Source organism: Pistacia vera, unplaced genomic scaffold (genome assembly GCF_008641045.1).
Source record: "Pistacia vera cultivar Batoury unplaced genomic scaffold, PisVer_v2 Contig546, whole genome shotgun sequence".
NCBI classification, from domain to species: Eukaryota; Viridiplantae; Streptophyta; class Magnoliopsida; order Sapindales; family Anacardiaceae; genus Pistacia; species Pistacia vera.
In genome coordinates, this window is record NW_022196386.1 from 59,254 (window position 1) to 120,201 (window position 60,948).

At 36.0% G+C, this 60,948-nt stretch overlaps 5 protein-coding genes and 1 non-coding gene across 6 annotated transcripts; 4 read left to right on the top strand and 2 right to left on the bottom strand.

Annotated features, from left to right (window-relative positions):
- Positions 1-15,051: 15,051 nt before the first annotated feature.
- On the top strand, positions 15,052-15,158 carry LOC116107735. The gene has a single exon (XR_004124526.1). It is a non-coding gene; the product is annotated as a small nucleolar RNA R71 (small nucleolar RNA).
- A 19,900-nt stretch (positions 15,159-35,058) lies between these two features.
- LOC116107697 (zinc finger BED domain-containing protein RICESLEEPER 2-like) lies at positions 35,059-36,060 on the top strand. The gene is made up of 2 exons (XM_031393987.1): positions 35,059-35,134; positions 35,777-36,060. Exons 1-2 carry the CDS (start codon positions 35,059-35,061, stop codon positions 36,058-36,060), a joined length of 360 nt encoding a protein of 119 aa, XP_031249847.1.
- An 8,749-nt stretch (positions 36,061-44,809) lies between these two features.
- Positions 44,810-45,118, top strand: LOC116107695 (60S ribosomal protein L6, mitochondrial-like). Its single transcript, XM_031393986.1, has one exon. The coding sequence runs from the start codon at positions 44,810-44,812 to the stop codon at positions 45,116-45,118; it is 309 nt and encodes a 102-aa protein (XP_031249846.1).
- A 1,013-nt stretch (positions 45,119-46,131) lies between these two features.
- LOC116107698 (metalloendoproteinase 1-like) lies at positions 46,132-46,922 on the bottom strand. Its single transcript, XM_031393988.1, is given in 2 exon segments — positions 46,132-46,799; positions 46,802-46,922. Coding segments are annotated over 2 exon segments (789 nt in total).
- Positions 46,923-49,774: 2,852 nt separating this feature from the next.
- LOC116107699 (metalloendoproteinase 3-MMP-like) lies at positions 49,775-50,781 on the bottom strand. The gene is given in 2 exon segments (XM_031393989.1): positions 49,775-50,593; positions 50,719-50,781. Coding segments are annotated over 2 exon segments (882 nt in total).
- A 1,625-nt stretch (positions 50,782-52,406) lies between these two features.
- On the top strand, positions 52,407-54,279 carry LOC116107700. The gene is made up of 3 exons (XM_031393990.1): positions 52,407-53,015; positions 53,182-53,451; positions 53,788-54,279. The coding sequence occupies exons 1-3, from the start codon at positions 52,407-52,409 to the stop codon at positions 54,277-54,279; spliced, it is 1,371 nt and encodes a 456-aa protein (XP_031249850.1).
- The last annotated feature ends 6,669 nt before the right edge of the window (positions 54,280-60,948 follow it).

The window sequence follows — 60,948 nt, forward strand, 5'->3', positions numbered from 1 at the left end:
CTGAAGAAGGCCTTGTATGGCTTGAAGCAGGCCCCTAGAGCCTGGTACAGTCGAATAAATGACCATTTGTGCAGCCTTGGATACGCTAGAAGTCCTAATGAACACACTCTCTACATTAGGAAAACTGAGAAAGGAGTGGCTGTGGTTTCCCTCTATGTTGATGACTTGTTGGTGACAGGTAGTAATCCTGATGAATTGGACCAGTTCAAGTTGGATATGCAAGCTGAATTTGAAATGACAGATTTGGGATTGATGAAGTACTTTCTTGGCATGGAGATAACTCAGGCTGCTGGTGAGATTTTTGTGTGTCAAAAAATGTATGCAACCGAGCTTCTCTTAAGGTTTGGAATGGAGAATTGCAAACTAGTGAATACTCCTCTGGTTCCCAACCTGAAATTAAGCAAAACAGATGGTGCAGAGAGGGTTGATGAAGGGAAATATAGAAGCTTAGTGGGAAGTCTGCTGTATTATACAGCCAACAAACCTGACCTTATGTTCACAGCAAGTTACCTCTCAAGGTTTATGAGCAATCCAAGTGAATTGCATTTTAAAGCTGCCAAACGTGTGCTGAGGTATGTGAAAGGAACCAGCATGTTAGGCATCTGGTTCAGGAAATTTGAAAGTCTGAAGTTTTTGGGGTACACTGACAGTGATTGGGGTGGATCCCTGGATGATGCAAGAAGCACCTCTGGTTATATGTTTTATTTGAATAAGGGTGCAATCAGTTTGTTTTCAAGGAAGCATGAGATTTTGGCACAGTCTACTGCTGAAGTTGAATATGTCTTTGCTGTAGCAACAGTGAATCAGGCTATGTGGCTGAGGAAGATGTTGGATGATTTGCACCAAGTGCAGGGTGGTCCTACGTTGATCCTATGTGATAACCAGTCAGCTGTAGCAATGGCAAAGAATCCTGTACTCCACGGTAGAACTAAGCATATAAAGATTAAGTATCATGCTGTGAGGGAAGCTGAACAGTATGGAGAAGTGAACTTAGTTCACTGCAGAGGGGAAGACCAAGTTGCAGACATCATGACAAAGGCATTATGCAAATCCAAGTTTGAAGCCTTGAGGCTAAAACTTGGTGTTTCCAGCCAAAGCACCAAGGTGGAGTGTTGAAGGTTGATGCTGTGCTGGAAGTTTGGTTTGCCGAATGTATGAAAGTCTGAAAATATTTTTTGCTGTGCATGGACGTGCATGGGGTTGCTTCACGGTTCAGTAGTTTTAGCTCTACTGTATTTTTTAATGTTAATCTTTGTAATTGTTGGCTCAGCTTATTTTTAATGAGGTTGTTAGACTTGAGTGGTTTAGCTGAGATTAAGTAAAAGTTTCTGACAGTTGTTGAAACAGTAAGTGAAAGTATGTTATATGCAGACTTCTGTCTAATGAAAAAGTAATCCAGTTGTTCATTCCATTTTTCTCTTTTCTTTGCACAACCGGCATTATCAAAAAACTAACACAGATGACACTTGGATAAAACAATCTCAAAAATTGGATAGATTAGCTTGATCTGTTTTTGAAAAATTTGGGTGCATAGTTTTCCAAACTTAGTGTCATAGTTCATCATAGGTATATATACATTTTCTCTCAAGTAGAACATTATCAAGTGAACATTGTTTCACCGATCAAGTTCTGATAATCAAGCTGATTATTGTTGATTTTAGTTGGATAAGGCATTGAAGATGAATTATGACTGTCGCTTTACAAAATTAAAGTCTAATTGAAATTTTTATCCACTATGGAGATTCTGTGGGGAATAATCCCTGCGGGGATTTTTCCCACAAATCCCTGTAACCCGAGCCCCCATGGGGCAGAGACGGAGGACATTCCTTCCCCCCCATCACCATAGCAGGGTCAAGACAGGGATGGGAAATCCCCTAGGGTGTGGGGACGAGGACAAGGGAATAGGATCCCTGGCCCCAACGCGCCCCGTGCCCATCTCTAAACTCCGGTTATCAGCGATTGTTTGTAGCTGGCTAATTTTGCATTCACTCTTATTTACAATGATCATACTGTTATTAGTTTGCACTTGGTGGTACATATTTATGTATTCTTACCCTTCACCTAGTTGTCCTTTTTCCCTTTTCTTGTACTTAGGTCGCCTACTGATGGGTTCTTATAACTTACCTTGCCTAGTGTAGTTTCTGTATTTGATATGGTTTGTTCTTGCATTTAAAATTTTCAGAACAGAATATATAGGGGCCTATTTTATCTTCCTGATGCAAGAGTTGTTAATAAACTTATTATTGAATTCTGCTTCTAACAATTGCCCCCTTCTTTCCTGTTAACCCACTCAGAAACATGCATGTTTTAATTTTAGTGATAATTCATCTTCATAAGGAAGTCTTGAGCTGTTAGGACGGTCTCTTTATAAAATATCTCTTTCATAGCAATAATGATCGATTGACATGTAGCGCTACTACATATCTTAATTAGCGATGTGTTTGATGGCTGCAGAAGTATTATGAGTTCGAGTTTTCCTTAATATCATTGCAGACAAAGCATTTGAAAGAAAAAATTTAGGGACACATTAACTTCAAATATGATAATTTAATTTCTCAGCTTAATTTTGACATATATATGAAGTTGTTAAAAGATGGTGTACATCCATTTTTCTATGAAGAAATGGAGGCCTAAGTCTGTAGAAAGCCTATAGATCACTAAATGTTGAATTCACTTGCTTTTAAGGGACGCTTACATGCATTAACTTAGTGTATTATTGGAATTTCTAGCTCAATATAGACTCATGTTCTCGGACATTTGGAATCATTTGGGTTTGGAGCATGAGATATGATCACTATATTTTTCAAATTAGAAAGAAACACAACTGAATCATAAGTTTTATGTTTGTTTGCCAGGCATATGTGGACATGATAGCCGAGCGAAGAAACAGGGAGATGAATGGTGTTGGTGGAAAAAATGGGCCAGGTTGGGCGGGTCAACCCTAACCCGGCCCATGTCAACTCAAGACCGACTCGACATGGCTTACGGGCGAGCCAGGTTCAACCTGGCCTGGGTATCCCCCGCCGGGTGGGCTAGGCCTTCATAGGCCAACCGGATGACCTGGCAAGTCATTTTTATTATTTTTTAAATAGCCGTCCAACCAGTCGAGTTGGCCTAATTTTTTTTTTTTTTTTGTAAAAACCTATTTTACCCTTCAAATATAGCCATTTTATAGCAATTGGAGGAGTCTTTTTGGTCATTTTCTTTTCCTATTTTTCTCAATAAATAGGGCATAAACTTCTCATATTTCCTCACATCCCAAATTCTGTCATTCTCTCATTTTCTCTATAAAAATCTCTCAAATCTCTTTGTTGTCAATTTGCTCTCATTTTAATTTTTATTAGTTTTTGGAATTTTCAATTCATATTTCCAAATTCCAATTCTCCTTTAATTCTTTTATATCAATTTTTTTTTTTTTTTTTTAACTAGAATGGATAAATATTTCCATCCCACCATCAATTTCGATGATGAAGAATATTATCCTAGTCCTAGAACTTTTGCTTGTAAAAAATCAAATCTGTCTCCTAGAACTTTTGCATTAGACATGTCTGTTAGGTGAAATAGTACTTATTTAATGCTTGATTCATGTTTACCTTATGCAAATTTAATTAGTTATTTTGTAGCAAATCATAGGGGTCCTCATTATTTGGTATAGAGTGATTGGCATATAGCTCAAAATTTTCATTCTTTTCTTAAAACCTTTTATCTTGCCACTTTAAAACTTCCTGGTGTGTATTATCCTACTAGTCTATTGGTAATATATACAATTATAAAAATTTCAGATTTATTTGCTCGAAATAGAAACAATGAAACTTTAGTGACACCAATAGAGGCAATGGAATTAAAATTTAAAAAATATTGGAAACCCATTCCTTTTCTTTTTCGTTTAGCTATCATATTTGATCCTAGGATTAAATTAGTGGGTTCAGAAAATGGTTTAGACATGTTAAGTGAAAATTTACAAGAAGAGGCATATGCCAATCAACTAGGAGAGATAAGATAGTGTCTTGGAGAGGTATATTTGCAATATGAAAGCTTGTATGGAAACCAACAAAGAGGCGCAATGCCCGAGGAAGTAGCAGCAGAATACACAAATGAAGACTTCAACTCTTGGAGTGCACTTAATAGGCGGAAGAAGACCTGAACCCAAAGCACAACCTCCTCTTCAGAAGCATCAACAACAAATATAATGTTCTCCATGCAGCTGCAGAGTAACGAGTTTCACCAATATTCGGGAACCCCTGACTTGCTACCAGCAGATCCATAACAAAGAGCCAACTTTGATTCTTAGAATATGGGAAAACCAGAAAATGTATTTTTCTGATACTATCAAGACTTGCCCTGGATGTTTTCTCTGTTCCTGTCTCAACCGTCTCATCCGAACAAACATTTAGTGCAAGTGGAAGAATTTTAAATGGAAGGAGGACTAAACTTTCACCAAAATTGATAGAAGTCTTCATATGTCTTCGAGATTGGGAACGGTCGCGCCATCAGGATCAATATGAGGTTATTGATGATATCTTAATAGAATCATTTCAATTTTGTAATTTAGATGATACAGATGAGTAAGGTCCTAGTCAACCCTCAAATTAGTTGTTCTGTAAATTGTAACTTTGTAATTTGTAAATTAACTATCAATTATTGCACTCATTTTTCCTTACCAAGTTTTTGTCCCAATTAGGTTTTTCTTGGTAAGGTTTCTAACGAGACAATAATTGTTGTAATTTCTTATTCCTTATTTTATTTTTGATAAATTAATAAATATATTTTTTCTTATATTACAGTACAATTTGAATTAATATTTGAAATGTTAACTTAAAAAAATTAATTGAATTGAGTTGATATTTGAAAAGTTAACTAAAAAAATTACACAAAAGAAAAAAAATTTAAAAATTTTATAAAAATTTCGGGCTAGCTTGGTTTGCACAAAAACCCACCAGGTTAGGCTGACCCTTTTGGCTAAAGAGGCAAGCCTAACTCGACCCACCCTTGTTGGCAGGCCGGGTTAGGCCCGGCTCTTAATTTGGCCTAACCTGCCACAAGTTGTGTCGGGCAAGCCAATTTTCCACCTTTAGTGTTGAAGACACATTTGGTGCTGAGAAAAGCCAATAACTAGAGTTGATCTCTAATGCGTTGAATTTACAACATGCAATGTGTAGCAAGAGCACTAGTCGCAAAAAGTAATAAAGTGATAAGTAGAGTATCGTTCCCACGAGGATTGCTGGTTAAGCACCGATTTTCCTAGTTTTGCATCAAGTTGGAGTAAACGAAAGATGTTTGGATTTGCGGGAGAAAAATCAAGCTAAAATTAAAAAAAAAAATCCACTATATAATTTAAAAGCTAATTAATGACAACAAAATCAGTTCAAGAGAAATATCAATTAAATCAAAGCGGTTAGGGTTTTGACTTCACTAGGTTTGTATGAATTAATCTACGATTTCTGTTACTTCTACATTCACATGCAAGGATTATAAATCAGACACCCTAACATGTAAAACATACCTTCTCAGACCATGTTTTTCTACTTATCCCTATTAAGCTTCTGCACCCAACAAACTGAAGGTTAATAGTTCCAAGTCCGTTAAGCTAAATGGAATCCGAAATTGATTTCATGGATCTTTGAACCTATCTCTAGCATTCAATCTATCAATGGCATTTACCCTAAGAGGCTAATACATGATTCACTTCTCAGTCTCATCATGCTCAACAATTAATTTCAATGAGAACAAGAGTAAATACATAATCCATGCAATAGAATGTAAAAGCAACATCAATTTATTGATTAGACATTAAAATCCCAATTACATCAAAACCCTAACCCAAAAGTGAGTTAGTTCATACTAAAATAAAGCAATTCAAAAGAAAAACTATAGAAACAAAGTTCAACATGCTGGAAAAAACAAAAAGAGAATAAAATCTTCCCTATTTGATGAATCCAAAGACTTCCAATCTCCAATCTTCTCTTCTCCTTCCCAAAAGTGTCGAACCCTCTCTAAAATAACTAAGTCCCACTTATATAGTCGATCCCAAAACCCTAAGACTCTCACATAATATTAAAACGCGCAATTTAAATAAACTGTAAATTGCAGTTTTCATGGCGGCGAAGAATAAACTTCGCCACAGCATCGAGTTGGATTTAATTTCACAATCTGACCCGAGAGTTTCTCGCCACGGCGAAGAATAAACTTCACCGTGGGTAACTTTTTTAAACTATTCTAAAATTACGAAATTGCCCTCTGCTTGCTTCCTTGCTTGAATCTTCAATAATTAGTGATCCCCAATAGGAACAAGCTTCATAGTGCTTCGAATCCGCATCAGAACTTTCCCAAATCCTGAGATTCGCTTGATTCTGGGTCCAGAAACTCAATTCCACTCAGTGTTTGCTCTAATTGCACGTTTTGACCTAAAACATAAAATATATGAAATTAAGTTGCAATTCAGGCACAAACTTAAGAAGAAGTATTCAAAATCCAGCCAAAAAGCATAGATAAAACAGTATAATCCTAGGATTATCAAATACCCCGAAACTTAAGACATGCTCATCCTCGAGCATCAAGTACAAAATTCGACTAAAGAAGAACAACTAACAAACAGAAAAAGACAACAAAATTGAAAATGAAATGAGAGAATTTAGAATCAAAATCAAACACAAAGAAATGCCTAGAATTTATACAAGTCTCAAAAATTGTTGAAACATTATTACAGGAAAATGCTTAACACTCCAAGAAGTTATAAGTTGATTGACTATCTTTCTCTATCGGCTTCCTGAGTAGGTAATCCCCACTTCAGTCCACCTTCTAACTTCTTGGATTATTTTATGCAAAAATGCAAAGTTTATCAAATGGTGGTAGACTCCATAAACCTAAGTATTGAACTACTCTCCACTAATATAGACTAGACATCACTAAGGATCAAAAGGTCTTTACAAGCTTGTAACGTTAGGCTCGGTTAGTGGCCTCCAAAGAAAAGGATAAGATAAACAAAGTAAGAGAACTTGGTTTTTTTCATGCAAACACTAAGAGCTACATCAATCTCCACTTTCTTTCCCAAACACTAATCAAGGTGTCAACCATTTTATAACCCTCAAACATGTGCAATTCCTATTTTTTATTCTGACTTGAACTCTCAAATTTCTACTTCTTTTTTTTTTTTTTTTTTTGTAACATTAATTTATTGAGGTCAATTACCCCTTCTTCCTGCCCTTTTTGTGACCCCCAAACTTAAGAATTTGGTTCGTTAAATTCTCACACAACTCTCCAAGCTCTTTTGTGGCATACATTAGGTCCAGAATTCTCTTAAAGGGTGTGAAACGTGTTTAGGGTGAGAGGTTTGGGCACTTTTTGGTTGCAAAGAAGAATAGGACAATGAAAATCTAATAAGGCTCAAACGGGTGACTAGGGAAAAATTTATTCATGGTCGGTTGGAAAGGCTCAAACGTTCCGAAAAATTGCCTAAATCATTTCCTCAATAATGTCTATTCCTAGAATTTCGCCTCAAGCACTTCTCAACTAGGTTTTAGAGTCCACCAACATTATCAAGACTTCACCTAACCATATAAAATGTTTCTAAGCATGCCGAAATAATGAAAATGGTGGTTGAACCACTCAACAAAACTCTAGAAAAGAAAAGTTAATCGACCAACCTAAACTTAAAGCAATGTTTAACATTTTCCATAAATAAAATCTCAACAATCCTATTCTCATCATAGACTTATGCAATTCATCATTGGCAACAACAATACAAAACACAAAAACAAACTAAACACAAAATTTTTCAAATTTCCCTACCCCCAAACTTAAAATGACATTGTCCCCAATGTCACATCATGCACATCTCAAGAATAGAAAAACATAATTAAAGGGTACAAGATATTTCCCTGATTAATCCATGAAAGCTGATATTCGTTCAACATCATGCATACCCATTCCGTGGCTTCCTCATCATCATCATCTGTAAAACAAATGAAAATCTATGGTGCCCACTGTGTTAGAAATCTTCACTTATTAATATGAAAAAATTACAACCTAATCTCATCCTTATCAAACTAAACCAGAAAATTCAAACAACAACAACTAACAATGTAATAAAGGAAAATTGGTTCCAATGTACAAAACAAAAAGAAAAAGAAATGAAAGCAGAAAATATAAAACAAGTGTTTCAAGCTTCATTCGTCGTCTTCCTCTTCTCCTTTGACGTCATCCTCTTCTTCCTTCTTTTGCCAATCTTGCCATTGGAAGTTTGAAAGATCAATGCCCAGATTGGTGCAACAGTTGTATTGCATCTTGTACAGCATTCGAGTCTGCCCTGCCATCCAATCTTGACATCGTTCCATCCTGTTCACCTTTTCCAAAATTTGTTGCAATAGCTCCCTTGTCATGGATGTTGAACTAGGTGTTGTGGCAGTTGTTGTGGTTCTTGGTCTTTTCGAGCCAGAGTTGGTTCCTTCACTGATAGGGTGATCTAGGAGTTTGTAATAATAGTTCTAATCAAAAGGTGGTGTAGGATGAAGAAGTGGTTCATCATCTGCCTTCTTGACTCCTGCCCGAGTGCAAATCTCAGTGATGAAATGTGGGAAGGCAAAGCTCCCTCGCTCTGGTTTCGCTGGATGTCGTATACTCTCCATTATGATATTCCCTATAGCCATTTTTTTTTCAGTGGCAATGGCATAAAGTAAAACTACTCGCTCAAAAACCATTGTACTATAGTTCCAGAATCATCCTCACACAGACAAAGTACTGCCAAATTCTAGCCATGGGGCTCAAATTAGTCCCTTTTATGCTTTTCCTTCCCTTCTTCAAAATTTCCCAAGATGTACCCGACTTTGCAATAACCTTAAGAATCTCATCACGGTCAATTTGATCAATCTTGTAAAATTCATTGATAATCTTCGCACTAATTTGCACCTTAATACCCCCTCACATATACGTGCCTGGGCTCAAACTCAGGGAAGTTTGCATAAAACTCTCTTACGATTGGCTCAATGGCTAAATGTTTCAGTTCAAGCAGAAAGAGATCCTAACCTCTCCCTTGGATCCAAGCTTCTGCATCAATTGTGGTCAGTCCTCTCTCGGTAATAAAACCTTTGTCTTTTCTTTTAATCGCTCCTTCGTAACGCTACCTAGCTTTCTCATTCACAAATTTATTGTCGGCTTGTTTTCCTTTACCCCTGGGAACCGTTTTGAGCGGCATTTCAGCTTTCAATAATGTTCACTCAAATCTACCACTAAAATTCAGGAATTCAACTTCCAAATCAAACACTAATGCACACTTCTCACAACCTAAAAATTGAATCTTAAATTCACCCTTTAACAATTCAAAATTCACACTCAAACCCCAAAATTTCTAATCTTCCAAATGCACTCAAACAACTTCAATATCATAAACCCAACTTCCTTAACACAAAACAAATCAAAATCAACACTTCCCAAATCAAAATCACTCCACAAGTCACATCAAAATCCACAACTCAAGAAATTCAATCAATTTCTCAAACATAAAGCATTAAAAGCCAAAATTGATCTAATTTAAGGCTAGAGAACTTGAAATCTTACCACACCCACAACGAATTCACCTTCAATTTCGCCAATTTCTACCCAACTCGCAAGATCCCCAAATTTTGGAAAACCTAGGGTTTCCAAAAAAAATTTAATACTTTGCAAAATCCTTGAAAAAGTAAGGTGATTTAGTGTTTATGAGGGTCAAGGAGTGGAGTAATGGGAAGAATATTCACTAGAAACACTCTGGATTGAAGGTGGAAGTGTTTGGTTCTTGGAAGTTTTTGGAAGCTTTCGCGAAAAATGAAGAGCTAGCGTGAGTTTATATAGAAAACAGGTTTCGCCGTGGCAAAGAATAAACTTCGTTGTGGTGAAGTTCTTGAATCATTTGTGTGATGCGCTCGATGCCGCAACGAAGAAATTTTCTTGCCGTGGCGAAGTCTAGCAGTGCTTACAATGCTACGGCGAAGAATAAACTTCGCCGCCATGAACTTTGGAAGTTCTTTAAGTCCAACTTTGGGCAGTGTGTATGATGTCGCGGCGAAGAATAAACTTCGCCGCCGTGAAATTTGGAGAATTGAGATTCTTGCCAATCTTTGATCATTCACCAGAAACACCAAACGAAAAACAAAATTAAACTATTTCCTAAGTTAGAAAACACAAAAACGAATTTAAAACAACTAAAAAAAATGAGAATGCTTGGGTTGCCTCCCAGGAAGCGCTTGTTTATAGTCGAAAACTCGACTTTCTCAAGTCCTCATTTTGGAATGTCGAGTTTGATGGGTAGTGACTTGCAACTCAATGCCCTATCAATGTATGGCTTCAATCGCTGCCCATTAACCTTAAATGTCCCATTTTCTTCATGTGAAATCTCCACAACCCCGTATGGGTAGACTTCTGTAACTATGAAGGGTACGGACCATCTAGACTTAAGTTTTCCAGGAAAGAGCCTAAGTCTAGAATTGTACAGCAAAACTTTTTGACCCACTTCAAAGTTTTTCTTCGTGATATGCTTGTCATGCCACATGTTGGTCTTTTCTTTGTAAATACGGGGATTCTCATAAGCTTCATAATGAAACTCGTCAAGTTCATTCAATCTCAACATCCTTTCCTCCCTAGCAGCTTGTAAATCCATGTTTAGCTGCTTGACTACCCAATATGCCTTATGCTCGAGTTCCATCGGCAAGTGACATGTCTTCCCATACACTAATCAGAACGGAGACATACCAATTGGAGTCTTAAACACAATGCGGTATGCCCATAATGCATCATCTAACTTCCGTGACCAGTTATTCTTAGACGCATTAACTATCTTCTCTAAAATTCTTTTCAGCTCTCTGTTTGACAGTTCCACTTGCCCACTAGTCTGAGGATTGTATGGTATAGCCACTCTATGTTTCACTCCGTATTTTCCCAAGAGAGCATCAAATTGCCTATTGCAAAAACGAGATCCCCCATCACTGATGATTGCCCGTGGTACTCCAAATCTTGAGAAAATGTTCTTCCTCATAAAGTTAACCACCACTTTGGCATCATTGAATGGTAATGCAACTGCTTCCACCCATTTTGACACATAGTCCATAGCCACCAAGATGTACACATTTCCATATGAATTCAGGAAAGGACCCATGAAGTCAATCCCCCACACATCAAAAAGTTCAACAACAAGAATGTTATTCAACAGCATCTCATCTCTCCTTTAAATATTTCCACTCCGTTGACATTGGTCACACTCTTGAACTACAAGGAAAGCATCCTTGAATAGAGTTGACCAATAAAATCCAGATTGAAGGACCTTGGCTGCTGTCCTAATGCCTCCAAAATGACCACCAATTTCCTTCTCATGGTAATGCCTTAATATACTCTCCATCTCCTCTTCCGGGACACACCTACGTATCATCTGATCTGCGCAGTGTTTATACAGAAATGGTTCTTCCCAGAAATAGAACTTCAAGTCAGAGAAAAATTTCCTCTTCTACTAGAAAGTCATGCCATTTGGGAGCACTCTCGATGATAAGTAATTTGCAATATCTGGATACCAAGGTGCTTCTTCAACTCTCGTCAGTTTCTCATCTAGGAATGTCTCCTTGATTTGAGTTTCCTCTTCGCTTCGCTGGTTGGTCATTCAATCCTTGATAGATGATCCGCCACCACATTTTCTGACCCCTTTTTGTCTCAGATCTCCAGTTCAAACTCTTGCAGTAGTAGGATCCATCTTATTAGCCTTGGTTTTGCCTCTTGCTTTGTCAACAGATGCTTAAGCGCTAATTGGTCTGTGTAGACTATCACCTTAGCACCTAGCAAATAAGAGCGAAATTTGTCAAATGCAAAAACAATGGCTAACAGCTCTTTTTCAGTAATGGTGTAATTCAACTATGCATTAGTTAGTGTCTTGCTAGCATACTGAATTACATGCAAAACTTTGTTCTTCCTTTGTCCTAAAACTACTCCTAACGCAAAATCACTAACATCACACATCAATCCAAAGGGTATTTCCCAATTTGGAACTGCAATAATGGGTGTAGACACTAATAAATTCTTAAGAGTTTAAAAAGCATGCATGCATTCATCATCAAAATCAAAAGAGGCATCCTTAATCAGTAAATTACAAAAGGGTTTAGAAATTTTGGAGAAATCCTTTATAAACCGTCTATAGAACCCCACATGCCCTAGGAAACTCCAGACTGCCTTAATGTTTGCAGGTGGTGGCAACTTCTCAATCACTTCTGTTTTGGTTCGATCCACTTCAATGCCATCCTTTGAAATTCAGTGACCGAGTACTATTCCTTCTTGAACCATGAAGTGACATTTCTCCCAGTTGAGCACCAAATTTTTATCTTGACATCGCTGCAAAACAAATGAAAGGCTAGACAAGCAATTATCAAAAGAAGAACCGAAAATAGAGAAGTCATCCATGAAGACTTCTATGAACCGCTCCACCATGTCACCGAAAATTGACATCATGCATCGCTGGAATGTGGCTGGTGCATTGCACAACCCAAAAGACATCCTTTTGTAAGCAAAGGTACCATAAGCACAAGTGAATGTCATCTTCTCTTGATCTTTAGGAGCAATGACAATCTGATTATACCTTGAAAAGACATCTAGGAAACAATAATAAGCATGCCCCGCCAGTCTTTCCAACATCTGATCGATGAAAGGAAGTGGAAAATGATCCTTTATTGTTGCTTCATTCAGTTTTCTGTAATCGATGCACACCCTCCAACCCGTGACTGTCCTAGTTGGTATCAATTCATTGCTGTCATTCTTTATTACCGTAATACCTCATTTCTTTGGAACCACTTGCACCGGGCTCACCCATGGACTATCTGAAATAGGGTAGATGATGCCTACGTCTAAAAGTTTCACCACTTCCTTTCTCACCACTTCCTTCATAGAAGGATTCAATCTCCGTTGTGGCTGCACCTTAAGCTTGACATCATCTTCCATGAGTATCTTGTGCATACAAAAAGATGGAGAGATGCCTTTAATGTCTAATATGGTCCATCTAATTACTGATTTATGCTTCCTTAACACCCGAATCAACCGCTCTTCCACCAATTTACTCAGCCTTGCATTGATAATCACTGGAAAGGCTTCTGATTCACCAAGATATACATATTTGAGGTGAGAAGGTAAAGGCTTCAGTTCAAGTTTTGGAGGTTCTTCCGTTCTTGCCTTTTCCTTCTCCAATGTCAAAATCTTCAAATTCTGGATCTTAGCTTACGTTTATCGGTTGAAGTGCTTCCAAAAGCCTAGCACACTCATTCTTCACTGGTTCATCTACCTTGGTGGTTTTTGATTGAGCAATATAAGCTTCTAAAGGTAGTTGAGGGGTGTTCTCTTCGATAGCATCTGCTACTAGTCTATCCACCAAGTCTACACTAAAGCATGAATTTGACTCTAATGGAAATTTCATGGCCTCAAAAACATTGAATGTCACCGTTTCATCTTAGACCCTTAAAAGTAATTTCCCTCCTTGTACATCAATTAAGGCTCTTCTAGTGGCAAGAAATGGTTGCCCCAAGATGAGAGGCATTTCCTTGTCCTCTTCCATATCCAACACGACAAAGTCTGCAAGAAAGATGACTTTGTCCACCTTAACCAGTACATCTTCAACTATGCCCCTCAGATGCTTGATGGATCTATCTACAAGTTGCAAAGATATGGTTGTTGGTTTCACTTCACCAATCCCTAGTCTCCTGAAAATAGTAAAATGCATTAGATTAATGCTTACACCTAGATCACATAAAACTCTATCAAATGTAATATCTTCTATAACACAAGGGATAGTGAAACTTCTTGGATCCTTGAGTTTTGGAGGTAGCTTCTTCTATAAAATGGCACTGCATTCCTCTGTAAGCATCACTGTTTCCTCCTCTTCCAACTTCCTTTTATTTGACAGAATTTCCTTGAGGAATTTTGCGTAGCTTAGCATCTGCTACAAGGCATCTGCAAAAGGAATGTTAATATGCAGTTTTTTAAATATCTCAAGGAATTTCATGAACTGCTTATCCTGATTTTTCTTTCTGAGCCTCTAAAGAAAAGGCACAAGAGGGGTGTGATGTGCCAACTTTGGTGGTATCTCAGGAAATGGTACTTTTTCCTTCTTTTGCCTTGGCCTCTCTTCCCTTTTTGGTTTTTCTTCCCTGGGACTCGTTGGCTTCTCTTCAATAATGATTTCTTCATCGACTTCTTCATTAGAATCTTCCCTTTCTTTTTGTGGGCTCTCTTCTTTCCCTCTTTGTTCAACCTCTTCCAAGACTATTCCACTCTATAAAGTTATTGCATTTGCTTGTTCACGTGGATTTGTCACTGTGTTGCTTGGTAGGGAACCCTGTGGTCACTCATTCAGCTTTTCGGCCATTTGCCCTACCTGTACCTCTAAGTTTTGAATAGACGCCCCTTGGTTTCTAAAAGTTGCTCTCGTCTCACTCATGAAACCTGTGGTCTCTTGCATGAATTTCTCAAACACATCCTCTAATTTTGACAATCTTTGTTCCCTTGGTTGATTATTCACCCCCACTTGATTGTTTGGCACTGTTCTTTGATTCCATTGGTTATTCTGATGATTCTTATTGCCCTAAGACAAGTTTGGATGATTTCTCCAACCAAGATTGTACATGTTGGAGAAAGGATTGTTCTGTTGTCTTTGATTCCCTACCAAAATAGTTGACTTGTTCTGATGATGATGAAGCTGAAGCAAAGGTGTTCCCCACTTGACATTCAGTGCTCGCATGGTTACCTGCACAAAAATCACATGTCATTTGAGGTGTTTGAATAGAATTTACTTGCATACCTCCTAATTGCTTCTGAAGTGCTGTAAGTTGGGCTGAAATGGTTGTGTAAGCATCAACTTCATGAATACCCATAGACTTCTTCGAATGCATTCTCTCATTGGGTCTCTGATAGTTGTTACTTGCCAGGACTTCAAGTAACTCATAAGCTTCTTTAGGAGTCTTGTTTTGCAATGCTCCTCTAGATGCTGCATCCACCATTATTTGCACATTTATCATCAACCCATTATAGAACGTTTGGACTTGCATCCAAACCGGCAAACCATGGTGCGGCCACTTTCTCAACAACTCCTTATATCCTTCCCAAGCTTCATAAAGTGATTCATTCTCTTTCTGTAAAAATGATGTGATATCATTTCTCATCTTTGTAGATTTCACTGGAGGGAAGTATTTAGTAGGAACTTTTGTGCCAATTCATTCTAGGTTGTGATTGTTCTTGCTGGTAATGCCATTAACCATCCCTTTGCTTTATCCCTTAATGAAAAAGGAAATAATCTTAATCTGATGGTGTCATCTGACACTCCATTTGACTTGAAGGTATCGCAGATCTCTAAAAAATTTGCAATATGTGAATTTGGGTCTTCCTTCAGATCTCCCTTAAATTGTACCAACTATTGGATCGTTTGGATGATTGTTGGCTTTATTTCAAAGTTGTTGGCTTGCACCAGTAGCTTAGTTATACTTGGACCACTACCATCAACTGAGGGCACTGAGAATTCCCTCAACGTTATGTTTTTTGCCATCTCAATGACTATCGCCTCTCGTTCTCTTCTCTCTCTATTAAGTCTTCTTGCGGTTCTTTCAATCTCTAGATCAATAGGAACCACTGGATGAAGTCTAACTCTTTTCATAAACTACACAGAAAGAAAGAGAGCGTGAAATCACAAGCATACAGAAAAGAAACAAAAAACTTAAACTAGAAAACAATTAAAACTAAAATTAAACTCCAATCTAGCTAGAACCAGAAAAATTCAATATTAACATAAAATCAATCCCCGGGAACGGCGCCAAAAACTTAATGCGTTGAATTTACAACATGCAATGTGTAGCAAGTGCACTAGTCACAAAAAGTAATAAAGTGATAAGTAGAGTATCGTTCCCATAAGGATTGCATGTTAAGCACCGATTTTCCTAGTTTTGTATCAAGATGGAGTAAACGAAAGATGTTTGGATTTGCGGGAGAAAAATCAAGCTAAAATTAAAAAAAAAAAATCCACCTTATAATTTAAAAGCTAATTAATGACAGCAAAATCAATTCAAGAGAAATATCAATTAAATCAAAGCGGTTAGGGTTTTGACTTCACTAGGATTTTATGAATTAATCTATGATTTCTGTTACTTCTACATTCACATGCAAGGATTATAAATCGGACACCCTAACATGTAAAACATACCTTCTCAGACTATGTTTTCCTACTTATCCCTATTAAGCTTCCGCACCCAACAAACTGAAGGTTAATAGTTCCAAGTCCGTTAAGCTAAATGGAATCTGAAATTGATTTCATGGATCTTTGAACCTATCTCTAGTGTTCAATCTATCAATGGCATTTACCCTAAGAGGCTAATACATGATTCACTTCTCAGTCTCATCATGCTCAACAATTAATTTCAGTGAGAACAAGAGTAAATACACAATCCATGCAATAGAATGTAAAAGTAACATCAATTTATTGATTAGACATTAAAATCCCAATTACATCAAAACCCTAACCCAAAAGTGAGTTAGTTCATACTAAAATAAAGCAATTCAAAAGAAAAACTATAGAAACAAAGTTCAACATGCTGGAAAAAACAAAAAGAGAATAAAATCTTCCCTATTTGATAAATCCAAAGACTTTCAATCTCCAATCTTCTCTTCTCCTTCCCAAAAGTGTCGAAACCCTCTCTAAAATAACTAAGTCCCACTTATATAGTCGATCCCAAAACCCTAAGACTCTCCCATAACATTAAAATGCATAGTTTAAATAAACTATAAATTGCAATTTTCACGATGACGAAGAATAAACTTCGCCGCGGCATCAAGTTGGATTTAATTTCAAATCTTACCCGAGAGTTTCTCACCACGGCGAAGAAAAAACTTTACCGCGGCTAACTTTTTTAACTATTCTAAAATTATGAAACTGCCATCCGCTTGCTTCCTTGCTTGAATCTTCAATCTTTAGTGATCTCCAATAGGAACAAGCTTCATAGTGCTTCGAATCCGTATCAGAATTTTCCCAAATCCTAAGATTCGCTTGATTCTGGGTCCAAAAACTCAATTCTGCTTAGTGTTTGCTCTAACTACACGTTTTGACCTGAAACATAAAATATATGAAATTAAGTTGCAATTCAGGCACAAACTTAAGAAGAAGTATCCAAAATCCAGCCAAAAAGCATAGATAAAATAGTATAATCCTAGGATTATCAATCTCTGTCTCTCTAAGGATCTTCTGTAAATAGCTGTAAATCTCTTTTAATTAGATGCTCAATTACACTCACAAATTAATTGTCTATGTAGAATATCCTTGTTTGTCAAACATATGACTTGTGTGTGCACAACAGTTATCTATGCACACTGGTTGTCAATCTTATGATTTGACTTGTTTCTTATGTCTTGTGTGTGCACAACAGTTTTGTGTGCACATTGGCTACTAGACTTGTGTCTTGGCTTGTTTCGTATGAAGTGTGTGTGCACAACAGTTTATGCTTGCACACTCACTGTGCACACACACTTCAGATATTTGCAACCCAACACGAGTTGCATGTCTAATAAAGTAGCAAAGATATTTGATTATCTTTGTTGCTACCTTTTTAGGACCTTTTACAAGTGTCATGGTATCCTTATGTGTCCTAGGGAATAAAGATGTTTTTCTCAATCTGTTTTGTGGTCCAAACCAAAAGAAGGAATATTTTCCTTATTTGGACAAACATGGGTCAACCCATTGTTGGCTAACATGGCACAATAGTGTAGAGCGAAAAACCCTACATTATATAATACCATTTCTTGCATATATGAATCTAACCTTTCAGTCATTTTATTCTTCTTTGTACTCTGAAATTTCCTTAGAGTATATTTCTCTTCAAAGGTTCATAGGTTCATTTCTTTTGTGCCAAAACCTCACCATATCATTGTGCCAAAACCTCACCATATCATTCATTGTCTTGATGGCTCTTAGAACATGGTTCCTTACTAATGTTGATGCTAATGCTAATGCTGATGCTGATGCTGATGTGTGGCGTCAGTGCTTAAAGCTTAGGTGGTTCACAAGTTGTTCTCAAGTGTGCTCTTGGTGTGAAGAAGGTCTAAGGAGTTTCAACACATTAAGGATTCAGAGTGTGCTGCTAAGTGTAAAGTTGAATAGGGGTTCTGTTTACTGTATTTTAGATTAACTTTGAACATTGTTTTGTAATGTGTTTTTAACTTAGTGGATTACTTCGATCTAGACAAGGTCCTATGGATACAGCTAATTAAAATTGGATTTTAGCCGAACCATGTATATGGTTGTGTTCTTTACTTTATGCACTTGTGGATAATATGTTTTAATCTAAAATCTCCTAATCAACTTGGTAAAAGTATTCCGCTACACTTAAAATGGGTAACCAACCACCAAAGTGATGTAACCAACTCTAACAAGCGGTATCAGAGCTTGTTTTGATAAGTTGCTTCAGTTGATCCTTACCCATTTTACTTTTTTTTGTGTGCATCTGTTTGGTATTGTGTTTGGGAGAAATCAAATATGTTGTTGCACTTTGTTTTAGATCTACTGTGCATTTGTGTGTGCACTTCTGTTTGCTGTGTTAGCATCTGTCTGATTATTATTATTATTATTATTATTTTGTCATAAGTTTCTTTACTAAAGGAGGGTCGACTCATAGACCACACCTGTTAAAAGGTCCTAACTACTATACATGGAGACTTAGGATGCGTGCTTTTCTTAAGTCTGTTGATGAAAGAGTCTGGTCCATAGTTGTGAATGGTTGGACAGCCCCGGTTATTGTTGAAAATGAAGTGTCTAGACCAAAACTGGTTGCTAGTTTGACTGTTGATGATTTAACTCTTGAAAATTATAACTCTAAAGCCATGCATGCTCTTTTTAATGTTGTTAATGTGAACCAAATGAAAGTCGTAGCTAATTGTGGGTTTGTCAAGGATGCTTGGGATAGGCTTCAAGTAAAAAATGAAGGAACTAATGTTGTTAAAAGAAATAGGATTAGAAGACTTGTCACTGATTTTGAAAATCTGAACATGGATGATGATAAGGCTATAACTAATTTTTATGGTAGAGTTTTTGATATTTCTAATGAATGTTTTGTTTTGGGAAGAAAATATTCTAATGCTGAACTTGTCAGGAAGGTTTTTTGCTCTTTTCACCGGAGGTTTATGTCAAAGGTCACCACCATTGAAGAATGTTGTGATATGGCTGCCATGGACATTGATGAACTCATTTGCTCTCTCCAAACCTATGAACTGAACCTGAAACGATGGGATAAAAAGAAACCAAGCAAAGGTTTGGCTCTCAAACATGAGGTTGATTTTGATCCTTTTGATGATTGTGATTCTAGTAGCTTGGATGATGAAAATTGTGTTTTACTTACAAAAAATTTTGCTAAGTTTCTTAAGAAAAACATGAAAAAGTCTTTTGATAGTGGAAATTGCCAAAAGCCCTTTGTGAAAAAGTCTTACGATCGTCAAACCCCGAGTACCTTTTCGAAAAGGTTTCCAAAAAATAAAGAAAAGAAAAATAAAGGTGTCAAGTGTTTTGAATGTGAGGGCTTTAGGCATATACAATCTAAGTGTGCTAACACACTGAAAAAAAAGAAAGGTAAGGTCATGGCTGCCACTTTGAGTGAGAGTGAGCATGATGAGAGTGATGATGATGATTCGAGTGACGATGAAAATATTCTTGCCTTCTCCGTGAACCAAGGAGATGGTAAGAGTGAGTGTTCAGATGACACCGTTGACATTTATGCTGAACAACAAGAAGTTTACAATAAAATGTATGACGAATGGCTAAAGGCCGTGAAGAAGTTGCAATCTCTCGGTATTGAGAATGCTACCTTGTTGAAGCAAAAGAAAGCCTTGTCCGAAAAGATTATTGTTCTTACTACTAACTAATTAAGGCTAAGGCCATTATTGATAAGTTGAATGTAGGTTCTCTCAAGCTTGATGAAGTCATTAGTCAAGGAAAATCATTCAGAGACTAGTATGGCTTCAGCTTAAGTCCTGGTGCTAGCACATCAACTTCTAGTGCCTGCATGTTTGTTAAAGCCATCAAGACTCCTGTTGAAGGTGCTGCTATGAGACAAGCTATAAAGTTATCAAAATTCATTTTGATTTGTCATTTTGTAACAGGAAACGTCAAATCAGACCCAAATGCTTCAGGTTTATTGCTTACTTGAAGAAAGTTCTTGAAAATCATAAGTTGTTTTCAAATGTGAATCATAATGCTAACATGATAAGAATTCATAATATCTATATATTTGTTATATTTCCTCATGTTTTAATGGTTATAAATGCTTAAATGTTGGATTTTGATTATGGTTAGTATTTTGTGGAGTAGATTGAGGAGTTAAATCAAATTGAATTCAAAATCAAGAGATTTGAAGAGAAAAAATCGGAGCTAAAAAAGAGATACATTCCAAAAGCGGATTTTGCTTAAAGCATGGGCACGTCCTGCTTTCCCAGAATGTTCACAAAAGCAGTCAGCAGATAAAGCGTGGGCGTGCCTTAGTGGATTCAAGGTTTTTGACCTAAGGTTATGAATTTGTTGGAGAAAAATATATCCATGACAGCTGGAAAGATTTATTTACCCATTCTTAATCTCTAGGATTTGCCAAGACTCCCTATTAAGGTGGGATTTGCTTTTAATTAGTTTCCTGATCTAGATAGGGTAACTATTATTAGATAGAGTTATAAATAGGGAGATTATTCACAAGAAAAAGGGGGAGATCGATCTCTACCTCTCCCTCGACTCTCTCTCTTCTATTTTCTTTAGGCGTTCTTTTAATTATGAGTAGCTAAATACTTTTCTTACAGCTGAAGGATAATTGAAGTTTTGGTTCTTCAAGAATTGTGAGATCTAAATAATTTTCAGTGTTCTTTTATTTCTTCACTATTTATATATCTTTTATGTTTATTAACAATTATTGTCTTGATTGATTGATGCAAAGGGCCCGTTGTTCAATTATCAGGTTAATAGATTGCCATTTAGAACTTTAAATCCGTAATTGTTTAAATGTTCTAATATTAGTGGTAAAACAACATAGTTGATTATAAAGGGATTTTCGATTTATGTTATGAAGATATATAATCTAGTCTAAATGAATCGAGCTTGTGTATTTGTTGGCTAGAATTGGTAGTCTTTCTAATTATTAATGCTATTGATATATTAAATCCTAAGAGCTTGTTTAGGGTTGTTTATTAACAAGGGAAGTAATCAAAGAGCTTGTTTTGGTTATCGAGAAAGTAAGGAGAGATGGGTTGTTAGAGCTTGTTAATGACCATAACCAATTTAGTGAAGAATAGAAGATTTTATCCTTGTATCTGTGATCAATTCTCTGAACCAATTCTGAAATTATACCTTTGGTTGGATATTTGCTTGATATTGATTCCTCCTTAATTTTTAGTTGATTATAATTGCTTTCTTTTATTTCACTTCGAAATTTCAAAACCCCCATTTTCTTTGCTTTAATTTTCATTAAAATAAATCTACCTAATCTCTGTGGATACGACCTTGCTTATCACTATTACAATTTGTATTTTTTGAGAGTGAGAATTTTATTATTTGTTGGATTCGACACCCAACATAACAATGGTTTTTCGTCCAAAAGAACTTGGAAACCTAAGACTGATGTGAATTGTTGTGTCTCATACTTCTTTGTTTGCATTTCAAAATGATCTTTGGTATCTAGACAGTGGTTGTTCGAGGCATATGACAAGTAATAAATCTCTCTTGACTTAACTTGAATCGGCTAATAGTGGACATGTCACTTATGGAGATGGAAATAAATGTAAAAAATTCTTGGTAAAGGGTCAATTGTTCTACCTGATTTTCCAATTTTGAAAGCCGTCTTACTTGTTGGTAGTTTGAAAGCCAATCTAAATAGTATTAATCAGATTTGTGACAAAAATTTTGTAGTTCAATTCTCAAAGGACAAATGTCAAATTTTGAATGATAAAGGTGTCTCTTTACTTGAAGGAAAAAGGTCCGATGATAATTGTTACTTGCTTTCTAATCGTGGGTCATGTTTCAGCTGTAAATGATTCCACTAACTTGTGGTATAAGAAACTTGGTCACCTGAACTTCAAGGACTTCGTAAGACTTTCAAAAAGGGAAGTGATTAAAGGGCTACCGAAACTTGAACCTCCAAAAGGTAATATGTGTGGTCCATATCCACAAGGTAAACAAACCAAGATATCTCATAAGACTTTATCTAATCTCAATACCTCATGTGTTTTAGAATTGTTTCATATAAATCTAATGGGTCTTATGCAAACCAAGAGTTTGGGAGGTAAGAGGTATGTGTTTGTTTGTGTTGATGATTTTTCAAGGTTTGCTTGGGTTGACTTTTTACGTGAGAAATCTAACTCCTTTAATGCATCAAAAAATTAACTAAGAGGTTTCTTGTTGAGAAGAGTTCCAAGGCAACAAAGATTGTGAGAATTAGGACTGACTATGGTAAAGAATTTGAGAATGTTGATTTTGCTCATTTTTGTGATTTGTAGGGCATATTCCATGAATTCTCAACACCAAAAACACCTCAACAAAATGGTGTAGTGAAAAGGAAAAACCGAGTGTTGCAGGAAATGGCTAGAGTAAAAAAATTTCCTATAAGACTTTGGGCTGAAGCTATTAACACAGCTTGCCATATTTCCAATAGAGTTTATCTCAGAAAAGGTACCTTTCAAACTATATATGAGTTGTGGAAAGGTTAGAAACCTGATCTCTCTTACTTTCATGTGTTTGGATGCAAATGCTACGTCTTGAATGATAGAGAGAATTTAGGTAAGTTTGATTCTAGGAGTGATGAAGGAGTTTTCATTGGATATTCTTCCAATAGCTATGCATTTAGGATCTATAACATGCGTTTTAAAAAAGTTTTAGAATCCACTAGTGTTGTGTTAGTGATGCAGAAGACTTTTTAGAATATTCGCAAGAATGTGAAATTCAAGACACTTCTGCTCCTAATGTGCCCACACAAGATGGTGTGAACACAACTGAATCACTTGAATCTAAGTCCTCTTCAAACGTGATTCCACACACTTTTGGTGCTACAGTAATTGGATCTGCTCCTTGTAAAGATTCACCCTCTGATTCAACATTGCAAAATGAAGGGATGGAGTTAGTCGTTGATCTCTCTAATGAGATTGCTCAAAGAAGAATCCCAAGAAGAAAAGATCCACCAACGTGGATACAGAAAGCTCATCCTCGTTCAACCGTGATTAGAGATCCAAATGAGGTAATTATTACAAGAAGGAGAAGACAAAATGAAATTAACCATCTTTGTTATGTGTCTTTTTCAAAGCCGAAGAATGTCAAGCAAGCATTGGAAGATGAGAATTGGATTAAAGCCATGCATGAAGAATTAGAACAATTTTAAAGGAATTATTTGTGGACTCTTATGCCGTAAAGTAATCAACACAATAGATACCAAATGGATTTTTAAAAATAAAACTGATGAGTTTGGTAATGTTGTTAGGAACAAAGCAATGCTAGTAGCCCAAGGGTATACTCAAATGGACGGAATCGACTTTGATAAAACTTTCACCCCTGTTACCCGACTTGAGTCAATCCGCTTGTTGTTTGATGTTGCCTACTGCCTTAAGATCAAATTGTTCCAAATGGACGTCAAAAGCGCTTTCTTGAATAGGATGCTCACCCAAGAAGTGTATGTTAAACAACCGATCAACTTTCAAGATCCCTATAAACCTAATCATGTGTTCAAATTGAAGAAAGCTCTCTACGGGTTGAATCAAGCCCCACAGGCCTAGTATGAAAGGTTGACAAATTTTCTTCTTGAGCATAGCTATGAACGAGGTAATTATGCCGACTAAACCCTTTTTATCAAGCGTGTTAACGGTGAAATCTTGTGTGCACAGATTTATGTTGATGATATTGAGTTTAGCTCTACATCTCACTCACATGCACTTGAATTCATTAACTTGATGAAAAATAAGTTTGAGATGTGTATGGTAGGAGAGTAAAATATGTTTCTTGGTCTTCAAATTAAACAGTTGGAAAATGGCATGTTTGTTTCCCAATCTAAGTATGGTAGAAACATGTTGAAAAGGTTTTGTTTAGAGAGTGCTAAGCATGCTAGAACTCCCATGAATGCTACCCTTAAGCTATCTAGAGATGAACATGGTAAAAAGCTAGACACTAAAATGTACCAAAGCATGATAGGAAGCCTCATTTACTTGACTACAAGTCGGCCTAATCTTTGTTTTAGTGTTGGTGTTTGTGCTAGGTTTCAAGCTAACCCTTTTATGTTGCACCTGAATGTAGTGAAAAGAATTATGAAATATGTTTCAGGTACATGTGATTTTGGTCTTTGGTACTCATTTGATTCTAATAATTGCTTGGTTGGATATAGTGATGTTGATTGGGCAAGAAGTTTGGATGATCGAATCAGTACTTCGGGTGGCTGTTTCTATCTTAGAAACAATCTTGTCACATGGTACAGCAAGAAGCAAAATGCTATCTCCCTATTCACTACCGAGGCTAATTATATTGTCGTAGGGAGTTATTGCACTCAAATTTTATGGTTAAAGCAAATGTTGTATCATTGTGGTGTTGATCAACATTGTGTGACAATTTTTTGTGATAACACGAGTGCCATTAACATCTCTAAGAATGTTGTCTTGCATTCTAAGACAAAATGCATTGACATAAGACATCACTTCATTAGAGAGTTAGTTGAGGAAAACATCTTTGCACTTGCTCATGTGAACACAAAATCCCGATTGGTTGATCTTTTTACAAAAGCATTTAACTGTGATATTTTTGTTTTCTTAAGGAAGTCCATTGGACTACTTCAACTTGAGTAGTTTTTTCATTACTGTTGATGAATAAAGCATGAACACGCTACTTTTATTTTTGCTTGTCAAGTCCTTTGATCTGTGCTAACACTCTAATTGTAATTTTTTTCTTGTCTGTGTGCTAACTCTAGTATGTTGTGTCCACTGAGACTCTCTCTATAGCATGGCCTTATCTCATCATGAGTTGTTTGTCCATTCTTGAGTTGTTTGTCCATTCTTGTCACCATTATGAAAGAGCTACCCAGCCTGAAGTGTGACAACATTTTTGAGTAATTTTATGATTTGTAGAGACCCCTATATCTTGGAAAATCTACCATTAAGACTACCTTCTTGCAAGTGTGAAAGCTACCTTTTGGTTATGTTTTAAGAGTTATTTGCCCTTTGTTCAAAATGTCAAATCATTATCTTCTATGCTGAAAAAGTAAGTGAAACTGTTGTAGAGTATAAGGGAAGGGGGAGTTTCTCTTGCGAAATATTAATTGACCAATGTGTCATTTAATCCCCTTGAGGACACTATCACACACTTAGACAAGCCTTTGTGACTTTTTCTCCTTGTGTGTGGTTAAGGAAGTGTTGTTCTGATTGCATCATGTTCACAACTTCCATATGAGTTTTTGTGCCTTTCAAGATTGAAAAATTGATCTCTTAGGTTGTTTTGCACAGATTGATCGTCTTGACCTTCAAAAATTCATGTGAAACATTTCATCATTTTTGTTTTAAATTTGTTCAATAATGTCAGCTCTTTTGAAAAAGTTTAATGTCTTTTTGGGATGTTGTGTGCTCACACGCTTGCACTGTGTTCACTTACTTAAGATAGAATTTTATTTGTGGTAAAACTCTTTTTAGGGCTTTAATATGACCACCTGCTATATTTGTTTGCCCTAAATCACCTTTGCGTCAGTTTTTTCCTAAACCTTTTGCGTCGTCTCTTGTTTTTCATCTCTCATGATTTTTCTCTCTAACCTTCTTTGAAATTTTTTTTTTTTTTTTTTTTTTTGGTCTAATGGATTCAAGAAAGAAAGCCTTAGAGGACCCTAAAAGAAAAGCAATGGAAGAATCTCTCAAAAAGGGGTTCCAGTCCTTGAAGAAATCCATCAACACAGAAAAACTCTAACAAAAAAACCATCTCCACCGAAGACTAAATCTGAAACCCAAGAGGAAGAAACTAGTGACTCATCCTCTCATGTATCATCCATTGTTTCTAGTGACCACCAAGACTCCGTGAGCGTAAAAGTCCCAACTGAATTAGACCCTACTTCACCGTAAAAGTCCTCCTCTTCAGCATCTGACAGTGCCTCAGACAACACCCTGATTGCTTCCCTCAAATCATGCAAGGCTGCTCCTGCAAAGGCTAGTCTGTCAAAGCCCTTGACACTGGCAAAAATGCCAACAAAGAAGGGAAAGCAATCATAGAAGAAGCTCCAACTGGTAAAACTCTCCTTTTGTGTTGCCTACAGTTGAGAATAGGTTTAGGAACCACATTGTCAAGAAGACAATTGTAAGTGAGGCCATTGTTAAGCTAGAGGATTTTAATGAATTTCATGCTATGATGAAGAAGTGTAGATGGGTTAATACAGTCTTCGAGTTTGACTGCACCCATTCAAACTCTTGTGCAAGAGTTTTATGCCAACTTTGGCTTTGATGATTGTAACGCCCACAAGGAAGTACGTAATTTAATTTATGCTCTTATACCTTTAGTTAATTTTTGCTAAAGTTATTTTAAGGAAATGTGAAGAAAATGCCTTAAACTTGCATTAAGGGTAAAATGGTCTTTTCACTCAAAATTAGTTAAAATTGTGGGGAGTGAAAAGAGATAGAATTTCATGGAGAATGCAATAAAAATGAGGGCATTATGGTAATTGACTAAGGGACATAGATGGAATTTTAAAGAAAGTACAAGGGCAAAATGGGAAACTAATATATAATTTTATGTTATATCAAGGATTGAAGAATGAAACCCTAGCCACTCTTCAACCCATTTTCATGCCACCTTCTCCTCCAAATCCTCTCAATTTCTTCACTTCTTCTTCAAAGGAAATTCATAGATTTTGGGTATTTTTGAGTAGATTTTCAATCCCAAGCATCTTTAGGTAAGATCCTTGCACTAAGAAGTGATTTTTAATTTTTAAAGTGTTGAATTTTGATGGTTTGTGCTCATAGGATTTAAGAGAAAGAGAGTTTGATCAAAGAAGATTCTTAAAGGGTTGGATTGCTCATATCAAAGGTAAGTAAATCCTATCCTAAGTATGATTTAAGTTATGTTGTGTAGAGAATTTTCTTTGTGCATATATATATGTTATATGTAGAATTGTTGATGGATTTGGTGTTGAATGATGATTAGAACCTATCCATGAGAAGTTGTGTTGGTGTATTTGATATTTGATGAATGTTTGGATGAAATTTGGAAGAATTGAAGTGAAAATTTTGGAGTGTGTATTTTGGGCAGATTTGGCGTTAATTATCGAGGATGTTATTCCAAATTTTGGTGGCCTAGAAGAGAGATAGAAGTGTAGCCAAATTAGTGTTGATTTGTGCACATGAATTGTTTGATGAAATGTCAAAGAGAAGTACATGTATGAGTATGATTATGTGTTACTTTGGGATAAGTTTGTAGATGGTAGAGAATGACATGTTTGCATTCCATAATACATAATTGCATTTAAACATGTGAATTTAGAAAGAATTATAAGCATGAAACCATCTACATGCATACATATTCATAAGAGCATGAAAAAGCACTAAAATATGTTAAAGAGAAAATAGAAACAAATGAGAATATTAAAGATATTCAAATCTGAATTTTTACTCAAAGAAGTGTAAAAAGATAAAAAGAAGAGAAGGTTGTTGCGATGAGGAGCCGTGAGTGAAATAGTCCCACATGCACGCCGCCTTTAGTGAGCGGCCTCAGAATTCAGAAAGAAGAATTTTACAGTCCATTAGAAGTGCGTGTGGATGAGGACTATACCCAAAATTAGAGAATTCACTCACATGGCCAAGGCTCCAAATCCATGCGTCAACCGAGTCCGATCGGCAAGAAAAGAAAGAATAGAAAGAAAGAAAGAAAGACTAGAAAAGAAAGAAAGAAAGAAAACAAAATAAGAAAAATAGAAAAATAGAAAAGAAAATGCATAATCTATGCATTTGTGCATTTGCATCATGAATATGCATAATACCATGCTCATTATCATGAGTAGTGAAAAATTAGAAAATTGAGAGCAAAATAGAGAGCAAAACAGAGAAAGAATAGAGAATAATTGGGAAATGAGATGTAAGGAAGGAAAATTCAGAACTTAAGCAACGGAGAGAGAAGGGTAGCATAGCGGGTTTACTTACTGAGCAATTAGTGCTTACTTCGTTGTTTTTAATGTTTTTGTAGGTAATAGGTGAGTTGCGGTCGCTCGGAATGTTGCACAGTGGAACGGTTAGGTTACACTGTCAAGTTGCTATTTTGAGTATATTTTGTAAATATTTGTATATAAAGAAAGTTAAATATGGGCCCATACTTTATTACTCGTTTATATATGTATTTTCATATATATATTTTTAATGAGTTTTAATGATTATTTTACAAGTATACTAGCTAGAAAGAAAGTATTACAATGATGCTGACCCTGACTCTGATGAACACAATGGCAGAATATATGTCAAGGGTCATTGGGTTCTCTTTAATGAACAAGTTGTTAAGGATGCCTTAGGATTGAAAACTATTAAGAAACCTTTTAAGTTGTCTAGTCTAAATTTAGACAAAATTGTTAAGGTTGTGATCGGTGGCTCAATTGCAAAGTGGTCAAGAAGTGGTTCTCTCCAACCTAGTGCTCTCACACCCTTTTACCGCCTGTTTTTCAAAATTTCCCTAACCAATTGGTCTCCTTCAATGCACAACTCCACGGTTAGGCCTGAAAGAGCTCAACTTCTTTATGGGATAGGGGTAGGAAAGAAAAATCAATTTGGCTTCACTCATTTTCACTAGCATTGTTAGTGTATGTTAGTGTATGCCCTAGAAACTATTCATGTTATCGGTATTAGAGCGTTTTGTCTTGTATCAATATATCATAAATAATAAAAGAAAGAGTTCTTAATTCATATATATAAATTGCTTCCTTTATTCAGTCATGCATTTAAAATAAAGTATGTATATGAATTGTCCATATGATTCATTTAATCGGTAAATGAATTATTGAAAAGGGTTCCCTACGGAAGCAATATAATTTGGGCAACTATATTGCATAGTAGGCATACTGGATGCTTCCGAAAGATATCATGAGTTGATATAAGTACGAATGGCGATGATAGTCATGTCACTAGGGCATTCGTATGGATTAGTGGTTGGTGAACTGTTTTTCGAACGTGACTGAATAACGACAAATCACTTGGAAAGGCATGTAGTCAATGATTTATCATTTGGTTATATCAGTGCACGATGTAGTTCTTTGACCTAAGACATTGCAGTTGGATCTGATACGGATGCGTATGGCTCATACGGTGTATAAGTACGAGACTAGTCATGTTTCGTATGATGAAGCCTATTTGGTCATGTGTTGTTCATATGCGGAAACAAACGATGGTCAAGAAGGGATCCATTGACTCGAAAATATAGGATCAGGAGTACCGTCGACTCCATCCGAATTCGAGTTCCTAGATGAATGTCGATAAATGTTGGAAATCAAAATCTCTAGCTAGAGTCTATTATTAGTCATACGAAAGCAAGTTCGTGATGACAAGTTCCAGACATATTGATCGACAATTCGATAGAAGATTGAGTTTAGAGTTTTGATGTTCCATGAATTCGTACTCGGTCAGGATATATCAATGGAGGAACTTTACCTACATGGTACATATGATCTGAAAATGGTTCAATGAAGTATTTCTTCATTGTGGTTTAAGGACTATGGCACATTGCTAAATGTCTACCATAGTCGTTAGGCCTCCGCACAGGTTTTCGGATTCATCCAAAACCGGCTCATGGCTAATCCACGGTGGACCTACATGGTCACACCAATAGCCTTGAGAAGTTAAAGAAGGATAAGAGAGAGAAATGATTATTCGAAGAGGGCTAGCACCTTACGAGGGCAATGACGGGATTTCTATGGTAATAGTTACAAAGAAAATTATTAGTGACATTTTAAAGGTTAAAATGGTCAAGCAATAATTAATTGTATTTAATTATTATATCTTAAAGTGTTAAGATAAATGAGACGAATTAAAATAACCTTTTAATAGTTAAAGGGCAAAAGGGTAAACTTATGGGTTGTTAATGTAAACTAGTTTAGTTTACATGGGCCCTTGAATAATATTGATTATTCAAAGGGCAAATTAATAAATGCTTGGGCTCCTTTTAGAATAAGATTTTATTGGAGCATGCAAGTGAAAAAACAACTAATTGCAAAATGACCCATGTATATATAAATGCAAATGGTTGCATTTTAGGTTAAGTGTTCATTTTGTTCACTCAAAAGAAAAACAAGCTCTCTCTCTTAGGTTCGGCCACACTCTCATTCTCTCAAGGTGGTGTTAAAGTGAGGAGGATTCATCCTTTTGAATCTTGGCTTCATCAAACCTAAGCACTAGGAGAAGGTATAATGTTTTTATGCTTTATTTACGGTTTTTGAATCCTATTAATCCATATGTTTACATGCATGTCTTGTTTACATGCTTCCAATCGACATTTTCCGCCACCTTTTCATGTTTTCTTTCAAGCATTAGGGTGGCTGCTCAATCCACACAAGCCTTTCAGATTTTTCCTTTCCCATCCCTTATCCATAGGATCATTGCCACTTACAAACCAAATTTCTATGAAGTGGAGCCCGTGCTAAAACTAAAGATTGTCACCAAGAAGTCTCTTAGACCGCCATCAAGGAACATTCCATCTTCTTCCACTACTAAACATTTATGCACTAACACTTGGCAGTTCAAGTTGTTTGATGCAATGCAGGACCTGGAAATGTCTATGGAGAATGTTCTCTAATATGTGAAGGAAATGCACTTCTCCTTCAATGATCGACTGGACCAAATGGAGAATATAATGAAGAAAGCACAAAAAAATTATGCTTCCCCTATTCAAACTGAACCTACTATAGTTCTTGATGTTCCTGTTACTGTCCCTACTGCTCTTGTTGTTCCTACTGTTGTGGCCCAAGAAGAAGAATCTGCTCATGAAGGTGATGAGCACTCCAAAGATGTAGCTGCACATGAAAGTAAACAGCACTCCGAAGAAGAACATGTCTCTCCTTTGTATTCCGAAGAAAATGCCCCTCCTCTTGTCAAAGAAAACACCCCTCTTGTCCAAGAAGAATCCTCACGAGATGTTGCTGAGACAACGTCCACTGCTGTTTTTGATGTTCAAGTGGAGGACTCACATGTCACCATTATTGCTTCTCCCAAGAAAAGAGTCAAGAGGAAAGTTCATTACTCATCTGTTCCCTCTCGAAAATCATCAAGACTTCGTTCAAACATATGAAAAAAGAGGGGGAGTAGGTATGGAGTATGGGGGAGTGACTTTTTAGTTATTTATTTTGATAAACTTTTGATATTTTTTTGTTTATTGTTGAACTACTAAATTGATCTGTTGTTATCTCTTCATGGGAGAGTTGTTTTTTTATGTTGTATTTGGTTTGTTTTCAGAGCCTTTTTTTTTTTTTTTTTGTTTCAATTATATTGCCTTGTTGGTTTATTGGCCAACGTTGTGTTGTGTTGCTTTTTTATGTATGTTTGATTCTTAACGATTTGCATGTTTGATTGTTTGATTGAGATAGGTTTGCTCTTGATCTCTTTAGTTTATATTCTTTGTTCATAAGTTTGACAAAGGGGGAGAATGTAGAATATTCTTGTTTGTGAAACTTATGACTTGTGTGTGCACAACAGTTATGTGTACACACTGGTTACCAATCTTATGATTTGGCTTGTTTCTTATGTCTTATGTGTGCACACTGGCTTCTAGACTTGTGTCTTGGCTTGTTTCGTATCGAGTGTGTGTGCACAACAATTTGTGCTTGCACAATCACTTTAGATATTTGCGACCTAGCACGAGTTGTATGTTTGATAAATTAGCAAAGATATTTGTTTATCTTTGTTGCTACCTTTTTAAGACCTTTTACAAGTTTCATTTTATCCTTATGTGGTCCTAGGGAATAAAGATGTTTTTCCCGGTTTGTTTTGTGGTCCAAACCAAAAGAAGGAATACTTTCCTTATTTGGACAAACATGGGTCAGCCCTTTGTTGGATGACGTGGCACAATAGTGTAGAGCAAGAAACCCTACATTATATAATACCCTTTCTTGTGTGTATGAATCTAACCTTTTGATCATTTTATTCTTCTTTGTACTATGAAATTTCCTTAGAGTTTATTTTTCTTCAAAGGTTCATAGGTCCATTTCTTTTGTGCCAAAACCTCACCATTTCATCCATTATCTTGATGGCTCTTGGAATGTGGTTCCTTTGGTGATGTTGATGTGTGGCGTTGGTGCTTGAAGCTTGGGTGGTTTACAAGTTGTTCTCGGGTGTGTTTCCAGTGTGAAGAAGGTCCAAAGAGTTTCAACCCGTTAAGGATTCAGAGTGTGGTGCTAAGTGTAAAGTTGAATAAGGAGTTCTTTTTACTATATCTTAGATCAACTTTGAACATTATCTTGTAATGTGTTTTTTAACTTAGTGGATTGTTTCAATCTGGACAAGGTCCTATGGATGTAGGCTAAAAGTGGATTTTAGCAGAACCATGTGTATGATTGTGTTCTTTACTTTATGCACTTGTGGAAGATATGTTTTAATCTAAAATCTCCTAATCAACTTGGCAAAAGTATTCCGCTGCACTTAAAATGGGTAACCAACCACCAAAGTGAGTTAACCAACTCTAACAATTGGTTTCAAAGCTTGTTCTGATAAGTTGCTTTAGTTGATCCTTACCTATTTTGCCTATTTTTGTGTGCATCTGTTTGGTCTTGTGTTTGGGTGAAATTAGATTTGTTGTTGCACACTCGCCATCACCATCACCATGAGAGCACTCCCCTCAACCTCTTGACCCAAACCCATCTCACCCCAACCTCGTTCACCTCACCAAAACCCAACAACAACCCACTGTTTTAGCTGCATAATTTTTGCAATTTCCAATCGTCTCACTCACCGAAAATCACCTTTGTTGCCACCTTTCGACTAACCAACCCTTCCTCTCCAAAACCCCCAACATCCCCGCCACTGCATACTCATTGATCGTTGTCCTCCTTTATAGGGTTTGCCATGAATAGTTGAAACAGGTTACTTGGCTCGGTGAAGGCCCTGGGTCCCAGTTAAATCGGTCAGGCCAGGCTGAGTTTTAAAACACAAGTTTCAAGCATTGACAAATTTACATACAATTTCTTGGAAAATTTTGATCATTACTACTTCTAGATTAATCAAGTTTTAACTACTCTGTCTTCTTTCCTCCATTTTCTCAGTAAACACTCTGGCTTCTTTCCTCATTTTCTTAATAAACAAATAGAGCATTCAACCAAACATAAAAAAACTTCACAAACTTAATTAAAACAAATGCATATACAATTATACAGAAACGCGAAAGAGAGAGTAATTAGAGAAAGCGGGGCAGGTAAACTTTAAACCACCAACCTTGTGTTAGACTCGCTCACAACAACTAGCCAACTCGCTAAGTCACTCACTCACTCTTAGCCAGGGATGAGACATGAGTCGAGTAGTTCGCGAGCTACTTGAGCTCGGCTCGTCAAAAGCTCTAACTTGACTTGGAGCCAATCGAGTCGAGCTTGAGCTAGAGTGGCTCTTGAAGGGGATCAAGCCAAGTTTGATCCAGGAAAAGCTCGACTCATTAGGCTCGCGAGCTTCAGCGAGCTCGGAGGACCAATTTCCAAGATTTTAAACTTCATTTTATTTTCAAGTTGTAAAAATGACAAACAATACCCATTCACACTTCAGAAATAAACCCAAATCGATTTGGGATTTTTCATTGTGAAGTGAACCCTACGTCCCTAACATTGGAAATCAAATCTCTCCCCTATGTCGTTGCCAATGATGACTCTGCCGTTGTCGTTGCCATACACCGTCATGGTCGTCTACACTCTCCAGTAGCTTCCTTAGCTCTAAAATACCCAAACATCCCATTCACAACTCAAAACCATTTTCGTAAATTAGTCACATTGCCGTAGCTAACGACTTCTCCACTACCATTCGCTGTCTCCATCGTGCTAAAGCTCTCGATCTTGACCCACGTCTAGTTGTTAAGTGAGTTTAAATGCATTTGTTAATTATTATTATTTTGTAAGTTGCAATTTTGGTTTTGCATTATCTTTGTGCTGGAGTTGAAAGTTTGGATTTTGGATGCTTTTTCATTGTTATGTCATTTTGGATGATATTGGTTGCAGACTTGCAGTTTTAGTTGTTTGGTTTTGCATCATCTAGGTGTTGAAGTTGAAAGTTTGCGTTTAGGGGGAAATTGTAAGTCTACTGATATAGTGTAATCTACTTGGCTGGTTGAGATTTGAAAAAATCAATTTTGCATTAGTCATTGAATTATGGAAGTGGAAACAATCGGGGTTCCTATTAGTCACGTTACACTCACATTATTCTTCTACTTTAATAGGTTGAAAAGCATTCAATTACATATATAGTTGCTTGATTTTTATATTTCATACTAATACTAATAGTTGCTTTATTCTTCCATTATAGGTATGGAAGGCTCATCTAGTAGCCGACCCTTATTGATTAACTCAAATTCGCTAGTTCAAACCCTAACAAGTACTCCAGATCCAACTATAAGTGCAACTTGTGGTACTAGTCCGGTTGTTCAAGAAGAAAATGATGATATTAATAACCCATTCCAAAGGAAGAAAAGAGCGAAGACATCTCCTGTTTGGGCAGAATTTAGAGAGGTTCTTCAACCCGACAATACGAAGAAGGCAAAATGCATCCATTCTACGGCCAAATTGTCCATTAATGCAACTAGAAGCACTACTCAATTGCTAGACATTTGAAGGGGTGTCTACGGTGAAGGATTTTTAATAATCAGCAACAACAGTTGAACTTTCCAGTTACAAATGCAATGGCGGCAGGTAGTTCACTGCCTTCTCTTATAGGTGGGAAGTTTAAGATAGCTCGGATGAGGGAACTAGTAGCGCAATGGGTGTTTTGCATGATCACCCATTCAGAGTTGTCGAGCAAGAGGGTTTTAATAATTTGCTAAAATATAAGACGCCTGGTTGGGAAAAAATATCACACTTCACAAGTAAAAATGATTGTTAGAAGGTGTATGAAATGGAAAAGAAGAGGTTGAAGGTTGTTTTGAAGAATATTGATAGAGTTAGTTTGACTACTGATCTGCGGAATTCAAGTAATCAAAAACCTGAGTACATGGTTGTGATGGGGCATTGGATAGATACTAGTTGGAGGTTGAAAAAACATGTGCTCAATTTTGTTTGTTTATCGCCTCCTCGCGGTGGTGTCTAGATTGCTGATAGCATGTTTAACTATTTGCGCGAATGGGGAATTGAGAACAAAGTCTTCACGATATCAGTTGATAATGTGTCCACTAATGACATGGCAATCAAGGTTCTGAAGGAAATTTTTTCTATAACCAAGAAGCTTCTTTGTAGGGGAAAGTTGTTTCATGTAAGGTGTTGCACCTACATATTAAATATAATGGTGCAAGGTCTTAATCAGATTAGGCACATTATCAAAAACGTCTATGATAGTGTCTACTACATCAATCAATTGGAGAGTAGACTAAAAATCTTTTCAGAAATTGTGCGACAATTGTATTTGCCTCACAGAAAGTTGATGTTGGATTGTAAAACGAGGTGGAACTCAACTTATGAAATGTTGGCAACTGCACTAAAATTCCAAAGGGTGTTTCCAAGATACTTTGAAAGAGACCAACGTTTCACTTCTTGTCCCTTTGATGAAGATTAGGATAAAATAGAGAGAGTTTGTGAAATTTTGAAAGTTTTCAATGTTGCCACTAACATCATTTCAGGGTCTGAATATCCAACATCAAATATATTTCTTGCAGAGCTTTGTAAGGTGAAAGTTTTGTTGGATAAACATGCTAAGGATGAAAATGAATTTGTGAAGACCATGGTGAGGAAGATGAAAGGGAAATTTGATAAATATTGGGGAGAGTGCAATTTGTTGATGTTTATAGCTGCTGTTCTGGACCCTAGGTGCAAAATGAGAGTGTTGGACTATGCTTTCCCCAAGATTTATGGTGATCTTGAAGCACGAGCTCATTTTACAACAATTCGGGATGCCTTGTACTAGTTGTACAGGGAATATGTGGCCGACAGTCAATCATCTGTCATTCGACGTATGCCCGCAACCAGGCAGGTTAGGGGGAGTAGGAGTGGGAGTGGGAGTGGGAATAGGAGTAGGAGTAGGAGTAGGAGTAGGAGTGGGACGAATACGGATGATGACTCTTCTAGTTGGTCAGATATAATGAATTATATGGGGGTAACTGAAATTGTTGCCCCGAAAAAATCGGAGCTAGATTCCTATTTGGAAGAGCCATGTTATAAGTGTCAAGTGGATCATGAGGTGTTCGATGCTTTAAAGTGGTGGCAAGCAAATAGTTTGAAATATCCAGTGTTATGTAAGGTGGTTCATGATATACTTGTCATTTCTATTACCACAGTGGCTTCGGAAGCTACCTTTAGTGCGGGAAGTAGAGTTATTGACAATTACCGATCTCGATGTCTCTAGACACAGTGCAAGCACTACTATTTGGAGGTGATTGGTGTCTCAATCTCTTCAGACTAAAGAAGTTGACTAGGTAAGTTCAATTAACCCTTAAATTATTATTGTTCTATGTCTCGTTTATTTAGAATATACTTTTCTTTACTCTAACTTAAACTTTCTAATTTTTTCCTATATGTGTTTTAGACGGATGAGGAACCATTAGAGATTATCCTTCCTATCTATTCATCTGAAGGGATTGAGTAGATTGTTTGACCCTCCAACATATATCCGCAGGTTTGTAAATATATAGTTTTTTTTAGTGCTTCACCTGTCATTAAAGGTTTTATTAGTTTATTGATTTGTTTGTTTTCATGGTGAATTGCAAGTAATGTTAGAAGTGCACCAGGAGAGAAAAACCCAAAGCCTCCCAAAGTAGAAGAAAGGCACCAAAGCCACCCAAAGCTAGGCCTCTCACCTGAAAATATTGTAAATGCAAAGTGTAAATACAAAGTGTAAATACAAAGGAAGCAAATAGTTTGCAAATCAAATGTTTGCAATTCACCTTTAAAACAATTCACCATTCACCAAATCAAAATCAACACAACAATCACCATTCACCAAATCAAAATAAACACAGCAATATCACAATATCCCTCATAACAACAATCACCATTCACCACTAAATCATCATAGCAATTCTCGCTTTAGTTTTCTGCTCTTTTGTCTTTATATGTAGTTTCATGGAGTATACTTTTGTGTTTGTATATAGCTTCATGGAGTGTACTTGTAACGCCCACATCAAGGTACGTAGCCTTATTTATGCGCTAATACCCGTAGTTGAATTTTATTAAAGTTATCTTGAACAAGTGTGAAGAAAATTCTCTAAAATTTCATTAGGGGTAAAATGGTCTTTTCACTCATAATTAGTTGAAAAAGTGGGGAGTGAAAAGAAATAGAATAACATGGAGAAGATAATAAAAATGAGGGCATTCTTGTAATTGACTAAAGGACATAGATGAAATTTCATAGAAAGTGCAAGGGTAAAATGGGAATCTAAATATATATTATTTTATGATATTAAAAGTTGAAGAAGAGAAACCCTAGCCACTCTACCCTTCATTCAAGCCATTCTCTACCCAAATTCTCTCAAATTTCTTCATTAAATTTCCAAAGAAATTCATAGGATTTTGACTAACTTTTGATAGCTTTTCAATCTTAAGCATCCAAAGGTAAGATTCTTGCACCAAGAAGTGAGATTAAATATTAAAGTTTTGAATTCTTATGGTTGTATATGCTTAGGGTTTGAGAAGGACGGAATTCTACCAAAGAGAGAGTATAGTGTTGGAGTTGCTCAAATTCAAGGTATGTAAACCTAATTTGAACCTTAATTTAAGCAAGACTTTGTTGAATGAATTTTTTGTGCAAGTTTGTATGTGATGGTATGAGAGAATTATGGGCTGTTTTTTTATGTTTATTGATGTATAAATTCTAGCCATGAGAAGTAGTGTATGGTTATGTGATGATTTGGTGAAGTTGTGGAAGATTTTGTGTTGAGATTTTTGGAGTGTAGAGAAGTGATAAATTCAGCCAGGTTTGATACTCAATTCAGTGACTTTTTGGCTCACAATTTGGTTGAATTAGAGAGTTGTAGAAGTGTAGCCAATATGGTAGTAGCATGTGCATATGAATTGTTTGATGAAAATCCTAAGAGAAAACATGTTACCATGGTTGCCCTGTCAAATCTGTGACCTTCTGAGTGATTTTTGAGCATCTTACCCATCAAAATGGGTTAAGACCTAAACATAAAGGTTGTAGCCCTTTCTCTAAGCTTTAAAATGAGACTAAGATCATAGCAATTTGACATGTATGACTCGAGATATGCCTTCTTGAATATGACTTGCGCAGAATGACTACCTCAAAAGTACCTCCAATTTATTAGTTATTTTTAGTCTAATAATCTATGATTGATTTCAAGTATGGGAATGTTGTTGGTAGAGAATACTAGTTCCATAATGATATCTTTATATGCCATAATGCATTCTCACATTGGAGCACTTGCATTTAGAAAGAATAGCAAAGAATGAGCATATTTCCATGCACATATACATATATGAGAACATTAAAGAACAAAGAGAAAGAGAGTTTGGATGAATTGTAGAGAATTTCTTTTATACATGTATATACTTATATATGAAGAATTGTTGATGGAATGATATTGAATGATGGTTAGAAATTATCCATGAGAAGTAGTGTTTGTGTACTTGATGTTTGATGAGAGTTTGGATGAATTATGGAAAAATTGGAGTAGAATTCATGGAGTGTGAATCCTGAACAGGTTTGATGTTAATCTTGGTGTGTTTTATTCCAAATTTTGGCGGCTTAGAAGAGAGGTAGAAATGTAGCCAATTAGAGTTGATGTGTGCATATAAATTGTTTGATGAAATGTCAAAGAGAAGTGCATACATGATTATGATTATTTGATATCTTGAGATGAGTTGGTAGATGGTAGAGAATGTTATTTTCACATTCCATATTGCATTATTGCATCCAAACATGTGAATTTAGAAAGAATAATAAGCATGAGCCCATATACATGCATACATACTCATAAGAGCATTAAAGAGCAATAATGAACATTAAAGTTAAAGAACAAATAGAAAGAAATGAGAAATATTAAAGAAGTTCAAATCTGAAATTTTATCTAAAGAAGTATAAAAAGATAAAAGAAAAGATGGTTGTTGCGATGGGGAACCCGTGAGTGACAAGAAGAAGAATATTCACACATGTACGTCGCCTTTAGTGAGCGGCCTAAGAAGAAGAAGAATGTGTACAGTCCATAAGAGTACATGTGGATGAGGACTGTACCCAGAAGAATATTTCTAATGCACGTCGTCTTTAGTGAGCAGCCTAAGAAGAAGAAGAATTTATACAGTCCGTAAGAGTACATATGGATGAGGACTGTACCCAGAAGAATATTCCTACATGCATGCCGCCTTTAGTGAGTGGCCTAAGCAGAAGAAGAATTTGTACAGTCCATAAGAGTGCATGTAGATGAGGACTGTACTCACTCACACGGCTAGGGTTTCGAATCCATGCCTTAACTGAGTCCGATCGGCAAAGAATAAGAAAGAAAAGAAAAGAAAAGAAAAGAATAAGAAAGAAAAGAATAGAAAGAAGAGAATAAGAATAGAAAGAAAAGAAGAGAATAAGAATAGAAAGAAAAGAAGAGAATAAGAAAGAAGAGAAGAGAAAAGAAGAGAAAAGAAAGAATAGAAAGAAAGAAAGAACATAAAAAAAAGAAAGAAACAATAGAGAAAGAATAGAAAGAAAGAAATACAGAGAAATGAAACAAAAAACAGAATAGAAAAACATAAAAGAAAATACACATTATATGCATTTGTGCATTTGCATCATACCTATGCATGATACCATGCCTATTATCACGGGTAGTGAGAAATTAGAAATAGAGAAAGAATAGAAAAAGAACAGAGAAAGAATAGAGAAAGAACAGAGAAGAATAGAGAGGTGTGATGTAAGGAAATAAATTCAGAATTTAAGCAACGGAGAGAGAAGAGTAGCATAGCGGGTTTACTTACTGAGCAATTAGTGCTCACCCCGGTGTTTTCAATGTTTTTGCAGGTAATAGGAGAGATGCGGTCACTTGGAACGTCATGCAGCGGAAGGGTTGGGCAACACTGTCGAGTTGATGTTTTGTGACTTTATTATATTTTATAAAGATTTTTATTTAAAGAAAAATTAGTTATAGGCCCATTATTTTATACTCATCTACATGTATATTTTCTTATATATATTTTGCAAGTTTTACTGTTATTTTCCGAGTATTCTAGCTAGAGAGTGAGTATTACAGTACTTTTGTGTTTGTATATAGCTTCGTGTGTTTGGACATGGCACATAGCTTCATGGAGTGTACTTTTGTGTTTGTATATAGCTTCATGTGTTTGTACAGAGCTTCATGGAGTGTATTGTCTAGTGTCTACCCTTTTGTAGTTGTACACTTGTACTTGTGTTTATGCAAGAAATGCATATTACATATTTACATCAAACAAATATATCAAACAATTGTAATGCATATTTCATCCAATAACTTTAAACTTGTCATTTCATTGTTGTTTTGGAAGATTATTGGTGTTGGAAATGGAAGATTGTGTTGAATTATGGGCGAGTTTTGCCTTCAGAGTTGCAGCTTCTTTCTAGTTCACGAGTAGCCATCGAGCTCGAGCTTGAGTGCACCTTAAGACTTGTGAGCTCGAGCTCGAACACTAATATTCAAGCTCGGCTCAAACTCGAGCTTGTCATTGTTCATCACGAACCAAGCTTGAGTATCGAAATACTCGGCTCGTATCATATCGTGTACATCCCTACTCTTAGGCAACTTCTCCTTCTCTTTTTCTTGCTGAATTAAGAATGCTTCTTGCTTAGGACGGAAATGAAAGAAGCAAGGATTAATATCGGGACTTTCGTGAATTTTCCTAAGGTTAGCTAAAGTGGAAGGTTGTTAGTTCATAACCACCTGGGCTGAAGTTGAAAGCTGGATGAGCAATATCCCCAAACGAATATTATTGTAACTTCTTTTTTCCACCAATTTGAAATTAATTTGTAAGTCAATCTAATAAATCATTTGTTTTTCCAACATTGGAATTTCCTAGTTGCTCACAATGAAAATTAATGAGTGACAACTGAAAATTAAGATAGGATTGAAATTAAGAATTGAATGATGTAGGATTGAAATTGAGTGAAAGTAAAAGATGCAACATTGTCAACTTTAAATACTAATTTTTGCAGATTAATAGAAATATTATATTATATCGTGTACGTTTCGTGCACATTTTGCGTCGCTCTAAAAAAAACTGCATTATTTGATACATATCAAATTTAGTTATATAATTTCTTAATCTTTCAACAGATTTAACCCATATATAATCTTACGACCTTATAACTTCTCCAAATTTCTTTCATTTTCTAAAGAAATATTGCAGCAATTTACAAATGGCAAGGGTATAATATACATTGATGAAGTTATTAAGAAGAAACAAGGAAAGAAGTCCAAATGATGGTTGAGGTACCAGGTTCTTATTTGCAAAATGTTTTTGCATCTTTATATAGATGATTTAGCAATACCATATTTTGTGAAACTAAATTCATTCTCGGCTTAAATTAGAGCATCTTCAAGACTTTTAGGTATTTGACAATCTAAATAGCTTCGCAATATATGGATTCTGTTTTCTGTAAGTCAGCCAAAACTGTGCATCTTTCCAAGGCTTTATTATTACAGTGTTGGCTCAAACTTTTGAAACTGAAAATTTCTTTAGACGAACTTGAAGCAGGTTTTAGTGATTGCATTTATCTTGTGTAAGCTACTTGTCCAACACTGGCTTGGTTCACAAGACTTTGTGTGGTCAATCTTCTAGTGACACACTGTTTTATAACTTCACCCAACTGAAAGTTTCCCAAACCAAAAAATAAAGCAATTTTGGTTGGTGATAAAAATTATATGGGCAATTAGCAAACGCATTTCCTTTACTTGATTTTCTATATGATACTAAGAAGCCCCATTTGGCCATTCGTAACAAATCACCCAGATAAGTAAAGTTTCATATTAAGTAATCGTAATGTGTATCACTCAAAAAAATAAAATATAAAAAAAATCATGAACCAACAATCTTTTATAAAATATTGTCTTTTGGATATTAAAGACAATATTTATGTGCACTCACCGTAGAAAATTTTAAGGATAAACTAAGTGATTTTGCATAAGAGAGCCTCACAGCCATACAGTTCATAAGTAAAATGTTTGTGTAGCTTCCAATAATATGATTCTTCCCGAACAATAGATGACATCATTTCAACATTGGCCTTTCAAGATTTCGACATTTATCCATACGCAGTTCTACAGGATTAAACACTTGCAGTAAAAGTATTTCAGACCTGGTGCAAATATCACAGCCTTTATATTCTTTGTAGGATCTTTACGACAACCGTTATAGTTCAAATTGGGTATGGTCAAGTTAACAAGCTTTGGTGAAGAAATATCCAAGACTGCTAGGAAACCCGTCATGAAAAACCGAAATAAGAGCAAGTTTCTAGATTTACCAAATCGGAAATGAGATTATAAATGTGTTTTTTGTTTGAACTGATAAAAATATGAGAGTTCTATCGTTTTCAACAAGGCGATTCAGGGAGAGTTTCCTGCATAGAGGATGCGGCAATGAGCGAGCTTGAGCGTCCTCAAGTTCTAAAATTGAACCAGGATTGGATAATAACTGAAAAGATCAATTTCTAACTCTTCAAGGTCGTGTGATTTGGCATATTCTAACGCATGGAAATAGACTCTTCTCCCCTGACCATTGTACCACTCTCCTTCCTGACAAAATCTCAGTTTAAAGAGTTTAAAGGGCTTGTGGTGATGCGAAACATGGAGGACGGATTCATTAAAGCAAACCCTAGTTTCGGTTTTGAAGTCGAAATTTAGACTATGAATGTATGTCAAGAGATATTTCCTTTTGTTTTTACAAGATCACAGATCTTGACGGCGTATTTGATAATCATCAAAGAGAGAATATAATGGACTAAAGGGTCTGGCAAATAACTGAGCCTGTCGATCTCCATTTGATCGCCAACCTTCCTTTTTTATGCTGTTTACCTTATCTGCAGCTTCAAATGGTTAGATTTCATAGGACTAATGGTACAAAACAACTATGGCTCTACGGTCTCTCACTGATTTTAATGCTTTTTACTGTTAATGTGCATGGTTGAGAAAGGATGTAAGAGTCATCATTTTTCATTTTGTTGAAGGAAATTACTCTGATTTTAGCCCCAAAAAAATATATATATATTATGTTCGTTTACATGACAAAATGGGACAAGAAGGATTAACTTTACCCTGTCCATTCCCTTTATGCTTAAATAGTTGCCAAATTTTGCATTCCACCTTCAATGTTTCGTCCGTTTAATTTCATCAGAGAATTAATATCCCAAAATAGGTTTGTGCCCTTTAAATTTACTTCAATTTTAGAAAAAAAATTTACCGGTTACGGTACCCACAAGGCCACAGCCGGAACCGACTTGACACATTTATTTATTATTATATGCAACAAATAATAAAACTATCTGGTTCCACCCTTTTAAAAACTATTACTTTGGTCCCAATCACAAAAAGTCACTCTTTTAGTCTTTAATCTTTTTCATTGAGTTGTTTTTGCCTTTTGCTCTTAGGACTAAAGTGTTAGTTTATGGAATTTTGGGACCCGTATCGTCAAAGGTTAGGGACAATTATGTTATAACCCAAAAACAGAGAGTTACCTAAGTTAGAACTTCACTCGTGTGACTTACAACTTCACTTGAGTTCGTGAGTTCCAAATTTAACTTTCAACGAAGAACAAACTCTCTAATCGCAACCTTTGTGTATCTATCGTTAGTTCACAATCCAACTCTTTGGCGTAACACCGTCGGATTTTCTGGTATTAATTTATGCATGTTGCTGATACAGACATTTGTCCTGATTATAACGATATCCGAGGTTGGTCATCAGGCGTTTGACATTATGCCTCATGGACAATATAGCTTTTTTTTTTTTAAAGGTTCTGGCATTAATGGGTTCCCACACATTCCTGAGTTTGTTTTTTGTAATTTTCTTTTATTGTGTATTCTTGTTTTCTATGAATTCTGTGTTGGGTAAGTTTCTTAGAAATTGACTTTGATGTGATATAGATAAAACAACAGAGATTGCACTTCAATAATGAGTGATTGATATGCTATTTTTTAGTTAAATAGCTTGAAACATTATTGCTTTGCCTTTTAGTCAATGGGTTCTTGGGAAGTAATGTTTTAAGTGATCAAAATGTGAATTTTGCATCTCCTGAGTGAATTTGGTTGCCTAGTGAGCTTGAGGCTAATTTGAGAATTGGGTTTTTTGTCCTTGTGGCTTGTAGAGGCTAAAAAGTAGTAACTTAAATTTTGGTAAGTTGGTTAGGAGGTCAGTCTTGTAACTTTAAATTGCATATGATTCCAGTTTTGCTAGTGATTGGGTCTTAGTATTAGTTCCTACTGCATGAAACACAACTGTGCGCTAATCTCAATTGCATATGATAGTGTATAAATGTTAAGCATTTGATGCTTTCGCTGTGCTTAAGTTGAAATGAAAATCTTTTGTTTTTCCAACATTGGAACTTCCTAGTTGCGCACAATGAATTTTAATGGGTGAGAACTGAAAATAGTACCTCTTTCTTGGGTTTTATTTTTCTGATTAGAAATGTTTGTAATGCCTTCTCTATGTTTGATTTCAAGGCAATTATGTGATTAACTAGCTTAAACTGTGATGGAAGCCAAAAATTTTCACTTTCTGAAGATTGTAGGTGTTGAGTACAAAGCCAGAGCTGAAACAGATGGTTGTCTCTTATTTCTGAAATTGGGGTACAGTCATGAGGTTGAACTCACTGTTCCTCCTGCTGTCCGTGTTTTCTGCTTCAAAAACAATATAGTTTGCTGCACTGGAATTGACAAGCAAAGGGTGCACCAGTTTGCTGCTTCTGTTCGTAGTTGCAAGCCTCCTGAAGGTTACAAAGGCAAGGGTATAATTTACATTGATGAAGTTATCAAGAAGAAACAGGGAAAGAAGTCCAAATGATGGTCGAGGTGTCAGGTTCTGGTTTGCAAAATGTTTTGCTTCTTTATATAGATGTGTTAGCAATGCCATGATCTGTGAAAATAAATTCATTCTCTGCTTAAATTAGAGCATCTTCAGGACTTTTAGGCATTTGATCATCTAAAGAGCTTCACAATATATGAATTCTTATTTCCATAAGTCAACCGAAACTACTCATGTTTCGAAGGCTTCATTAATACAGTGTTGACTCGAACTTCTGCATTGAAAATTTCTTTAGACGAATTTGAAGCAGGTTTTAATGTCGTCATTTATCTGGTGTAAGCTACTTATCCAATATTCACTTCACAAGACTTGGTGTGGTCATTCTTCATTTTGATAGACTTATTTTTTTATTTTTTATGATGCCCATTTAGCCATTAGTAACAAATCGCCCAGACAAAGAAAGTATCATATTAAGTACTAGAGAATGTAAACTTTGATCATATGAAAAACATTAAATTTCATATCGGCAGAAGATAAAAGATAAATTAAACTTAAATTCGAACAATCCCCTTTCTCCTTTGATTATACTACATGTACAAAGTTATATAGTCTTTCGTATGAAACGACTATGAAATGGTACAGAATGGATGAATTAGAATAAAAATTAAATTAAATAAATGAAGTTGAATAATATGCAGATCTCGTATATGCAGCACCACTCTTCACTTCTTGTTTCCTACTTTGATTTCGTTACGTACTGAACACAGAATCAAATCAGAGTCAATATAAAATTTACGCAGTTTCTCACACTTTATATTAGTCTTTTAAAATATTTTGCTGAACATAAGCTGGAATTAACTCAAAAAAGACTAATACAATTACAATTTATTTCAACAAGAGAATGGCACTGCCAAGAAAGAAACTTAAGTTCACTTTTTGGGTTAATCACGGATTATCCATCCGGCTGCAACCCATTTATTTACTTAATTTCTTCAGTACACATAGCTTTATAGTAATAACAGAAAACCTGTAGCTCTGTAAATATTAATTAGTTAAGAGTATAAAGCACGTATGCCATTGATGTCATCTTGGTTGAGCTCTCTCTTAACGGTTCCTGCTGGAATTTCTGAAAACATAATGGCATTACGATCCATACTGTGTCCAAGTCCAAGAAGGTGGCCTATTTCATGCACTGCCACCGATTCCAAATCCACTTGGTTTGTGTTTGGATTAGTGCTCCAGCTCTCATCAGCATCATAGTGAAACAAACCAATTTCGGGTTGAAAAGCATGAGCCAGAACGTTGCCTGGACCATCAAATGGCGATCCATCTCCATGGTCACTTCTATAAAACCCTATTCGAAGATCAGCTTGTGCTCCTCCTGTTGCCTCCTCGAATGTGAACTGGGAAACATCCGCCCATTTTTGTAATGCTCGCGAGATGATTGACCTCAATTCTTCCAAGCCAATCACTGGGATGGCGGAAGGAAAACTATAGGTTAGATGAGTCTTGTCACTAGGCCACTTTGGCATTCCCTGAAAGAATGAATAATGAGCCACCATGTGGAAGTTATCAGACTTGTGGCCGTGTTTGTGTTCATTACCAGCTGTGTTAGTGTGATGAATAATATCAGGGTTTCCACACCTTTTGATCATCATCTCTTTGATGGTATCCGAGTCAAGAATCCCGGTGACTTTGAGATTGTAATTTTTCGGGTAGTTTTCAAGGCAGACTCTAAAAGATTAAGATTGATGTTATTTTGATCATCGTAATTCAAGTATCCAAACTGAATGATGTAGTGTATGGGCCAAAATTCGTATTGGGCCTGACGAGGTTTAATCATAACAGTAATAAGTGACGGCCCAGAGCGTTGGCTCAATCCCGATTGGACTCACGTTTAGAATACCTTGGGAACTATCTGGTCTATGAGTTGGGTCAACCCCCGAGTTAAGCTAAACTGGGTCCGGCCCATTCGCCCGTAGCTATTTATAACAAGGATTAGAATCCTAACCAAATTCCTCTTCTGACAAGGTCACGTATCTCACCCAAAGAGGAAAGCCTTGATAGACAAAGGCAAATAATCTAATCTCTTTCCGAAAAGAGAGTTCCCCTACCAACTAAGACTCAAGAGTCTTACTAGGATTCGAGCCCCTGCGGTTCACTATATAAGCTGAGGCCAGTTCCCTCATCAGGGGAGAGAAAAGACCACCATTAAGCCCTGATTCTCCTATCGCCAAACCCCTGATCTACTTCAATCCTCTCGCATCAGCTGAACTCCCTCAGAGACGCAAGGAGACACCCTGCAGGTCCATCAACGTTGTCAGTGGCTCTCTTCACAAGATTCAATCTTCAATTCAATTGTAAATTTTAACGTTTACAAATAGCGTTTGAAGTCTTGGAGGCCTTTCACAGTCTGACCCTTATAAAACCCCTCTAGATTTTGAAAGAATTTGGAAGAATCGCCATCATCCTTTAAGAAAAGACTTTGGGTCAATTTGAAAGTTAATTAAGGATTTAATGATGGCAATAAAATGAATAAATATCACAATACTGTATTTGGTTTTCTTGAGCTTGATTTAAAAAAAAAAAAAAAAAAAAAAAAGGTGTGTTTCTTTTTTAATTTATTTTATTCAATCTAACATATATGACATGTTTTTTCATTGACACATCATTCATCTATATTTATTGAGTATTTAATGAATTATTTTTTTTTTTTTTTTTTTTTTTTTTTTTTTTTTTTTTTTTTTTTTTTTTTTTTTTTTTTTTTTTTTTTTTTCACTTTAGGATGTATGAGTTTATATGAAAAAGTTTATACATTTAGTATTAATAGAAAAAAAAAATTATAAATGATATCGATGACTATAGTTAAGCCCTGGCAACTATTTGAATCCACAAATATTTGTCATTTAAGTTTTTATGCTTACCATCATCTGAAACTTGGTAAATAATCATGTTAAATCCAAAATGAAATCTCCTCGAGGAGTGAATTTTTCTACTAGCTATATGGGAAACTAACATTTGCTAACACAGTGTCCAAATATAGCTGAGAATTGCAGTGTCATTTTGACTGCTTATTTCAGGATTTTCATTTTAAATAGGTCATAATAATATCGATCACTCATAAAAAGATATCTAAATATCTAGAAATCTACAAAGACTTAGAAAACTCTTGCATATAAGGCTCGTATATATTTATCAATCAACTGCATGCTTGTGGAAATTGTTCATAAATTATTGGAGTGAGTAACTCTCATGGTTTGGAATATAGTTGAGATGGGATCGATAACTATTAATGCATGGGGACGATTGTTTGTTTTTATTCAATAATTTGTTAAAAATTAAATATAAAAAGAGTCTGATCATCTCCATTAATCTTTGGAACAAATAGCCACGATAAATAGCAATCAAATTAAACATACTTTAATAAATTATAGAGCAAATTAAAAAACATGAGCAGAAAAGTCTTCGAAAAATTGGAAGTGTATTTTGTGATTAATAAGTCTTTTGAAAAATACTCTTGTATGGAAAAATATATTAGTCTTTTTAATGCATGGGAATATATACTTCATGTCTATATTCAATGTTGTTTCTTTCTAAATAGGGTTCATATTGATTTTTTCTTTGCTGAAATACTCCAAAAATTTATTGGACTCATGGAAAGTGCGTCAAAATCATGATTTGGAATACAGTTTGTGTCAGTTTGAAAGCGAATTAAAATTTAGGAATAATTGGTGGCGCAATTAATGTTTCGAGATAAATAAGTGTTGTCCCGTTACTATTTAGTTCTCTTGAGACCGATTTATTAAAAAATAAAACTCCATAAAAGTTCATCTTTTCCGTGTTTATGCTTGAAAGTACCTTTGAATATAGAATTATTAAACATAGAGAATACTTATGCGTAATTATTGTGAATTTGTTGATGAAAGTTTTATTAAATTGTTAGATTCTAACAAAAAAAAGGTTAGAATATATTCCATGATCAAGTGGAGAATATAACCCTTGGATGTCCATTGAATGTGAGTTTTATGTAGGAAAGTACCTTATAAAAGTTACAAATTTAGCTATTTGGCTTTCTGTGTATTTAACTAATTAAAATAAATAAGAGTATATAGATTTGTATTAGTGTCATGGTTTTAAAACCCAGATTAGAAAGAGTCCATAATTTGACTCATTGAATCACTAAAACATGTTTTAGTAATTAGACCGAATTGATCTGGAATTAAATTGGCAGGAATAGTATTGAATTGCAGTTCGACCACTAGGCCAGGTCAGAGAACCGGTTATTTAGATTTTGAATTTGAATGAATTTACTTTAGAAATTTATTAATTATAGTTTAAAATTTTTATTACATCATGCTGACATCAGCATGACATCACCTTTGCCACTCGCCAGTCAGAGTTAATATAAACTTTACACAGTTTCTCACACTTTATTTTAGTCTTTTAAAACATTCTGCCGAACATAAGCTGGAATTAACGTAAAAAAGACTCACAATTACCATTTATTTCAAAAAGAGAATGGCACTGCCAAGAAAGAAACTTACATCCACTTGTTGGGTTAATTACGGATTATCCATCCGGCTTCAACCTATTTATTACTTAATTTCTTCAGTAAATATAGCTTTATAGTAATAACAGAAAACCTGTAGTTATGTTCCTATTGGCGAAAGCCTCAGCTCTATAAATATTAATTAGTTAAGAGTATAAAGCACGTATGCCATTGATGTCATCTTGGTTGAGCTCTCTCTTAACGGTTCCTGCTGGAATTTCTGAAAACATAATGGCATTACGATCCATACTGTGTCCAAGTCCGAGAAGGTGCCCTATTTCATGCACTGCCACCGATTCCAAATCCAATTGGTTTGAGTTTGGATTAGTGCTCCAGCTCTCATCAGCATCATAGTGAAACAAACCAATTTTGGGTTGAAAAGCATGAACCAGAACGTTGCCTGGACCATCAAATGGCGATCCATCTCCATGGTCACTTCTATAAAACCCTATTTGAAGATCAGCTCGTGCTCCTCCTGTTGCCTCCTCGAATGTGAACTGGGAAACATCCGCCCATTTTTGAAATACTCGCGAGATGATTGACCTCAATTCTTCCAAGTCAATCACTGGGACGGCGGAAGGAAAACTATAGGTTAGATGAATCTTGTCACTAGGCCACTTTGGCATTCACTGAAAGAATGAATAATGAGCCACCATGTGGAAGTTATCAGACTTGTGGCCATGTTTGTGTTCATGACCAGCTGTGTTTGAACTAGTGTGATGAATAATATTAGGGTTTTCACACCTTTTGATCATCATCTCTTTGATGGTATCCGAGTCAAGAATCCCGATGACTTTGAGATTATAATTTTTCTGGTAGGTTTTCAAGGCAGACTCTAAAGGATCATCAAAATCATCAGTTTGATCATTGTAATTTAAGTATCCAAAACCAATGAGGTAGCGTTTGAGGTCTTGGATGCCTTTCACAGTTTGGCCCTTGTAAGACCCCTCAAGGTTTGGGAAGAACTTGGAATGTTAATATATGAAGCCCAAAACGTCAACGTTTTCTGCAGATGCGTACTTATCAAATACGCTGCCATTTCAATGCAAATGAGAGCTGATCTCAGCCTCTGAAATGAAGAAGATCTAACGGCCAGAATTAGCCCATGAAGTCCAACTAGATAAAGGAAGAGTTCTTCACAACAGTAACGCATTTTGCTTCTCTTCTCTTTGTGCAACAGATTAGTTTTTGCTCTTGTGGTTTTGAGTTTTTTGTCAATCTTGCTTTAAGTTGTGAATCTGTGTAATCTTAGGGTGAGGGTAGTGTTTCCTTCAAGATTAGAGAGACTGGGTCAGGTCCTCTCTAGGGATTCCAGTTTTGAGTGAGTTAAAGATTGATCGTTGGATGAATCTTTGAGAGTTGTTTTGTAATCTGTAATAACAGCTGATTCCTAGTACAGTAAGCCCTAAAAATTCCTAGAGCTCAACGTGGATGCAGTTTTTCCATTCTGGAAAGGTGAACCACGATAAATTTGGTGTTCTTGTGATTGGTTTGATCTTGATTCTTTGGTGTGTGTTATTTGTTGGTTTGTGCGTGTGATTAGCAGTGAATTGATTGTGGATTTACATAATAGTGGTATCAGAGCACGGTTAGTGTTGTCAATCCTTAGGGTATGCTTGGGAGTTTTATGGTAGCAGTTATGAGGGTAAACCATCATAGAGGTTTTGAGGGTAAACCACCGTAGTGGTTTTGAGGAGTTTTTAGTAGCAGTTTTTAAAACACCCAACCTGTACTTGGGAGTTTATTTTCCAATAGTTCTGACAGTTTTTTTAAATGATAAATTTACATATATACCCATAAAAATACCTCAATTTAAACATTTAAATAAAGAGAAGTATATATCAGTAAATTACAATGTTGTCTATCTTTCGCTTTCTTCACACGAACACAACCAAACAAAGTTAAAACACACTCTCTTTTGCTGAATTAATTTTGATACAAATAATGCCTACATTATTTGTTTTTATTTTCTTTCTCTCTAATCAAACAAGAGGACATTATTTGTCTATCTTTCGCTTTATTTTATTTGTTAAGGTTAAACGCCTTCTTGCTTCTAGGATTGTTAAGGATGAAGGAAATTTTGATGACTTGTAAAGGATGAAGACCTGGTAATTCTATTTTAAGTATCCAAAAAATCAGCATTGTACTTAACTACCCACCTTCCGAATTCTAGTTCCACATTTATCAATCAACACAGTCCCATGGTAACTGAAATGGGTTGAAGTCTGAGTTGGTTCTCGTTGAACTCTTGAGAAGACATTGTGGCTACCTAACTTTAAGTTTGATTGGCTGCATCAATGCTATAATTATGCACAATTGCTTTAGGTGGACTGCTCGAGCTTTGTGTGCAGCAAGAGATTTGTGTGTAGCAAAGGGATTATTACTGGATTGGGGTTTTTTTGAGATAAAATTTTTAAACCAGCCAAAGCACCCCGATTTGGGGTGTTTTATAAACCCCTCAAAAATACATTACACTGGTTTTGGGGGGTTTTTTAACCAGTCAAAACCAGCCCATTAAAAATCTGGCAAGTAATGGTTTTTAAACACTTCAAAACCAGTCTAATTAAAAATCCCCCAAAACCAATGAAAAAAAAACTCCCAAGCAAACCCTTAGGGTTTCTTGATTTCGAAATCTAGGGTTTGGTCATAAACTAGGGATTTCTTGATTAATAGGCTTGGGATTAGAAATTCTGTAAATTCGAGATATCAATTTGAGAAATGGTTTTTTCTAGGGTTCTATTTAGTAATCACCAAACACAAAAACAAGCGCATTCAATCATGAGTACAACTAGGGTTGAGATCACCCAATATAATGGGAAGATCGATTTTGGCAGTTGGAGGAAGAAGATGAAAGCTTTGTTGTCCCACAACAAAGTGTCTATCACGCTAGAGAAGGATTCCACCAAGTGGCCGGAGGAGAATCTAAAGAAGAAGGCCGAAGTGGATGAAGAGGCCTACAATTTAATCATCATGAACCTTACCGACAGTGTGCTGCATAAGGTCGATGGGTTTGAAACACCTATCGGCCTCTGGGTTAAGCTTGAATCTCTCTATTTTTTACAATCAGCTCCTCATCTAGCATACTTAAAAAGTGCACTTTTTTTGTATAAAATGGATAGTAATAAGACTGTTGAGGAGAACCTTGATGAGTTCTTGAAAATGACCCTGGTTCTCAAGGGCATTGATCAAGAACTCAATGACTCCAGCCTTGCCATGATTCTTTTAAATTCCTTTACTGATGAATGTCAGGTAGTAAATAACACTTTGCAGTACATTGGCACTGTACCTAGTGTAGATTTAATTGTTGCTGGGTTAAAAGCTAGGGAGTTAGTTCAGAAGAGGAGTGGTAATAGCCTATTTGTTAAGGGTAAGGGAGAAACTAGTCAGGTGGGTAGTAATCCTCATCGCGACAGTGGCCCTAGGAACAAAAAGAAGAGTAAACACACAAATAAATCCAAAGGGGAAACCCAGAAATGTTTCTATTGCAATAAGACTGGTCATCTAAAGAAAAACTATTTTGAGTGGAAACTATTTTGAGTGGATTAGGAAACAGAAACATTCCAACACTGAGAGCAATTTAGCCACCACCAAACATAGCATTGAAGAATCAGAGGTCCTAACAGTGTCTAAGGTTGATACTATAGGGGAATGGGTGGATTCTGGTTGCTCATTCCATATGAGTCCAAACAAAAATTGGTTCCAAGATTTTGAGCCAAATGACCTTGAGACTGTGTTTATGGGTAACAACAATGCATGTAAGGTTCAAGGGGTTGGTAGTATAACTTTGAGGCTGGATGATGGAAAACTAGTCAAACTAACTAAGGTTAGATATATTCCAGATCTTAAGAGAAATCTGATTTCACTAGGAACCCTGGATGAATCTAGGTGTTGTTATATGGCAGAAAATGGGTGCTTAAATGTCTATAAGGGTAACAGCATAGTATTTAGTAGGGTAAAGAGGAATGGGTTGTACATCTTAAGTAGGGCTCACTGTTCTTATTGTTTGCTTACTACAAATCTGACAGACACTAAAAAATGGCATTTAAGGTTAGGGCATATGAGCCAAAAAGGTCTAGATACTCTAAGTAAACAAGGGTTGTTTGGCAGGGATGTCATTAGTGATTTGAAGTTTTGTGAAACTTGTATAATGGGGAAGTAGCATAGGTTAAGTTTTCATAGAGGGACACACCAGGCCACTAATTGCTTAGAATACTTACATGCTAATCTTTGGGAGCCTGAAAAGATAAAATCTCATGGGGGCAGCATCTATTTCATGTCTATAGTGGATGACTACAGTAGGAAAGTTTGGGTATTTCTACTTAGATCTAAAAATGAGGCTTTAGAAAGGCTTAAGAGTTGGCAAACCCTTGTAAAGAATCAAGTGGACAAAAAAGTTAAAGCCCTTAGGACAGATAATGGGCTAAAGTTCTGCAACTCAGAGTTTGATAGGTACTGTAGTGATCAGGGTATTTTGAGACATAGAACAGTCAGGGGAACTCCTCAGCAAAATGGAGTAGCTGAGAGAATGAAAAGAACGTTGTTGGAAAAGATGAGATGCTTACTGTTCACATCAAGATTACCCAAGACTTTTTGGGGAGAAGCCCTCAACACTACAACATATTTAGTAACAAAAGCCCCTCTAGTGCAATAGGTTTCATCTATCCCAAGGAGAGATGGTCCAAAAGAAAGCCAAACTTAAACCACCTTAGGGTCTTTGGGTGTGCAGCCTATGCACACACAAATGAAGGGAAGCTTGAACCTAGGTCACTAAAGTGTGTATTCCTCGGTTATCAAGAAGGAACTATGGGGTTTAGATTATGGGAAAGAACATCACCAAAGGTTAAAGTAATAATCAGTAGGGATGTTATTTTTAATGAAAATATTTTTCCGTGCAAAACTACTAACCCTGATGTAGGTACCTCTAACATTGATCCTATGAGTCAAGAACCAAATGCAGGGACACAAATTGAGGTGGAGCCCTCAAGCATTCAACCTGATGAAGAAACTGAAATGGCAGCCCTGGATCATGACTATGAGGGTGAACCAGTTGAGAACTTTGAACCAACCCAAGAAGAACCCCTGGCATAGTATCAGCTAACCAAAGACAGGACCCGTAGAGAGATCAGACCTCCGGCAAGATAGTCATATGCTGATCTAATCTACACTGCACTGATGGCTAGAGCTAAAGTACTAAGATCATAACCTGATAGCTATGAGGAAGCAAACAGATCAAAGGACAAAGACAAATGGCAGGCTGCGATGAAGGAAGAAATGCAGTCCCTAAAAGTCAACAGAACCTGGACCTTAGTCCCAACTCCAAAAGATCATAAACCAGTTGAATGTCGATGGCTATTCAAGATAAAAGAAGGTATAAACCCTTTTAACTCTCCTAGGTACAAGGCTAGACTTGTAGCTAAAGGTTACACACAAAGGGAAGGCATTGACTTTAATGAAATTTTCTCACCAGTAGTTAAGTATAAAATAATTAGGATTATGTTGTCTGTAGTTGCACACTATGACCTAGAACTAGAGCAACTAGACGTTAAGATTGCTTTTCTACATGGAAACCTATAAGAGAAAATATATATGAGGCAACCTGCTGGATTTGTTGATAAAAGACTTCCAAATTATGTGTGCTTGCTGCATAAGTCGTTGTATGGACTGAAACAGTCCCCTAGGCAGGGGTACAAAAGATTTGATGCATTCATTTTAAGCATTGGGTTTAACAAGGGCAAATATGATAGTTGTTTTTATTTTGCTTTGGATAATGATATGCCTTTTTATTTACTCTTATATGTGGATGACATGCTCTTGATTAGCAAATCTAAATCTAGAATAGATGGATTAAAGGGTAAACTTAAGGATGAGTTTGACATGAAAGACTTAGGATGTGCTAAAAAGATATTAGAAATGGTAATGCATAGGAATAGAAACTGCCATGAATTAAGATTAACTCAAAGTTCCTATTTGCAAAAACTAGTTTCTAAGTTTAACATGGCTGAATCAAAGGTTGTATCTATGCCTTTAGCTAGTCATTTCACACTTAGTAAACACCAATGTCCCAAAACAGATTCTGGGTTAATAAAGATGGAACAAATCCCTTATGCAAATGTAATAGGGTCAATTATGTATGTCATGATTAGCACCAGGCCTGACCTCTCCTTTGCTATGTCATTATTGAGTCATTTTATGTCGAATCCTAGGTCAGAACACTAGTCAGCTCTTAAATGGGTTCTAAGATATATTAATGGCACTTCACATGTTGGTTTGGAATACTGTAAAAGATATAATTCACTTGATCTTGTGGGCTTTGTAGATTCTGATTTTGCAGGGGATAAAGACACAAGGAAATCAACCACTGCCTATGTTTTCATGTTGGGAGGAAATTGTGTCAGCTGGAAATCCCAGCTTTAGCCTATTATGGCACTCTCCTCAACTGAGGCAAAGTATGTGGTTGTTGTTGATGTATTCAATGAGGCACTGTGGCTCCGAGGAATACTAACTAAAGTGAATTTGATTGATGGAGTAGCCACCATTTATTTAGACAGCCAAAGCACCATTCACCTGAGCAAGAATCTTGTCTATCATGACAGGACCAAACATGTGGATGTGAGAGTTCACTTTGTTTAGAGATCTAGTTGCCCAAGGATTGATCATCTTGAAGAAAGTCCCAACTGAAGATAATCATGCTGATATGGGTACCAAGATTGTCACTGCTGCCAAGTTCAAGCATTGCTTGAACCTACTGTTTGTCAAGTAACAGGCAGCAACTGAGATGTGAAGGGAGTTTAGGATGGTTAGCTACACTTAGGAAATATGGGTTGTAAAAGTTTTGAGCTTCAAGGTGGAGAATTGTTAATATATAAAGCCCAAAACGTCAACATTTTCTGTAGATGCCTACTTATCAAATACGTTGCCGTTTCAATACAAGTGAGAGTTGATCTCAGCCGCTGAAATGAAGAAGATCTAATGGCCAGAATTAGCCCATGAAGTCAAACTATATAAAGGAAGAGTTCTTCACAACAGCAACGCATTCTGCTTCTCTTCTCTTTGTACGACAGATTAGTTTTTGCTCTTGTGGTTATGAGTTTTTTTTCAATCTTACTTTAAGTTGTGAATCTATGTAATCTTAGGGTGAGGGTAGTGTTTCCTTCAAGATTAGAGAGACTGGGTCAGGTCCTCTCTAGGGATTCCAGTTTTGAGTGAGCTAAAGATTAATAGTTGGGTGAATCTTTGAGAGTTGTTTTGTAATCTGTAATAACAGTTGATTCTTAGTACAGTGAGCCCCAAAAATTCCTGGAGCTCAACGTGGATGTAGTTTTTCCATTGTGGAAAGGTGAACCACGGTAAATTTGGTGTTCTTGTGATTGGTTTGATCTTGATTCTTTGGTGTGTGTTATCTGTTGGTTTGTGCAAGTGATTAGCAATGAATTGATTGTGGATTTACATAACATGGAAGAATGGCCATCAGGCTTTAAGGTTCTAGACTGAACAAAGAAGGACTCAATTATAAGGAGAAAAAGCAAAGTTGGCAAAATGGTGGATAGTTTAGAAGCCTTTACAAAAGTTTGTTTAAAAAGAAAAGAAGCTGCTTCTTTGGTATGTTTTTGCATGGTGTCAAATGATACTATTTATAGACATTAGCGATCGGCTTAACAAAGGTAATAATCCAAACTATGTGTAGAGAAGTCTTCGAAAAATTAATTTGAAGTATGAACTAGAAAATAAAAGATAGAAAATTTCGTTTGTTGAGAAAATTTCGTTTGTTGGGGACTTTTGAGAGTCAAGTCTATTTGTGATTCACGAGTCCTTACATTAGAAAGTTAAAAGAGTTATCACAAGTCTTTCTTTACTTGCATCTGTTTTTTCAAAATTTTGACTTGTGGAAAATTACATTAGCCTTTCAATTGTGCATAGACTTTCTCCTCCTTATCATTTAGAAAGTTAAAAGAGTTACCACGAGTCTTTCTTTACTTGCATCTGTTTTTTCAAAATTTTGACTTGTGGAAAATTACATTAGCCTTTCAATTGTGCATAGACTTTCTCCTCCTTATCAATTAGAAAGTTAAAAGAGTTATCACAAGTCTTTCTTTACTTGCATCTGTTTTTTCAAAATTTTGACTTGTGGAAAATTACATTAGCCTTTCAATTGTGCATAGACTTTCTCCTCCTTATCATTTAGAAAGTTAAAAGAGTTATCACAAGTCTTTCTTTACTTGCATCTGTTTTTTCAAAATTTTGACTTGTGGAAAATTACATTAGCCTTTCAATTGTGCATAGACTTTCTCCTCCTCATCATTTACAAAAATCTTGCAAATAATAAAAATTTTACAAAAATAAATATCTAGCTAAAAATTAGGGCTAGGCGGGTCCAGGTACCCACCCAAAATTGAAGGAACTGGAACCAAAGGTTTCGATTTCAGTTCTAGTTCCAGTTCCAATTCCAGTTTTAGTTCCAATTCCGATTCCGAGTACCCAAGAAAACTACTTTTTTACCCCCTACCAGTTAAAAAAAAGACACAAAAAACCCTTAAAAATTACAAATACCCCCACCTAGCAACTAAGAAATCTTTATTTGCCCTTTTTTTTTTCTCTTAACAACAACTAATAAATCTTGAGAACACATGGAAGTATTATTATTAAAATTGAGAAATTTTTAATAATTCTTTTTGTATCTTCATTTTCTCGAAATTTTTAACATCTTTGTAACCTTACGATGTATGTTTACAAAGAAATGTTGGAAAAAACATGAGGAAAACTTCCCATCAAATCATATTATATATATATATATATAATATTATTAAACATTACGTGGTACCATATCTTTCTTTAAAAAAAAAAAATTCTTATTTGTGAAAAATCAATAAACATTTAGATATCAACATAATTTGTAATCTCACAATTTTACAATACATTAAAATATGTAATTCTGAATATTATTAAATAAGATAAATATATTTATATCTTGAGAAAAAATTGATAATATGTAATATGACAACTTATTACTGTCATCAAAGATTTGTAGAGATTAGGGGGAGGATTAGTGGTAGGAGAGATAAGGGAGCAAGTGAGGAACACACACCATGAATTTTTTATATGACACGCAAAATTATGAAACCCCCTTCCCCACCAAAACTCTTTAATGCTATTTTAGATTAGTCCCGATTCCCTATTTTGGTTCTTGACCGTAGAAACTAGAATCAGAACTATATAGTGTCGGTTCCAGATTTTTGGAACCAGAATCAACCCTGTAATGATCAGTTCCAAGGAGGAACCAAAACCGAATCCCGGGCACCCATTGGTTCCAATTTCAACTGGTTCTTTTGCACACCTTTACTTTGGTAAGGCATCAAAATCGTGGTTTGAAATATAGTTGAGATAAGGTTGATGACTATTTAATGCATGTGGACGGTTGGTAATTAATAGTTTGTTCAAAATAAATAAAGATGACTATAGGTCAATCTGAAAGTGATCTAATTAAGGAATTGAAAACAATTGGCCGCACAATAAATATTTTGAGAATAATAGTTTGAAAGAACAAAAGAGCATTTGGAATCAAATTAAAACTAATTACACATAAATAATGAAAAATAATAAAGAAAAAGAACAAGCACGATTTATCCTGATTAATCCAAAACCGAGCTATGTTCAACAAAGTGAATGTATTCACTATGTTGAAATCGTTAAAGTCGAAGAAGGTGCTATTGAAGTAAGATTGAAAACGACACCATTTTGTTACTTAAAGTGAAACGCAGAGTTTTGGGACAGAATTAGTTAAACATCCTGACCATCCAATCTGTATAGATCCAACGGCTAAGGCTTGTCAAAAGGGTCAACGGTATAAAAGAGAGATGAATAGTCATTTACGCAGTTAGTTCTAGGTTTTTCTCTGTATTCGTTTTTCTCTGTTCTTGATTAGGTTTTCTGCATCTTTGAGAATCATTGTAACTTGGGTAGATTGATTAGGTTGTGTTAGTCAATCTGAGAGGGTGGTTTTACTCTTGTGACTTGAGGATTCTAGTTGAGTGTTCTTAGGTTTAGTTACGGGTTGATTCTTGTGTGAGATCGGAGAGGGTGTATTTGGTTTGATTATGTACTATGTGGATCTTGTGAGCTCTCCATTTTCGGAGCTCAACATAGATGTAGACTATCCAATCAGGATAATCGAACCACGATAAATCTTGTGCTCTTATGTTGTTGGTTTGTGCGAATCTGTGTGTTTGATTGATCTGGTGATTAGTTTGTGTTTGTTGACTGGTTATAACAGTGGTATCAGAGCTATTAAACAATAGGCTTGATCGATTTGGAGATTACTCGGTGATTTAGGGTTTTTGGAAAATTAGGGTTTGTCTAGAATTTGGGGCTTTTTCAAATTGAGGCTTCCCTTAGTAATCTTAAGTCCTAGTTTACATATTCGAGTGGTCAATTCATTAATTGAGGAAATCTTCTTGAAGATTCAAGTCTGAGTCTTAGCAATTTGTTCAAGAATCTCATTGTCAATTTGGTTAGGGTTTCAATTAGGGTTTCTTGAAACAGAGTCAATTTGTTTAAACACAAAATGTCAACCACACGATTAGAAATCACTTAATATGATGGAAAGATAGATTTTGGGAGTTGGAAAAAGAAGATGAAGGCACTGCTGTCCCACAACAAGGTGGGAATTGCCTTAGAGAAAGACGAAACCAAATGGCCATAAGAGAAACTAAAAAAAAAGGGTGAAATCAATGAGGAAGCGTACAACCTCATAGTGATGAATTTGTGAGACAACGTCCTGCGAAAGGTAGATGGGCTAGAAACTCCTCTAGCCCTATGGGGTAAACTCGAAACCTTTTATTCTTTACAATCAATACCTAATCTTGCGTTTTTAAAGGGTGCTTTATTTTTGTACAAAATGGATGGTTCTAAATCAATTGAGGATAATCTAGATGAATTCTTTAAGATGACTTTAATTCTTAAAGGAACTGATCAGGAACTAGGAGACACCAGCTTAGCAATGATCCTATTAAATTCCTTAACTGAAGATTATATAGTTGTAAAGAATACCCTTCAGTATTCAGGGACAGTGCCTAGCCTGGATCTAATAGTTGCTGGTCTTAAAGCTAGGGAACTAGAGCTTAAGGTTTAGAAAAGGTCTGGGAGTAACCTGTTTGTAAAAGGTAGGCCAGAATTTAGTCAAACAGGAAAGACTAATCAGAACCAACATGGGTCTAAAACAAGAAAAAAGGGAAAGGGAATAATAAAACAAAATCAGACACTAGGAAGTGCTTCTTTTGCAATAAACCCGGTCATATCAAGAAAAACTGCTTTGAATGGTTGAAGA

What these genes read in the sequence shown, in the direction of transcription:
- LOC116107697 (XM_031393987.1), top strand. Translation starts at nt 35,059, where the DNA reads ATGGAAAAGAAGAGGTTGAAGGTTGTTTTGAAGAATATTGATAGAGTT. An exon ending in TACTGATCTGCGGAATTCAA is followed by an intron (nt 35,135 to 35,776) that starts GTAATCAAAAAC and finishes ACATCATTTCAG; the next exon opens with GGTCTGAATATCCAACATCA.
- LOC116107695 (XM_031393986.1), top strand. Translation starts at nt 44,810, where the DNA reads ATGGAAGCCAAAAATTTTCACTTTCTGAAGATTGTAGGTGTTGAGTAC.
- LOC116107700 (XM_031393990.1), top strand. Translation starts at nt 52,407, where the DNA reads ATGAGTACAACTAGGGTTGAGATCACCCAATATAATGGGAAGATCGAT. An exon ending in GTAAGGGAGAAACTAGTCAG is followed by an intron (nt 53,016 to 53,181) that starts GTGGGTAGTAAT and finishes ATTAGGAAACAG; the next exon opens with AAACATTCCAACACTGAGAG. An exon ending in AACTAGTCAAACTAACTAAG is followed by an intron (nt 53,452 to 53,787) that starts GTTAGATATATT and finishes ATGGGGAAGTAG; the next exon opens with CATAGGTTAAGTTTTCATAG.